General features: G+C 39.7%; 2 protein-coding genes across 2 annotated transcripts; both read right to left on the bottom strand.

Annotated features, from left to right (window-relative positions):
* Positions 1 to 19,689: 19,689 nt before the first annotated feature.
* On the bottom strand, positions 19,690 to 39,535 carry ctnnbip1 (catenin, beta interacting protein 1). Its single transcript, XM_028583998.1, has 4 exons — positions 39,357 to 39,535; positions 31,739 to 31,853; positions 30,567 to 30,657; positions 19,690 to 21,482 (listed from the first exon to the last, which is right to left on the bottom strand). Exons 2-4 carry the CDS (start codon positions 31,832 to 31,834, stop codon positions 21,424 to 21,426), a joined length of 246 nt encoding a protein of 81 aa, XP_028439799.1. The 5' UTR covers positions 31,835 to 31,853; positions 39,357 to 39,535; the 3' UTR covers positions 19,690 to 21,423.
* A 2,312-nt stretch (positions 39,536 to 41,847) lies between these two features.
* pik3cd (phosphatidylinositol-4,5-bisphosphate 3-kinase, catalytic subunit delta) lies at positions 41,848 to 61,188 on the bottom strand. The gene is made up of 23 exons (XM_028583025.1): positions 60,956 to 61,188; positions 58,262 to 58,424; positions 57,181 to 57,409; positions 56,027 to 56,256; positions 55,628 to 55,804; positions 54,168 to 54,323; positions 53,580 to 53,669; positions 52,316 to 52,537; positions 50,521 to 50,617; positions 50,005 to 50,135; positions 49,864 to 49,914; positions 49,566 to 49,733; positions 49,116 to 49,237; positions 48,868 to 49,011; positions 48,683 to 48,782; positions 48,417 to 48,583; positions 47,794 to 47,900; positions 47,458 to 47,536; positions 47,201 to 47,368; positions 43,957 to 44,080; positions 43,383 to 43,528; positions 43,172 to 43,304; positions 41,848 to 42,876 (listed from the first exon to the last, which is right to left on the bottom strand). The coding sequence occupies exons 2-23, from the start codon at positions 58,388 to 58,390 to the stop codon at positions 42,739 to 42,741; spliced, it is 3,108 nt and encodes a 1,035-aa protein (XP_028438826.1). The 5' UTR covers positions 58,391 to 58,424; positions 60,956 to 61,188; the 3' UTR covers positions 41,848 to 42,738.
* Positions 61,189 to 61,535: the final 347 nt, after the last annotated feature.

Genomic DNA, 61,535 nt, shown 5'->3' with positions numbered 1-61,535 from the left:
TAAAGTGTTCCCTGTGTGTTGAGCTCTCCGTTTTAGCTCATATATTTATTTTTAATCTCATATATATATATATATATAGAGATTTTTGGCAATTTTGCCCAAAGATAACATATCTATATCTATACATATATATGTTATCTTTGGGCAAAATAGCCCAAAATCTCAAAATTGACGAGCATGACGTGCATGAAAAAACGATGCTTTTGCCTGTAGTGTCTTGCCTTAAAAAGGGCCCATCACTTGAAATATTACAGTTTTTTTTTCGATTGCTAAACAACAGTGGGCACAACTGGAGTCACATGTGCAAAACTCTAACTACAGTCTACACAGCAGCAGTTCATGTGGACCAAACTCTAGTTCGTTTTTCCTTGCTTGAACACAGTTTTCAAAACTCTACACACTTATGCCATGACTTTAACCACAACGTGCACAACACTGTAGATTTACAGCACTTTGTTCAAATGCTAACACACTGCTGTCAAAACTGTTAACCACACATTCAAAACAGAATAGATGTCAGTCTGGTGCCTATCAAACACTGCTGATTGCAATTTTAGCTGAAAGCCTAAGCAGGTGTCTTGTTTTAGACCAGTTAGTGAACATATGGTATTTATATAGAGAAAGCTTGGAAAGCCTTTTTTTTATATACAAACACCAAATAAGAATGAAACAATTAAACATTGTACTGTTTGAGAGAAACAGGTAAAAGGGCAAAGATACCAATATGTCCAGGTAAGAGGTCTGAGGTTATGTACACAGGGTTCTATGATGGAGGAAGGATGGACGGGTGGCAATGGGGAAAGGTTGAGAGGTAGTGTGTGTGTGTGTGTGTGTGTTTTTTATTTTTTGTTTGTTTGTTTGTTTTTTCCAACTGCTCAATACCTTGAGCAAATCTTGTTGGGGGTGGGGTGGGGTTTGGAGGGGGATAAGGGAAGAGGAAAAACAAGCATCAGAATTAAGCAACACTTTATTGTGCTTTTGTTGTATTTTCAATGATGATGTAATCAGCCTAAGGTTTCTTGTTTTTTTTTTTTCTGTAGAGATGCTTCCTCTCCAATGTATGAATGATTGTAAGAAAATAAATAAATAATTGATCACAAAAAACAAAATACTATATTGAAGAAAACTGCTAATTTCCATTCCTTCTTGTTTACCTTATGTAAAAATTGGTATGTTATACAATCTATATTTTTTCCTTAAATAAACTATTGAGTAGTGTCAAGTCACTCAAATTGTTCAAACTGTAAAGATGAGAAAGTTTGTAATTTGTGTATTGGTGTTTGACGCTAGTGTTTTTACCCTCAGTGTGTTCTGAGTGACAGTGTGTGTTATCTCAGTGAGGCTTGTGCATAGTGTTTGGCTGTACTGAGCCTGTTTTGATACGTGTGTTAAGAGTTGTGTTGCTTTGAATGAGTTTTGCAGGTGATGTGAACTGTTTAGCTCAGGTGACTGTTGGTAGTGCAGACTGTAGTTTGAGTTTTGCACATGTGACTCCAGTTGTGCCCACTGTCGTTTAGCAATCGGAAAAAACTGTAACTCAAGCTCTCCACATTTTCTTTCAAGTATTAATGGAAGAGTTAAATACTGCTTTCCAAAAATGTAAGACTTAAAAAGCAGAAGTTGTCCCCTCTTTAGTTTGGTTGGGTCTAATGATTTCTCCTTAAAACAGTGTAAGATCTCCTCTTGTGATAATAAGCTGACCTCTGGGAGTTCCCACTCATAAACACACTTAAATCACAGATGTATGGTCTGCAGTCAGCTTGCCTTTGGTCCCATTAAAGTGTTTCTATCCTGCTCCCTTGCTGATCATAATTATATTGTTAGCCTACCATTAACTGAGATCAGGTCAGCACCGCAGACAGGGAGCAATTGAAATACCCGTGGTCAAACTCAGTTCATGATGCCCCCGCCGACAAAAACTAGAGGAACCGGAAATTACTTTAAGCTTTGATAAAACATGACACATGATCCTCAGGCTTGTTGTGTGATTATTTTTAGAGCTCTTTTAGCCCCTTTAAGATGAGGCTGAAGATGGCTAAGCTTATCAGAATCAACACATCAGTGCCGTCTGATGCTTAGGAAGGTGGAAAGCTGCTCCTAATGCATCCATTACGCTAATCATGTTCTTTCATTACAGATTTGGTTGAGCTTGGCCTTTTCCTTACAAAAATCTGACTCTTGTCCAAGTTAGAGTGGTAGTGACGCACTTACTGATTACACTGGCTGTCTAAATGCATCATGGGGTATTTTATTGACTAATTGAATTTATTTGATGATTAAATAATGCGCTAACTCTGCACAACATACATACAACAAACAACACAAAGAGTTACACCAGAGAAGGACTGACACATTCAAAGGCAGAGTAGCTAGGCTTGTTTAAGCTCTCTTCATAATATACATTAAAATATTACTAATATTACTAATTAATATTACGGAGAAACCATCTGTAGCAGTTCCACTGCTGTAGACCTCTGTTCACAGATAACTACAAACACACAGGGAGGAATATTTGTCACAGCTCTTTATTTGAGGATCGCATCAGCAATGAATTGTCCCACAATCCGTCAGGAGCTCCCTCGCTCCCACTTGGCCCGAGGCTCTCGGTCGCGAGGGCAAACCGTGCGCTGTCCAGCTCACCACACAGTGTCCACGTCTCCTCTCTCACAGTCGGCCATCCAAAGCTTGCTCCGGCTCACTACTGCTTTAAAGGGAGAACATGATCAGACAACTCGCTGCAGCTGTAGCAATCAGTCCCTCCCTACCTGCTCACCTGAGCCACCACCTCCTCCCCACACCCCCTCCACACCACCACACCATCGTTTCAAGGCCACTATAAAGATTTACTCTTATATGATTAACTAGACTTGTAGGATGATTATTCATTTATACATTTTTACTATACGATTAAAATTAAACAGTATAAGATTTAATAAAAACAATACCAACTCAATGTCCACTTCCTAGCTTTTTCCAGAGCTTTAAACCATGTCAAAGGGTCTTCATCAGTTTGCAAGCTCAGTAGCTGTTATTATTTAATCTACACCACTTTTAGGACTTCTGATCCATGTTAGCTTAAAGTTACAACGTTACATGAAATGTGCTGTGTTTTCAAGGTCAAGAAAGAACTTTCAGGCTTATTTTTATATTCTTCTTCTCATTGTCAACAAAACCACATGTAAAGAACAAAAAACAACAATTAATTTATCCAAATAAGTAAAACTTGCTACCAAATTTGCATTAATAAAGATAATATTTAACCATGGCTGGTAATAGTCCCCAGCAAATAAACACGTTTACTCCTGTTTGAGTCATGTTTACTAAAAATCATAACGCCCTGCTGTTGCAGGAAATTACTGAGCCTCTTCTTTTTAGTTAAAGTACATATTTGTGGCCACGTATTAAAAACAATTTCAAAAGGTAAAACATACGTAATTTGTTAAAATCCAAATACTTTTCAACTTTTACAGCTCTTCTCCAGTACACCATGCTTTATTCACCAAATGTTTTCGGATCTCTTTCCTTCATCATTGTGGTGTCTGAGGCTGTTTACGGTTTCCTTATACGGTATACAATTTATTGATCCGCCATGTGACTAATAGATAAAGATGGAAAAAAGAAATTCATGGGACTACAACAAATATATAGCATATATAGCATAATATAGAATATTACCAGCTTTATCCTTCAATCAGTGAAATGTAGTTCCATAAATACAATGGAACAAATGGTCACATTCAACATGTGTACATGGATGAAACATGTTGAATCAAACAATCCTGTTTCAAAGATACCTATAAATAAGGTCAGTATGTAAATCAGTATGTACTAGGTGACTACCATAGTGTGCATTTACTATAATGCGTGTCAACTGAAAACAAAGTTTTGCATGAATAAATCCCATGGTGCATCAATGCCAGCATCCCCTGTGACCTCACATGATGAGGAAGCAGGACACTTTGGCTGCTGCATGCTAATCAAGGATTAAGGTATTATTTAAGTAAAGGGCCTTCTCTTTCTCTCACTCTCTCTCTCTCTCTCTCTCTCTCTCTCTTTCTCTCTCTCTCTCTCTCTCTCTCTCTCTATCTCTCCCTCTCTCTCTCTCTTTCCACATGACCTTTTAATTATTGATTTTCAACTCGCTAGGCTTCATCTCTCCTCTCATCTCTCTTCTTCTTCCCCTCCATCTCGCTGCTGCTCCCTGTCTTTTTATCTTTCTGGCTCTTTTTCTTCCAACACACAAAAAAAATCACTTACAACAGTCACATGTAGACACACACACACACACACACACACACACACACAGATACATTTTATCAACAGCCACACACACACACACACACACACACACACACACACACAATCTTCTTGTCTTTTCTCTTCCACTTACTTATCCCTTCTCTGTTTCTCCCAGACTTGCCTCCATATTAAAATGCATAGCTACTGGCCGCTAGCTGCAGTGTCAGCATGGGGGAATGGGGAAGGTAATTCATACTCGGCTGTCACCCAGGCTGGAGGAGTGAGAACACCTCCGCCCTGAGAAGACAACCAGAAATGAGCCCAGGAGAAGAGCTCAGAGGCATCAATAATCCAGCACTTCTCCCTGCACTAACAACAGCCTCACACAGTATAATTAACGACCACATGCTCCTCATGCTGCCTTATTTGTACAGTTGGAGCCCAGATTGAGATGAATGTGAGACAAAGTGTGTCTCCCCTAAAAAAACACACCCCTGCAGTTATAGGTGTGAATGAATAATATTATTTGGTCAAAACCGCATATATTTTACTTTAGCGATAATGCAACAGCCCTCTTGATGAGATGCAATACGTGCTCACGGTTGTCAGTTTGTGAAAAGCCCCTGACATGTTTACACCCACGAGAGGTTTGGGTATATTTTCCATAAAGCACCAGCCCAGCCCTGTGCCAGAGTAAAAAGGCTGTCACAGCTTTCATTAGGGCTCTGTTAGGAAACCACACACACACACAAACACACACACACACACACACACACACACACACACACACACACACACACACACACACACACACACACACACAGAAAATACATACAATAAGTGAACTTTCCACCTCGTTAATAGCCCTGGTAGATAACCTGAACGAATGTGGGGAGATATCAGGATATCTGACCAATGAGGCTAAATCAGTAGCTATGATGCTCTCTGGTCAATGTCCTGCAGATTTAGAGGGTAAATTCAAGTTCAAATGGACTAATACAGGGTTCAGATATCTGGGTATCATTATTACTTCTGCCATGTCAAAGCTATTTGATGCGAACTATGGAAAATTGATAATGGAAATTAAAAAAGATTTGACTAGGTGGGAGATTTTACCTTTGACTTTGATAGGGAAGATAGAAACTGTAAGAATTAATGTATTACCAAGATTGTTGTTTTTGTTCATGTCACTGCCTATTAGCGTCTCTAATTCTACCTTTAAAATGTTAGACAAGATTAAATCCAAATTTATTTGGGAAAAGAAGAGGGCTAGAATTAAATATAAGACACTTCTTTGTCCAAAAGAGAAGGGAGGATTGAATTTACCCAGTTTAAAAAATTACTACTGGGCTGCTCAACTCAGGGCTATAATTATGTGGATTACAAAAGATGCAGATACTTTGTGGGTGGGCAAAAATGTGATAAATTGCAAAAATGTACCTACAGAGTTGCTTCCATTTTTGAGTGATGTAACACTAAAGAGGCTGAAGGTGGGCAATGTTTGGATCAGGTGGACAATGAGAGTATGGTCAATGATACGTAAGAAATTAAAATAGTCAAACTCCATTTGTAGAGCCACCCGAATTTCGATAAACCCTGATTTTTTGCCATCTATGATGGATGCAAGATATAATAGATGGGCACAAAACAAGTTTTTAGGGGGCAAACCTTAAATTCATTCCAACAGTTAGCACAATAATTTTATTTACCAGCCCATGATTTTTATAAGTTTTTACAACTAAGACATTACCTTAAGATACATAAGGAGTGGGAGAATATCTGTAGAGCCCCATCGAAACTAGAAGAATTACTAATGGCATATACAGAAGGAGAGACAAAGAACGGCGTTATAAATTGTATAAGATACTTCAACAGGAATGGAATAACAACAATTTGGATGTCAAGGGAAAATGGGAATTGGAAGCAAATATTATAATAACAGATGAACACTGGGAAGAAACATTCAAAGCAGGACACAATGTAACTAGCAGCCCAACATGGAGGGAGTTTGATTGGAAGATCAAAATAAGGTATTTTAACACTCCAGCTATTACTTCAAAGTACAGTACTACATCAGAGAGATGTTGGAGGGGTTTGCGGATTTGGTGGGGGACTTTACACATGTATTTTGGGATTGCCCAAAGATTTTAGATTTTTGGAAGAATATCCAAAAGGAAATAAAACATGTTTGGGGTATTGACTTTAATTTAGATCCAGCATTGTACATACTGGGTATAGTCCCAGATAATGTTGCGGATTGGAACTTGACTTCCTTACTGAGAACTCTGCTTTTAATAGCAAAGAAAACAATTACAGCTTCCTGGTTGAAGCCACAGCCTCCAAGTATAACGGAATGGAGAGAAAGGGTAAAAAGTGTGTTCATCATGGAGAAAATCACAGCGAGGTTGCAGCTCATGTCAGACAGGTTTGATCAAAAATGGTTACCAGTAATACAGATAATGTCAATTTGTCACCTCTCTTTTTTTTCTTTTTTTTTCTTCTTCCACTTTAGTTGTATTTTACACCTATTGCAGTACAGTTGACAGTAAAGGTATGTAGGCCTACTCACTGCTATATGTTGCTCATGTTCCCTCCTTTTAAGAAACACAAAATATTTGAAGATAGGAGGTGAGGGCATGATTATATGTTAGAACTGAAACTGTATGAGTGTCTCCTAATGTGCGTTCCTAATGTATGTGTTGAATGTATGTATGTATGTTAAAGAAAAACAAAATACATACAGCCATACTCCCAGTGACAAGTGCACAAACACACAGATACATGCACACATAGGCATCCACAACCTCTTCAGGGACTAAGAAAAATAAACTAGATTTTGGCTTGCTGGCTAAAGTTTTTTTTTTTTATTCTTAAAATGGATCATGTTTATATAAACCAAAAATCTCTAACTGGTTTTCAACCCTCAGAGAAGCTTGCAACTATATTGGAAAATTGGAGTTGAAAGGTTTTCACAATGCAGACATGTTAATTCACATAAGGAAATACATAGTCAGACAACATCCATTCCATAACCTTAAATCACTGATTTAAGCCTTACCCAAATTCTAACCTTAACCCTGACAAATATGCAATGAGAGAGGAGGTCAACTACAATGCCCTCACTTTGGCAGATTCATATAGGAAGACAAACTAACAAGCGTCCATGCCAGTCCCCTGCTGACACAGTTCAAAATAGATATTTACTGTACATACACCCACCCCCCCAAAAATGGCTCCCAGCTCCATTCCTCCTCTCTGCATCACCCTCAGGATAATTCTGTCGGAGCTATTCAAGGAATCTGTCTCAGGATAAGATAATCCAGGGACAGCTGCTCTCTAATTTTAAGTGTCGGGCCCCAGGATACGGTTGTCACTGAGAGAGCTGAGAGCCAGTGGATGTTAAAGTTGTTAAAAAAAAAAAGCTGCATGTTGCATGTGCAGGGCAGAATCTCATTTCACTGGCTTCTCTGACACATTATTCTCAAGGGCTCCCGTGGAGGTCAGGACGTGATCTCAGGGCAGAGAGTGAACCGACAGTGAACTCATGATTCACAGTGAGAATTTCATCCATTGTTGCCATAGCAACAGCACCTGCAGACAGATGAAAGCACGCGCAGTGACACCTCAGAACCACCTCCCCTGTGTCGTGAGAGCATGAGTGAAGGGTGTGTGTGTGTGTGTGTGTGTGTGTGTGTGTGTGTGTGGTGTACGTCAAATGAGAAACAGTTTATACAGTATGTCAATAAAGAAACACTTGTTTTTGTGTGTTTGTGTGTGGTTGTTCATGCATATGCCAATCCTGCAGATAATCAGCTGGTAAAATAGTCATCAGTCACCAATATCTACATCATCATCTGAGGACAACAGGTGCTGCTAGTTAGAGCTGCTGCTGTGTCAGTCATCAATTACACTATTGCATAAGATCCAGTTGGTTCATTACTGTGCATCAGCATCTGCCTATTGATGTACTGAAATGCTTTGGCAGTGTTGGTTCTCCTCCATTCACGCCAATAAAGCTTTCGGGGATTAGTATTGGCATATGCATTTGCAAATTCTTACGTGGAGGTCATAGAGGGTGTTACAATGAGCAGCTCCAGAGGCTGGTGTGCAGGTCCCTGTGTCCCTGTGTCAGCCAACAGGATCTTTAAACAACAAACTGTAGGGTGCTGCTCTGTGGGTGACCCTGAGCTCTGGTGCTTGTGAAGGAGAGCAAACAGAAAGGGATGATGATATCAGCAAGGGCAAAAAAATTAAAATAAAACTTTATTTTCACTTTTTATGTTCAGAGTAGAGGCAGATGTAACAATGTGGTTTTTAAAAGGGTGTTATTATGTGACTCACCTACAGGAGGTTGTAAAAACACCTGTAAAATGTAATGCAATTAAATGTATTAATGCAAACTTTGTGATGCCAACATGTATAAAGTGTGTTGATGCTTGACAGATGTTGATCTGTATCCAACTAAACATTCCTCTGCATGGAGAAAGCAGTGGATAGCTAGAGAGAGTCACAGTGATGGGAATAGCAATGGCAAAACCCACCCCCCATGTTTTTTAGTGGAGAGACCGGTTTCTCTTTCTCTTCATTAATGGATTTCTCTCGGGTTAATTACTCACCATCTGGAAAGAAGGGCTTGTTTGTGGTCTTATGAGTTACAAAAACCTGACATACTGTACCTAAAGTACTAACACATCTCAATGTAATGTGGTGCAGACACCATCTTGTTCTGCTAACATGGCCCCGGTAATGAGGCTGGAGTAAAATCCGTTGAGACAGCTATTGTAATTTCAGACACGGTTTACATGTTGGCTAATTCAACCCAATTACTCCTTCCTCCCAAACTCTCTTCAGTTGATTTTGACCCCTGTGCTGAACAAGGTTAGTAAAATGTCCTTAGCAGTCAGCAGGGTCTGCTCTGTCTGCACAGTGAGCCAATAGTCAGAGCAGGCGTAAGGTTCCTATAGGCTACCACCAGACCGTAGTAGTGGCGTGATGAATGTCCACTCTGCCAACTCCTGCCGAGAACGCTGAGTCATTCTATGCATTTTCAGCATTCAGCGGGATGCTGCACCAGCTTCACTGCTCCACTTATTTATCTGGGGTCAAAGTCCACAAATAGCTCAGTAGTCAGCGAGTCAATATGCTTTATCCTGCTTTTTAATTATCTGATTTGGTGGTTCATTGCGTGTGAGGCTCTTAAATCGGCAGATCATCCCAACATGTTAGAGTTTAAAGAAATCAAGTCATACATATGGTTTATCTGTCTGTTAAAACATATTGAAGAGTATATGTACAAATTATATTATGTTTTCAGTTTACAGACTCCATCAGCTGCTGAAGAGAAAACAGAGTAATACAGCTTTGAACTTTATAGTTTGTCTGTTCCTTTACAGTAATCAATGCCAGGGCTTCTGCTGCTGGCTGTGCATCTTTCACCTCGTCAGGGAGGAATTACATTCCTCTCGCACTGGGGGAATTAAAATGAGAAAGGAAGTTTAGATACATTTTATCAGGTGGCTTAAATCTCAACTCACTCACCCAGAAGAAAATAAAGTTTGGAAAAAAGAAGCTTTTAGTGTTGAAAATGACAAAGCTTCACCAAAATGACACATTAGACAAAGACACTGAATTCAAACATTCAAACACCACTGCAGTTGGCTTCGGCACTTGTGTTATTGTTGTAGTTGGATCTTCTCTGAACAGTCTAAGTATATGCAGTTCCTGCAGCAACAGCAGTCACTCATGCTTATTTCAGTCAACATGACGCATACTTTTGGCCTGATGGCAGTGCCAAAATCTGTTTGTTATGACAGCCAGTAACAGGCCTGTCTTGGTATTTTGAGGCCTAAGCAGAAACTTGTGTGTACATTCATAAATAATTTGTGACGTCCAGAACACGTCAAATCATGCCATCAGAATTTTTACACGTATAGATGGACAACAGAACAATTACAAGTTTTGCATGCATTTTCTGTATGAATATGCATTGGACTATTTTTTCAATTGTCACTTAAGTTTTAGATTTACCGTAGTTAAGGTAATAGGAGTCAAAAGTTAGACACATGCAATGATATGTCTTCACCACCAGGAGAACACTTTTGAATTCTTCCCACAATGTTATCCTCTTCACATGTGTCGTGCAGAAACCAGAGATGACATCTCCACATGATTTTGCCTACTCACTGTATCATACCTATCATACAGGAAATAAATCTCACTCAGTGAAAGCATTGGAGTGGGAATCCTGGAGGTGGACAGGTATGTTGATCCTAAGAGTATATTGTGGAAATAAGCTTCCGTCTAAGAAATGTATCACAGCTAGAAAGAGCTTGAGCAGATGGCTGGAGTTAGTAAGCCTTCAGGGAAGCAGTGTGCCATAACACTGCAAAAGTCTTTGTTGCAAAAAAAGTCTCTCAGTTGTTGATGGGTTCAAAATGGGATGCATGTTTTTTTAATCACAAAATGATATGTAATGCAGGTGGTCCACAGGGGCTACCTCACAACCCCACAGCAGCTAAACCAACATATGGCCCAGATTTGGAGCCACCAGGTGCAGTAGGAATCTGGTGCTGCATTGAAAAAGTGCTTCTCATAACCGGACCAAAACTTGGGTGGCAAATTAAAAATGCCACACTGTGAGCTTAAAATACTTTCAGGTAGGCCCTATGCATCAAAAGGAGTTTCAAACCACACTGCATTACCAAAAATATGGAAAGTGTATGTGTTTAAGGCAGATAGTGGTGTGTCACAGTTGTTGAGTGGTCACCTGCACACCCTAAATATAAAGTGAGAATGTAATTTCTTCTTGTTGACCCCTAAACTCCACTGACCTGCCAGCGGCAACCATTACAAACTCACACTGTGCAGCCAAACATTTTTCACACCCTTACAACTTTAATTTGAATTCTAGAGGAGACCCCAAAGTATCCAAAGATACCAAACATGTCAGGCTGAGAATTGAGGAAATGTGTTGAGATGTGTGTGACATAGACATCTAAATTTGATTTAAGGGTGCAGCCAAAAAAACAAGACAAAAGAACAACAAAACCTGTAGTCTTGGGTAATGTGTCAGTGCAAACATCATAGAGCTTCAATTAAAAGCTGGAATAAGTTGATACAGAATATACATGATAGAGTCTGACAGTGTGGAAGAAGATTATTTTTCCAACCTTTAAAGGTTAGGGGAAATAAAAGGAGAAACTGGATGTGAAGGGGTTGCATGTTAAACTACAACAGTATGAACTGTTTTTCAACAGTTATTATCTTAAATGGAATTCGAAAAAGATATAAAACAATACTGAAAGTGGGCTGTATGCTAATGCTAGCATGCTTACATGCGCACAACAATAATGCTAACATGCTGATATTTAGCAGGGACAATGTTTATCCTGTTCACCATTTTAGTTTTACAAGGTCTTATTGACAAAGAAAATCAATTTGTGTGCTCAATTTTCTATAGGCTCTGTATAGTTTGGCTTTTTAGCATGCTAATATTTGCTATTTAGCATGAAACACAAAGTATAGCGAAAGCTGATAGGAATGTCCTTAGTTTTGCAGGTATTCGGTCACAAAGTATTAGACAAAATAAAAGTAAAATAGTGAAAAATAGTTTATTATTTAGCATTTGAGACACACCATCATGGTGTAACCGAGGCCTACTGCCAAGCTCTGTCTTTAACTAGTGTGTTGTACATTGCTAAAGAGATATACTGCCATGAAGCTAAGTAAAACTATACAGAGTCTGGGGCAATATCACTCATCTGTCAATAGACTTCTGCATTTTCTTATAATATAAATAATATATAAATTCCTGTAAATAACTGTCACACTGCACAAGCAAAAAAAACAGATCATGGCTGTGTCAGTACAGATCAGAGGGGGATACAACAAGCCGAAAAGGCCGAGGGAGATGTTTTCCTGCATGAAGACAGCTTCAGATCGATGCTGCGAGTTAGAAGGAGGAACCGAGAGCAAATCTCATTTATTGAGTTGAGTTTAATGAGTTTTAAGGTGGACCAGAGTGTATCTGCAGAGCTTTGTGTAGGGCCTGTGAGTGATTGTGCAGTGCTGCATTACTCCACAGCTGCATGTCTCGCTCTCCTCTTCTCTGGATCCCTCCTGGCTTTTGCTTAATAATGTTGAGTCATAAGGTGGGAGGGAGAGTCACCTCCCTCGCTCCTGGAGCTGCCACACACTCGTTTTATTTTTGCTTTGAAGATGAAAGGTGGAGTTGATCACATTCATTTGATGTGTAAAGTTATATCCTTCCCCTCAAATTTATGGGGTGGAGTTATTTAAGCGCCAGGTCAGGAGTCATGTGGCTTCAAACTTTCTTTCTAAAATGAAGGCCTCTCTTCCAATTATGTTGATTTGAAACTCTGTCAAGAAATACAGATGGCTGGAGTCCAAGCCCAATTATCCCAGAAGAATGTGAGTAGATACCGGAAACAGATTCTCACAATGTTTTAATTATGCCAGGTATATTTCAATTATTTAGTTATTTTGTCTGTAAACATGAGGGTTCCTGTCTTGTGAAAATCGTGCATCTCCAAGACATCGGCTTTTCATGGCTAAGAAAGACAGTCCTATTTTCAACTTTTTGACAATGTATGTTTACCATAATCCAGTGTTTTTTTTTTTTTTTTATAGTAAATGGTTAATTTAGCCTAAGATGTAGAAGAATCTTTTATCTGAAAAGTTAAGTCACCAAATTTGGGCGTCTGGTTAGCTCACCTGTTAGAGCGTGTGCCCATATACAGAGGCTCAGTCCTCGACGCAGCGGCCGTAGGTTCTACTCCGATCTGCGGTCCTTTGCTGAAAGGCATTCCCTTCTCTCTCCCCTTTCATGTCTAAGCTATCCTGTCATAATAAAGGTCTAAAAATGCCACACACAAAAAAATAAAAAGTTACCAAATTTGGAGATGGTTTTCATGTAGACAGCAACTCTGCACCTTGCCAAGGAATCAAATTGTATAAAAAATATATGCTGTATATGTACTTCTATATGCTATTAAATAACATATTCGTGTGGATGTGTGTTCACATAAATGTTACACAAAATATCAAGAGAAAAAAAGAAAATGCTCTAAGCCTAAAGTGGATCCTGATGAAGGGCTTTTTCTCATCTTCCAGGATTTGATTTAAATGTTTTGCATGTGAATAGCCAACTCAGTCCATCCATATTTACAAAATACTGTTGTGTTTCTATGTTGTAAGAGTGTCCATAGTAACCAGGTAACTTGTCTCTCTGTGACTTTGGTGTGCTTAACATGCAGCCCTTATCAGACATGTTTGCCTTAATGCATTGAGTTGCTGCCACATGACTGATTATTTATTTGCTTTAACGAGCAGTTTACCTTTGCTGTCAAAAATGTCTGTTACGGTTTTCACAATAAAACTCCAGTAAGTGGATAATTTCCTTCCAACCATGTTTAAACAAGTGCTGCATGTTAGGCCAAAATCCCACAGTGACAAACTACCTGGTTCCTGTGTACACTTTTACAGAAGGAAAAAAACTGGATTAAATTAGTGGAGAAACATAAAAGGACTTTGTAAATATGGATGACGCACAAAGACTGAGATAGCTATTCAAATACAAAACATTTAAATGAAATCCTGGGAGATGAGGGAAAAAAAGCTCTTCGTCAGGATAAACTTTAGGTTAGGAGCATTTTCTTTAATTTCTCCTGATAGTTCATGGACAATTTATTTGAAATTTCTCACACAAATGTGTTATTTGAAAGCATATAGAATAATGTAGTAACTTCTGTTTTTTTGTTGCCTGAAGATGTATACCATATTTTGACAAGAAAATAAAACTGACTAACTCCTGGCAGCTTATAGTGACAACACCTTTAAGACCCATCTGTAGAGGGATTGGCTGGTTTACCTTGGCTATTCCCTCACTGAGACATCAGAGATCACTAAGTTCCTATTGTACTGTTTGTTTTCTACGTGGTGTGCAATGTGCTGCGCTATTATTCCTGTCAGATTGTGGCCTATGTGTGAATTGTTTTGGATGGCTTTACAGCAGGCTTGGATCCACTTTTTGTGCACAAATGTCATGTCACTCAGCCCTGGACTTCACTTGTATTCAAATCAAACTTAAACTTAATTATCATGGTCCTGAACTATATGTTACAGCAAACTATCGAGAAGTCCGAGGTCGTTGGTGGCTCAGTTGAGAACAGGAATCCTTCCCCTTGTCCTTGAAGTACGTAGATTCAAAAACATCCAAGAAGATAAAAGGTTGTGCAAACTATGTGAGCTAAGAGAAGTTGAGAAAGAATCACTTTTGTATGTCCGTATTATGATGAGTTAAGAACACCGATCTTACATGAAATGTCTGTCCAAAATCCTGAAATGTTCTGGTGCACGGATGACGACCAATTGGAGTGGTTGTTTAAATTTAATATTTATAAGTTGGCAACTTTTGTTTCTAAAGCTTGGCAAAAAAGACTAGAAGGTTTATTTGTTTAGGGTACGTTGTTACTTTGGCATCTGGTCCTTTGTCCTAGGTAATGGAGTCTTGTAAACCTGTGTGGGCTGGGCATATTTTATTGTATGCATGACACAATAATAAAAAAATATATCCATTCAGCCATTCATTCTTTCATGTATGATCTCCTTTTTGTTTGTTTGGGTTCAATTCAATCAACATTTAAGTCAGGCAAATTGGAGACTGTAAATTGCTTATAATAACCATTTGTATCATATTTGCTACGCAAGTTTGTGAAACCTCTATCTCATCAAGTAGATCAGTAATTTCCTTAAACACCTGTTGTATATAATCTGATACATGTATTCTGCCCTCTAGTGGATTATCATTCCACTACAAGCAGTGGAAGGGATTTTTTTTTACCTTTTCAAAATGGCTGCCATCATTAAATCCATTAAATTTTCATATAGTTATGGTAAGAATAACATTTATATTATTACTCATTTTTTAAAATAAATATCTTCTTTATTGAAACAATGCATAACTACTTAAAAATTCATTATTTATATTACAGTTAAATCGTGTTAAAAATGTGTGTATCAAATTTGATACTGCAGGTATTTAGGTTCTTTATCCCTGAACTTTCAAGTCACATTTTTGTAATGTAATCTACATCATGCCTACCACTATACAAACACAGACTATTTTGATGATTTAATTTATGTAATTAATGACTAAAATACATTTTGGGTATTTTCAAAATAACAATAACATAATCGCTATTCTATGTCCACCAATTTGTGTATTTTTAGATGTCAAAAAGACTAGAAGAAGAATTAGTGTATTGAAAATGTCATCAGCATGATAGTATATGGCAATTCAAGTGACATGGAGCAATTAGGTGAAGATGATGATGAGGAGGAGGAATGGACTCCTAAGTCTATGCATGATAATGGAAGTTCAGATAGCAGTGATGAGGAAGACTATCAAGATGAAAGTGTAGCCCATACAAGCATGGAAGTTGAGGTCCCAAAAACAACACATTTTTGTACTTAAAATGAACATTGTTGTGAGCAAAACGTTGCCCAAAATGCCCAATGTATCAAACATGATACAAAAAATATATCATAAACAAATACATATGGCAAAACAAATTTGGGGGATTTTGTCAGAAGGTTTAATAAACATCTAAATTCCAAAAAAAATAGAATTTTCTGGTTATTTTTTCATGTGTAAGGCTTTACAGACTCCCACATGACCTTAACTTTAAAGTAGTTAAAAGCAACAAATGAATAATTCATTCTTTCATTTCAAAATTTAAAAATAAACTGAAAAAGTATCACAATAACCTCAAACCACTCAGAATAATCTCTGCTATTCATCCTTATGTGTAGTCCTATTTATACATAAATATGCCTAAAAACACGGATTATGTGTCCATGCTGTCACCCTCCTCCAAGCTTCAAAGCTCTGTTGAAAGTGAAATATTATATGTTGACAAAATAACAACGGTTTGATAAATACCGAATGGATAGAGGAGAAGTAGATTGTGCTGAAGGAGTGTTTTGGGAAGTTTTTTATTAACATTTGGATACAAGATTTCCGTCGTGAAACATGTCTCCATTAGAGTCCATTGAATTCAAGCAGCCCACAGAGACAGTTCTCTGTATAGGAGCAAGCTTTTTACTGCCGCTGTTCCAGCCTACAGGGAGTCAGTGTTTGCTGCTAAAAAGATTCATTTTGGATGGAGTTTTATTCACTAAGTAATGTACATGTTAAACTTGACTCCCCAGACAATTTTCTAAAAGTGATCATGTGTCAATCTGTTCTTAAACAGCTGTCATCAGTCAGTGTGTGGATGCATAGAGCAACACACACTGACACAGACACGCTGTTGCATAACGTGATGTTACAGTGCTGGTGGCAGTTATCAGCTGGTTGGTGCTGTGTGCCGAGCTCTGGGTCTGATCTGTCTGACATCGGATAAACACAACGCCAAGCTCACGTGTACATAGAGAGAGGGAGCTTATGTGGATGGGAGGAGAGATGTGCTGCTCTCACATGCTGCACTAGTCTACATTTCATCCAGCAGAAGACAATGTAATTTAAAAGATAATTATAATGTTAACAAGCTCAGCGGGTCTTTCACAAAAAAAAAATGTTCTTGTGTTTAGGATGAGAAAGACAATTTAAACCTAAATCCACACAACGGTGTAAAAAAAAAAAAGAAAAAAGAAACTTCAACACATGATCATCATGCCAGGAAGCAATACCAAGGGTTAATACTGAGCAGCAACTTGTTAGTGAGAAAGTGAGAGAAACTGAAGTTTTAATCATTAAATAACAGCTTCAGTTTAAAGTGGTGCATGAATATAAAAAAATGTGCCAACAGCTTGCGTGTTATTCCCAGAGCTCGCTAAATCTAAATTGCAGGATCTTTACGCATCTGTGAAAGAAGGCATGGGAACAGTGAACAGATGTTCATCATTAGCACAGGAGAAACATGGAGCTCCATGTCCCAACGTGATAACTAGACATTACACAATTTACACATCTGCCTGAAGACCTGACAGGAAAACGTACAAAGCTGTCGGTGTTTACGGTTAGTCTTCAAAGTACGCGGTCATTTTTATATGACAAGGAGATTTACAGTAGTAGTCAAAAAACCAGAGTCCACAACATAAGGTGTCACTGCTATTGCTGTCAGCCTAAGAATGTAGTCTTTGAATGTAAATTAATGTAATGTGCATGAGACACAACATGCACAAATGATATTAAGGAAAAAATATTAAATTTCTTTTTAAGACAATTTTAAAATGTTTCCTCAAGGTCCTTTTACTCACTTATTTTGGAGCTTTTCACCAGATCACAGTTTTCAGCAAATAAAGTAAAAGTTAATATAGTATAAATATAGTATAAAGTTAAGATAATTTTGACAACTCTTTTGGGCTCACAATAACTGATGAACATCGTGACGTGTAGTAAGTGGACCTAAGTAAGTAAGTAGAGCAGTAAGATAGAGATATGTTCAAAGGCCCCAGAACAAGTAAGTGGACCTTGAGTAGAGATTGTATTGTCATATAAGGCCAGGTGTGCAGTCGTTTGCTGCATATCATTCCCCCTCTCTCTCCCCTTTTAAGTCTAAGCTGTCAAGGATTAACAAAGCCAAGTCATCAACTATAGACCTATGGAGAAACGCAGCAGCACAGGTATCCGTCCTAATGACCTCAGCATCACAAGAATTAGAAGAGAGCGACTAGGCAAGGTGTGTTTTCTGTTTTTGTTTTCCTCAAGACCGCAGAGGATGGGGGGTGGGAGAGGGTTGTTGTTCTTGTTCAGTTGTGTTTTTCTGTTATGCATGTTCAAAAATATAAAAAAAAAAAAATGAATCTTAAAAAAAAAAAAAAGATAATTTTCTTCTATACGTACAGAACAAAAAAGCTCATCATGAGGCCTTACCTGAAGACAAGCATCAGTTTCTCATCTCTGAGCTTGCATGTTTGACGAAGTTCAACTTTATTATGATGAAAAGAAGAAAAAGTAACTTTTCACTGTTTAAAATATCTTTAATGGTTCAGTTGGTATAGGATTTGGAAGCATTAAGTCAATACATGGTCAGCAGCCATACAAAACAAAACCAACTAATCAATGACTGAGAGGAAAATGAAATACAAAAGCAAGGCAAAAAAAAAAAAAAAAAAAAAAAGGTTAATTAGGCAACGTCAGGTCATCACAGTAAAAAGATAAATCGATCCCAGTCACACTGAACAGCATGCTGAAAATCAAAACAAAGCAAGTTCAATGACACACACACACACACACACACACACACACACACACACACACACACACACACACACACACACACACACACACACACACACACACACACACACACACACACACACACACACACACACACACACACACACACACACACACACACACACACACACACACACACACACACACACACACACACACCTTGAATGAAGGCTGTAGAACAACCCTGATAGGTAGAATGTACAGTAAGACGCCTTTTAGAGAGAGGAAGAAAACAATGCATAGACAAATAAAGAATGTTTTAAAACAAAAGTAAACATAAAAAGACAAATGTCTTTGACATAGCCATAAGCGGACAGCGTGATATATCTGTTGGCTGATTACATCGCAATGATTGCTGAGGAAATTCAAATAGAAGTTATTGCCAACAACAAATAATGGATAACACGTTACCCATACAAAATAATGTTTTTTGTTTTTTTTCCTGAAACATTTAAAAATAGCAAGTAGCTTCCACAAATGTCAAGAATGTACAAACAATGGTTAACGTGGCAAGGTTTCCAAAATCCTCGGCTCCACTAGAATGAACATTATAAACCACGAGGCAGACATGCTTGGCTTCAAAACATTACGTTACAATTATTTATAAGTTATACAAGTTAACAAACCGTACTTAAAAACACATTAAATATTGAGCATGTTACTAGAAAAAACATGTTGGTTGTTAACAAATATTCCTTTGAGCTATTCCAGTTGAGTCAATTAACGAGATTTTTTTTTGTTGAAATCAGTAAAGGAATAAAAAAAAAAAAAAAAAAAACATGGTTACAAAGTTTTCTTTCATGTATTGAACCAAACATAGAATCTCTGCCCTAAATATCAAAATGTATTTTTTGCAAATATCCCATTGATAATAGTGCAAGAGATAAAGTACAGTCAGAACTAGCACACAGCTCTTATGTTTGGCTTCACGTGTTTAGTTACAGGTAGTTAAAAATTAGAGTGTGTGATTTTAGTGTGAACAAAGAGCCACTGATGAGGACATTAAACTATCTACTGGTTCTCCTTCTTTAGTGATGTGTTCAAGAAAGTCAATTCAATAAACAATAAATTACAACTACGGCTTGTCTCTTTATCAATTTTCTTAAATCATTAGGTTATTTTTTTTTATCTCACAGATTAAAAAATAAAAAATAAAATACAATTGGCACGATCAATTCATTATTGTATTTTCCCAACTATCTGTACAATAAAAAAAAAAAAAAAAAAAGTCACAATAACCCAAAACCAGTGTTTGGGGAGAATGTGTATACAGCTGTGTTTCATGTGATTATGTCCACTAGTGTCTTTAATTCTTACGCTTTCCTCAAGAGAAAAGCATTGCTGCACTCTCAACAGCCAATGGTTCAAAATAAAGCAGCAGAACAACAACAGGGGCCCCATTTATAAAACTGTGTGTAGATTTGTCGAGAGGAAAACTAAAAAATACAGTCACCTTAACGCAGTTTTTCATTTACACGTCGATCATGTCACTGGCCTTGTCATCCTGCGCTGTTAACTCCCATAATTAAACCTTATGTGATTAATGACAGGTCTGTTGTGAGTGTTAATACACACATCAATCAGCACGTCCTTTTGTTCACGTGCAAGTATTAGATAATACTTGCACGTGAACAAAAGGTCAGACGGCACATCAAAGAGAAATGAGATCTTGAGTCAGTTAGATTAACTGTTTGGTGTTTGTTTGTATTTCTAGTTTGACCAATAAAGAGACAATCAGCGGGTCACAGCAGCAGTGAGGGCTGCGTGACCAGAAAGTCAAATTATTCTAAAATAAAAGTATAACACCAAAAAAACATATAAGCATATTGGAGCTCACTGCACTTAGTCTGGCTCAATGGATGTCCATTGCTTGGATTAAGCCTGACCGATGTCTCTCCCCTTCCATTATCTCCGCTAACTATTTTGCATGGGGCACCATTGCTGCGGGGCTTAGCGCCGCCCAGGACGGTTGTGATTGGTTTAAAGAAACACAAACAAGCCAGAGTGTCTTACTCTCCATCCCAGAATAGATATACTGTGTAGCCAGCCCATACTCCAGCTGTGGAGATCGGTCTGGCAATGAGAGACTACGCTGCAGCAGCATTTTATATTCGGTGAAATGATTTGTCTGAGAGGAGTTACTAATACATTAGATTTTATATCACTACTTTGCCTTCAGCATGCAGGTTCCAGTGGACGTGTTGATGCTCTCCAATAACATCCCAACAGCTGCGTGGGAGATGGCATACCCATCTTTCATGCCTCCTCTTTTACACACAAAATGTTTAGAAATGAGGCCCCCTGTGTGACAGAATACAAAAGCTTTTATAACACAACAGCTACATCAAAAAAAAATTTCAGCCCCATTAGGGTAAGCAGAAATAATTAAAGAAATCTCTCCCCTAACACGACCAATCATCACACTCGCTGCTTGACCAAAACTATATTTCTCTTTGCTTCAATCAGCTGCTGACTGGTCGCCTCCTCCAGTGACCACAGCAGATATAACATGTAACACTGCCTAAAGTCTCAACACAGACAAAATAATACAAAACTAAACTAACCCACCCAGACAAAAAAAATAAAATAAAAATAAAAACTACATTTGATATTCATCCCACAATTTGTGAGTGTTTTCACTGACTGCCTTGTTGCCGAGGCTTCAACCCACAGTGAAGCACTTGAGTGCATCTCAGGTAATGGTGTGCCAGCTTGTATGAGGAGGAGTCAGGGATGGGAGAGAGCGAGGCAGCCACCTCCGGGTGTCTCTCCCCTCCTCTTCTGTCCCTCCCGGGTGCCCATCCTCTCCTGAGCTCATCAGTGTCAGGTTTGTGGAGTTTGGGTTGCTGTGGATCAGGTGTGGGGTGGGACGGGGGCGGGGAGGGATGCAGTGGGGTGGAATTGGGGTGGGGGGGCCAGGGTCACTGTCGGCGATCCTCCGTCTCTGACCGGGAGAACGCCATCACCACGTCCTCTGCACCTGAGAACCAACAGCAGAATGTCAGGTTAGTCCTCCAAACAAGAACAAGTTTCATTCATCCAAATGACACAGACGGAGATATAAAATGCTCTTCTGCGACACTAAACTACACGACAAAAATACATGGGCATTATTCACTTGCTTTGTTTCGATTAAGGGACTAATTTGATACAAATGTTGCATTTGCCCCTTGGTTGGCTTGTGTTCACACGGCAACACTCAAGAGCGGCCCAAAAGTTGGAAACAAATGCCGTGCGTAGGCAAACTGTTCTCGCATTGGTCAAAGATGTTAAGAGAAAAGGCCTAACGAGCTAGGTGTGAATGAATACACCCTAAAGGCCGTTTTACAGTTGTGCGGAGGCTCCATGCAGAGCTCTCGCCGTAGCCTACGTAAGTGGCCTGATGTTTATACTTGTGCGCTGGTGTGTGCGTCGAGCCGGCATGTGTGTGTGTAAAAGGACAACCAGGAAATGAGCCGGGGGAAATGCAACGCTACCAAGCCACGGCCGAGCGACGTGCGTCGCTGCGACGTGTAGTTACATTTTTCGAGAGGTGTGCGTCAGGCTACTGCGTAGGGCCCGGTGTAGACGCAGAGGGGTCTGCGGGGCTACGCCGTTGATTTTATGCACGACTATAAAATGGCCCTAAGACTACCAAGTGAACCAAACACAGTGTAAGAGACACTCAAAACACATCTGCATTCAGATGTATCATGTGTCTCAAGTAATCAACCGGGATCAGATATTGAATTCTGCTCACATTTGTGTGTTTGACAACTGCTAAACACAAATAATACAATCTGATTTGCCCGTTTGGCAAATCAGCTTTATCCAAAAGTGTTTGGGACGTTTGTTGTGCACGTACAGAGCAAAGTGTGAAAGGAGACGAGTTTTGTACATTGGTCATTGGATCCTGTCAGGATCCTGTAAATCCTGTCAGTTGTGACTATAACGCAAAGCAGGAATATGCTGTCGTGAAAATCTACAATAATCATTTCATCTACATTATTGTCATGTTCACCTGAAAACCACAGCCTGCCATTACAGCGCCCTGACGGGAGATACCGTAACACAGTGAGTGGCCCGCTGACAGCAGCATCCTGCTCTGCCATGATAACACTTAGATCTCAGGCTTCAGTGCCATTCAATCTCCTCTGCTGTTGCAGCTCAGGTTGTGAGGCACAAGATTGTCTGTGAGTAAACAATACTAGATTCCAGTGGATGATATCAACCTCACTAAGCTGTGGAAATAGAACCAACGGCTCCCGCAGAAAAGAGACTGAAATGATCTACAGCACACGAGGTCTGATTTATTTCTTCGCCTTTAGTGCCTCTTTCACTTTTACCAAGTTAATGAGGACAAACGGATAATTACAGTCTCGTATGGGTTGAGTCAACTAATGGGTCCTCCCAGCTACACAATGAGAGTTTGTCAGCTGGCTTTTGTTTAACAAGGAATCACTCAGTCTGTTGCCAACTGCAATTCATCAAGTCATTTTGGCCTGCCCACACCTGCTGAGACAGTTTTTCTCTGATAAATGATATACGTACATTTTCCAATTCTATTTGAGTAAGATTAAATAAAATACACAATGCTACTTCAGCACTGTTCTTTCATATAGGCCTCAATTTTTGGCGAGAGATAGAGAGAGAGAGAGAGAGAGAGAGAGAGAGAGAGAGAGAGAGAGAGAGAGAGAGAGAGAGAGAGAGAGAGAGAGAAAAACACTTCTGCCAGATGAAGTAGGGATATATTAAAATCCCTCTTGCACTGTCATGCTCGACAGCCTGGTGAAATGCATTTACTTCTTGGTAATAGAAGTAAAGTGATAGTATGAACAGCAACATTTTTCTCCTCAAACCCCATCATTAAAAACACATCTCTTAAAAGATGAGAGGTACGAATGACAACTAGGTGCCATAGCCTACAGATGACTATGCATTCAAATAAAAACATTCGACAAGCTATGATGACATAAATATCATTAACACCGAGTTACACACCTTTGCAGATGGCTGAGAGGATTTCATGCAGCAACTCGTGCCAGTCTGCTACAAAAAATGCTTTACCACGGCCCTCAAGTGCTTGTTAGATTTAATTATTGTGGAGATATGAAAGTAGGCCAGGCACTGTGAGCTTCCACATGTATTTGGCACAAAGGGCGGACCATCCTCAGACAGCACAGACCCTCCCAAACACAAAATGTTGCATTTCATTTGGCTATCCCAACGGGGAAGATAATAAGCATATTTTTAACGCTGCATTCAGGTCATGGTGAGCTTGGTAAGATCAAGAGTTTTGGGGGAGGGTACCCTTTAATATGAACTCTAAAGTTCCTCTTGTAAGCTTAGTGGCCTACCAAATGGGATTATGGCAAAGAAGAAGCCAAAATCTGCACCAGGAGAGGAAACTAGAGGCCGAGTGATAAAAAAAAATGCATGGTGTATGCTGTTCATCTTCAGTTTTTAACATAGATCTCATCTGCTTTGAGACAGCACGTACGGATAATGATGCTGGAACAAAAGACAATTATGTAATGCCACACACAATGGGAAACTGACTTGCAGACACTACTTCTTAATAGCACTGCTGTACAAGATTATGTTTTAGCACAGGAACTTGCAATAACACCCATTCATCACAATAAATGCCAGTCTGAATCATTTTGTGGTTGCGTGAAGGAGTCCACCATTGTGAAACGGGCAGTACAGAGGAAGGACATGTCAGACACTGTGCAACTTGAGCCGAATGAGCAGCAGAAATGCTCTCAAACTACATCCACTGGGCTAAGTGGCTGGCTGGGCTATATCGCTTTTACTTTGCCTGAGAGTCCTGTGTGGACCTCGCCCAGCCACAAAGACACATACAATACACACACAGACGCACACAAAACAAGCTCATGCCAACACGATGGAGACGTCAGGTCCCTCAAAGCTGTTGCCTAGCGACAGATATAAAAATCAGACTGCATCAGTGGAGGGTACGCTGCTGCCTATGAGCAAACAGCTTTTAGTTTGTTAGGATGCAGCTCTGTGTCCGGCCGTTCTCCGGCCCCTCCCTCCGCGGTGCACTGATCTGCTCCTCACCCAACCTGGTGGGGGTAAACCGAGCGGCCACGGACGGTGGATTACATAAATAACAGCAACAACAGGCATGTCATCCAATTTGTCCTCCATAAATACTTTGAGAGGAAGAAAAGCCCCCTCAAATGGTCTTTCCAGGAAAGGAACAAAGAGACAAAAGTAGAACCATTTCGATATAAAGTCAAAGAGTGTTTCTGTTGTCAAATAAAAGTCATGTTTTGAGTTCAAATATGCACCATCACAATGCTATGTGTATCTAATGCTAAAACAACGAATGGATCACACCCAATTACCGCTGGTAATTATTCTATAGGTTGACCGACTTTTGGGCAATTAATCAGTAGTTTTTAGTTATTTATAATGCAGAAATGCCTGAAAGACTATCTGTGGGTTTCGTCTGGTTGGTCAGCAAAAGACAACCAATTTGAAGACAATATCTTGGGGCGAATTTCTGAAGGGCACTTTTTGAATGACACTGTTGAAATAATAAGCAGACAGAACCAGAACATCAGTCTATTCACCTGAACTAATTTTCAAGCAAACAAAGTCTTTAGTCACACTTCGGGGAGACTATGAATCGAAACCAACTAAAAACACACAAAGTTCCACTGAAACTTCTATGGATAAGAACGCTGTGAAATTAACCAAAAAGGAGTTTGTTTGAATTTAAAGGCGCCGTGCTGCGTCCCTCCAGTCTGCATAAGCAGAGAAGCAGCCATATGATGACTCCAGGGTTGTTGAGTTATTAGTCAGAGCGGCAACATCATTTGAGGACTCGCTCTGTGCAGGGTCAGCTGAGAGGATAAGGACACGAGACCCTCCCCCCCCCCATATAAAACGACAGCAGGGTGGGTTAAGAAGCACGGTACACAACAGCGGAGTGTGTGTGTGTGTGTGGTCCAGCTCAACATGTTGACATCAACAAACACAGTGGGTCTACTTTAACACAACGCATTTAGGGATTAATCTGCTATTTCAGAGTCACATAACTACTTTATACTACTGCTTGATAATTATTTTGATGGTATTTTTTCCAGGTCGCCGTTTAAAAATATATAATTTATTTTACATTGACTTCCTAATTAAAAGGCTAAAAATAAAGAGGATCTGGGAATTGATTGTGTCTACTGTATTAAGCTTTATCATAATATGACAATTAAGGAAGTGTCCAAAAAAGATGGTAATATCAATTCTATGTAATGTAGATTTTTAAACAGAAACAGTGAACCTGAAAAAAAAATCTAATTAAGTACATAACATATGCAAATGATTGATTGAAGTGAATGTCAGATTTGTGCAACAGTTTGTTCTTCACTTTACACAGTGATATTTCAGAGATTTAACGAGCTTCAAAATAAGGTTTAAGCAGCAGCAAACAAGTCATTTTTCTCTTCTAAATGGAATTTAGAAGAACTTTACTGAATTCCACAGTTTATAGGTCACATCCAAAAAGCTAATTATCTTAGGCAGCAGATTTTTAGGGAGCAAGCCCAGAATTCAAAATCAGTTTGAATAAACTTTTTTTGTTGCCAAAGGAGCAGAGATCATTAGAAAGAAAATGTGTTTGTAAAGTTGTACTTACTATCCTGTAACATTTGTCTATACGAACACATACCTATTAACATATCTGGGACTGAGATTAGAGCGTATGTGAGAAGTAAAGCCTCTGTGTTTCAGTGAGTTGAGTCAGGTAGACGTGGCACTTTATAAATCTGAGTCTCTGGCTCTGATTCATGCTGCAGTGACAGACAGGATCAAGTAAGAATCGGTAGCACTCTGCCTTGGCCCGAGTCGCTAAACAAAAGGCGTTACTCAATGTCACGTGGCTTTCACTTGAAGAGGTGAGTTTAAGGATTGCGTTATACCAGGATTGTAACATGGGAAAAAAAAGATTGTGTATCGACAGTGCATGGCTGCTGCGACATTTGAAACAAGAGGCCATATTTCTGTAAGAATGGACGAGGCCGACAGAGAGAGATTGTAATATCACACTGACTGTGTAATTAGCACTCCAGCTAGCCTCCAGACCCCCTAATGACACCTGCTCCAATCTAGCGATGCAGCACGTTGCAGCAACTCCAGAGCCCACAGGGAACCTTAGCTTTCATGGGACAACTGAGGTTGCTATGGCAACCACCATCCTCGTCTATCTTCTTTTGTTGAGGCCCTCAGACATCCTTCAGGGGAAGAGTACACTTTCCTTGTCAATTGAGACAGGATGACAAGTCCTGAGATTGCTGCATTTATGTGTTTCTATGACAAACTGTATTGTTTAGAGTGACATGATGTCACTCTAAATAAGAGAGTTAAAGGGGGAAGAACAACAGCCTGATTGTGAAGACAAAACATCTGTACTCCCCATATTATGCTGTAACTGCTGTGCCGCAGAGACAGTTATTATTCAGTATTACCCAAAAAGGAGCAATTTACACTGAAACACAGACCCAAAAACCCAGGCCTCGCTTAATGAGTTCACGCTTCATTTTCAATCACGATAACGTTTAAACAGAGAATGCAAACTCCTGCTCGCCTGCCATCCTCCGGTCCTCTGCGCAGCAAAACTTCAGCTACATCAAGGTATTTCAGCGAGAAAGCTGAATGAGAAAAAAGCTCCAGAGCCTTTGGCAGAGAATTCCTCTTTGGCCTGATTAAAATTGCAAAACAAAATTATGTATTTGCATGTATGGTAATCAGCCAATTAAATTATCTGAAATGCAAATTCCGTGACCCATAGACTTAAAAGAAATATGAGCGGCAAACCGTGAGTTGGTTTTCTCTCGTTTCTTACGAGGAATCAGAATACCATTCGACAGCTGAGCGGAGGCAATGATTCAGGGTTTGAGCAACATTTCCAATCAGTCTGATCACATGTGATGAAGGATGACATCATCTCTGGATAGATTAGACCGTGTAAGGGATGCGTTTTCTTATCAGAATATGCTAAAGCTGACAACAGCAATGATGGTATCTATTTGTCACATTAGCTTGTGTCTGCTCTCCAACCTAAACGTCTATTTAACATTTCTTGAATTCAGCCTGGCCTTGAATTAGAGTAATCAATACCTGAGCGTGTCTCCACAACGGCATAGTGCCTTCAGTGCCCTCAAAGCACGCTGCCACTCGATCGATGAGGCCATGTCTGACACGTGACACTATCACCTCCTAGCTGAGAGCCCTCGAGGACGATGGTATTGGAGCATCTTGCATCAGCATGTTCAAACGGTCCTCTGTTTCACACCGCTGGATATGGTGCCTGAATCTCTTTGGTTGGAGCCATCTGACCTCTAATGGTGGCCCCAGTGCTAATAACCTAAATGCTTTTCCAATTGAACAACATTGACAACTTGTATTGTATAAGGGGAAATAAAAGATTGTATGAACCTTTAAAGTAGCAGACTAAACAGTATCATCAAAACAGCAAGCAGGGGGAGCAATGACAGGAAACAGTGTGTTTTTATTACCAAACAAAATTTCCATCATAAGCCTGTGAGATTGAGAGGCATTTGAAAAGTGCTTTTTCAAATGGTAACAATAATGTCTACAGCTCAAACTAGACATATTTTCGAAAAACATTTGAACTCAGAACCAAGTGGATGACGATATTCTTTAAAATTGTCCTTCTCACAATTGGCAAATGTTGCTTAAGGTAACCTGTACAGAAAAAATTAAATAAACTGAAACTACTCAACCAGACCAGACCGGTAAGAGGTCTGAATGTGGAACTGCTGCGAGCAGATAGATACGTCAATGATACGAGATCAGGCACTGACAAACAACCTTTGCCTGGAAATGTGCTGGCTCATCACAGAAGGTGTGTGTGTCTGTCTGGCTGCGGCGCTGTGTGATGGTCAACTGGGACACACCGTACTACTGCTGCATACAGAAAGATGAGGGAAAAGGTCCACTGTCATTCTAATGACGTGAGAACAGAGTAAACCACAGAGAGTACAACCTGATTTACCTCCTCACTCATGTCCAGTACAATTAACACACTGAAATTCAAGAAACTGTGATGTCTTTTCCCCCCAAAATGTTTAAAAGCAAATCACCAAAATACCTACATTTTGAAAAGGAATCAAATAAAATCTTGCTTTGTAATATTTCCCACTATTCAATCAATTGTTTGGAGTCTGTGCTTTTGTAAAATTATGTTTTAGGAGGCACAATGCCTGTGCAAGTTGCTAGGCAATAAAATGTTTCCTTTGATCTACTTTTTTCTACCCCCCCATTACCAAGTCTAAATGAGATCAAATAGTGGTCTTCCCTCTTCAACACTCAAAGGATCCCGAATGTGCTGATACCTACAAACTGCTGTCCTTCAGCGTTGAATATTTAAAAGTGATTAACTCTCACTATCTCCACGATGCCTAATCACAGTACTTAGGATGCAGCCCACAAATAATTTATTTCCACACAGAGGACATGGCAGGTTGCCAAATGACACTAAATGTGTCTGTTTTTGTGATGTATAATGCATACTCTGAGCACCTTACACCAGTCGTTTTCGTCCATAATGAATGAGGGTCTTCCTGGCAGTATTGACAGACAGAGACATGGAGTCCTGTATCTACTAAAGGGCATGAAGACAGAGACCAGAAGACAGAGGGTATGTCGCACTGACTCAAAGCTATGGTTTAGTTGTTTAACCAGACAGAAATCATCCTTGATAAATCAATGACTTAAAATCTGTGCTGATCTCACTTTTGGTGCTGCACTTTTTAAAAACGTGCTACCATCCCTCCTACATGATGCAATGCTCCATGTTCTGCTGCTTGATGAAGAAACACACTGTAATAATGCAATTTACAATGCCCATTATGCAACGACCCACATTACAATTCTAATGATGCATCACATATTACAGAATGGCTGAATTTAACTAAATGACAATGCAGTTTTAATACCCCACAAGTTAAAACAAAGATAATAAAAAACACCAGAGAATTACAAAAAGACAGAGTCACTGTGCCTTTTACTTGCCTTCTTAACACCCTGTATAATCATAAACCTAATCCAAACAAAGCTGATTGTTTCCTTGCAGAGAAAGGACACTGACAAGGAGACATAACTCATCACTGTAGGTAAAGTGTCGCAGGCAATTTTCCTGACCTAAGGCTCCCCTGAGGGACCAATATCATAAGTGACAAAGCAAGGCGTGGGCCCCAGCAGGTTTACCACAGGAGGACAGCAGGGCTCCTATCCGACAGCTGTGTTTGGACTGAGCCTGAAAAGCAGCTGATAAGTCTACTTACAGAAAATATAACAATAATCTGAGACAATTTGCTGCTGATTTCTCAGGTAACTGCAGTGCCTCTCCACATGCCCCGTTTTGTTTCATATAGTGCCATCTTGTGGTTAAAATAATGTGCTAACTGTAGGAGATAAAGACAGAGCAACAGCACCCTCTGGTGCCCTGAAAAAGCACGACCATTGAATGTAAAGTCAAATTTCTGAGTAAGCCTCTTATACGTCTTATAACAACCACTGTAAACAGTGATTTGATTTATCATGTAAACACATCCATATTTGAAGTGTCTAGGCCACTTGTGAGAAGCAGCGGTGAAAGCAGCGATGCACTCATACTGAGGGTGAGTCACTCGGTTCCAGTCAGCCAAACTGTTGGCAGCGTGAGTAATCTCACAGTTCTGGTGGGATGCTGAGTCAGCCTCAGTGTACAGTCAGGAAACCTGTTAGGTCTGCTGGGGTTAAGGACTCAAGATGAGTGATGTGTGTGGAGGGATTTTCCCTTGTTTTTAAGCTGGGCAAAAGTAGCACTTCTTTGACATGTGAAGGTGGTGTTTGTGAGCCGATTTAGGTGAGTTTCATAAACGCCTTCTATCTTTATACCTTCAAACATCTAAATATTAAAACTAAAACTATATAGGTGTTAACTATTGTCCTGCATAGAAATACTAAAATCTGAATAAAAAAAACTAATGAAAAATTCCAACTTCTGTAAAATAACTGGATGACCTTTAAACGTGTGTGTGGGTCACAGCCTTACCCTGGTCTATGTTGTGCTGTGGTAGCTGGCTCATCTGACTGTGGACCACACCTGCATAATTCCGGAGAAAAGCCTCTTCACTGGGCGTAAGCTGAAGAGGAGTAGACAATTTCCAGTTATCAAACAAGAACAAACCACAGAAAATGTTATTTTGAAGGAGAAAACGTATGTTTTTCACACACTGATCGTTTAAATAGATAATTGTTTTTTTTGCATGAGTTAGTTACGTTAGCCCACACACTCGCTGGGAGTGCTGCGATAAATTCTGACCGGGCTGCACAGTTTGCATTAGTGGTTATTGGTTGCATGTTGGTTTCGTTTTTTAGTTTTGTTACAGCATGATCAATACAAAATGTTTCCCAAAAATACATTTATAACTTCATAAAAGTAACGTTAACTTCATAATCCAATCAATTTTTAAGACCTGACAAAATCGTAAGACATTTTAAGATGATTGGATCTTAGACTTTAGACCTGTGTAAACACTGGTCTTTTAGTCACTAAAAGTAAAAGCCTCTTATCACGTACACTTGCTTGTTGTCTTAAAATCTAGACCTAATTGGAGAAAAATCTAATGTATACCAACAAACCTACGAAAACAATAGCCAGGTAATTAGAGTATTAGAAGTCATTTCAGGGTTCTCATTTCAGTGAGTAACTAGATTTTGCTGCCTGAAATGACAGCAAACACAAACAGATTTTATCTGCCGCAGCTATTTAACATTTTTACTGAGTTGCCTAAATCACAACATGAAACTCTTATCTGTTGTCTGGTTTGTGTGCTGTATGCATGCTGCAGCCAGAATGTGGAGTTCTTCTGCTGTTCAAAAAGACCAACAGTGAGGTCTCTCTTTTCTTCTCCACACAGGTCTTTCACATGAAATAGTTTGGTCTAAGAGCCAAACTTTGTGTGTTTGTCATAGTAGTTTTGCTTCCATCTTACCAATGACAAACATTTTGACATGCTAATGATGGTTTCTGGGCTTGATGGCCAAGTTGGCAAGGTTTCATTGGGGCAGATTTCAGGGTGACATCGTCTAAAGATATGTGGGACTTTTCTGATTAAACAAACAACCACTATGTGCATGAGCTGCACAACAGGCAGTGAACTTTTCTTTTGAATTTTTTTATTGTGAATACCCAGTTTGTGTTAGTCAAGACACTGCACTTACATTTGATCCCATTTTCTTTAGCATGAGCAGGACCCGCACTTTCTGTTGGATGTACATGTCTTCAGGAGACTTCCCTGGGGCCTCCTCGCGGTTCATGCCCCCTGCTCCTGTGGCTCTGGACACACAAACAAATCCATGTTAAACACGACTTGTGAAAAATCACAGTTAGGCAAACACTCAGTGTTATTAAAAGTTAAAAATACTTCTGCGTTGTTTCAGCCACACTATCTGACAGACTATAAACTGACAGACTGGTACTCTATTAAAAATCTTTTAAGTGTAAACACTCACCCCTGCAGGGTTGAAAAGTGATAGCTAGATAGCATTTTCACTTGTTTTTTTTCTTTTTCTTATGGATTTATTTTTTTATTTCTTTATTTATTAAACCTTTATTTAACCAGGAAAATCCCATTGAGATTAAAAACCTCTTTTTCAAGGGAGTCCTGGCCAAGAAGCAATATTCTTGTAATATTGACATACAGTATGAGGTTGACAGTCAAGGCTCTAATAGTCAGCAACATTGAGCTGGAGTATTACCATTATAACAACATAAGACTGGTTGCATTTCCATTATCAAATGGTTCTAACCTGACTCTCAGACATACAGCAATATGCTGGAACTAGATGTCTTATCATTAGGGTAAATAATACAGACTGTAGTCTGTGTGATAATAAGCCCTTCATAGAACTCAAACAGTGGTGATATTAGAAGTCAGAGGCCTTGTCTCAGTGCAGTCACAGTGCAGGTTTGGTATTCACAGCGTGAATGGCTGTCATAAATATTGCACGGCAGTTTTCACACAGAACTCGCCCCTGCCTGCTCCATCTGATATTCTCTGGCTAACTAATGACCTATTTTCTCTGTCTGTCTGCAGAGATGCAAAATATAGGCAAAGGGGGAGAAAAAGAGGGAGGGAAAAGAAGGCTATAAAAGGAGCTGCCAAAGCTAATGCGTATGACAGAAAAGGGGATAGGTTCCGCTGTGATAGCATACGCGCATCAAGGTCGGCTGTTGTCGCATTAGATCTCCGTTATAACGCACCAACGAGAAGAGGCATACAGTGCCGCGGCTTGATATCCAGCATACATTTTCTAATTGAAATAGCTAAAAAATGAAATAATTCACAAAAAAAAGAAAATTAAATCTTTAAAAAAGGATAAATCTGGTCTGAAAGAAAATAAGATTTAATGGAGAGAATATCAGTATGCAAGTCAGGATTTGCTCTCCGCTAAGAATCTTTCATGAAAAGCCTATGGGACCGGCAGGGACTATGATAGTTCTGGCAATTTATTTTGGCCTCTTATCTATACAAAGGACCACTAATGCATGTTGACAGGCTGTTTGATGTGGGGTTATATTTAATTGAGAAGCTGGCTCGCCGTCCCCACTTCCCAGAGCCCAGGGGGGGAGGGGGGGTGGGGAAGGATGAATGGGGCACCGTTGGCCATTGGCTGCCACTGTGAGCGTGTGGATTCATCCAGATCAGAGCAGCTGGAGACCATGCTTCTGGCCATAGTCTTTATAATTATAGCAACCTTTGGTGGCGGTTTACTGCAAGCAAATAACACTTGACTTTGTCTTCTTGTCGGTTTTCAGCCACACAAAGTGGTCACAGGACACGGGGAATGCGGGGAAGATGAATACATTAGTTATTCACTTCCACCTTAGTGTCAGGCATAGTTTAATTGGCGAGCAAGTGAAGTCTCAAAGCAGACATGAAGAGATGGAGAGAGCTTGCCGGTGTCAGTTGCTCAGTACGCCTTCAGGGAGGATGTTGGTGGTGAGGGTGAAGAGGGTGGCAGTGTCTTCAAATCAGCAGCAGTGACACGTTTGATCACGTTTCCAAGCTCCTCGCGCCAGACAAATGGAGGAACTAAAGACTCCAGGCAGAGAGACCTACCAGTGTGAAATGACATGAAGAATGAAGCATGATATAAACTCAGCAGCATCAGAAGCTCGCTGGGAATAAAACGGTCACTGCGGATAAAGAGTAGAGGGTGAAGAGAGTGTAGAGAACAACATTACTCTAACTGTCAAAAGGTGTCATCTTGTCTTGAGTTTTTTTAAAAGACAAAGATGATACAACAAACACTCATTAATATTCAGGGATATTTTGAGACTTGACAACTTCACAAAAAGCCGATATATTCCACATTCATCATCTGTATTAAACAGGCCTTCTGCTTTCATGAGGCTGAGGCATTTCTGATCATTTGATGTTTGCGTTTGAAGTTTGAAAACTGGCCATATTTAGTACCATCTCTTCCCAGGCTACTGACTGTTTTGAGAGCTGCAATTTGTATTTTTACCAGCCTGAAAAAAACATTTATCTTATCCCACTTTCACAGCGATATCTGCTATAAGAACAACAAACATAGTGTGCAAAATCCCATAGGGAGTATCTCTGTAGGAGGTGGAAAGAATCAACGTGGAAATGTAAATGAGGGTGATCAGTGATCTTATTTTACTGTCGTGACATGTTTGTGAGTCACTTTAAAAAAAACAGCAAAGGGAAAAGAGTCAGATCTCATTCTTTTGTGGCTGTTACCTATTCTTCTTCATACTGGAAGAGGCATAAAGACTAATGTGAGATGACTATTTTGGGCAGCAGAGTAGCTACAGAACTAGAATACAATTCTGCTACTCAGTGAACTGGACGATAACATGTATAAGATTAACATTGTGCATAGGATTATGTAATGGATAGTTTCATCTATGCAATCCTGCTGAACAAACTAGCTTTCCATCCATGTTCAGAATTCCAACAACGTGCCAGATGGTACTCGTCTGCCTGGCTTACAATGCCTCGCTGCGACAGACCTAACCAACCTCTAAATAATGTCTTCCTGTGTATCACTGCTGGATTACAACATCTTAAACACACTGGGTCAAGATAAACAGTTCAACAGGATTTTAAAGCCATAGATTAAAAACTGGTGTATCATCAGAGGCCTGTATCTTGAAATATTTGACAATGGAAATTCTGCAACTATTTTCATTACGAATTAATGTTGATGTTTTTTTATTATTATTAATCGCTTCATTGTTCTCTCTGATTAAACTCTTCTGGGAAGACTAACTTCTATTTCCACTTCGTCAAAAAACCAAGTCCATCTAGACCACACCTCGACGGTTTAGACCTAGGCTGCTTAATAATAAGACTGCTTAAAAGCTAGAAAGAATTCTTATAAAATGTTTTTTTTTTTTAAGAAACAACATAAGAAAGAAAATATATAAAAACTCTATATAACTATATAAAAATGAAACAAACAAGCATACTCATATGCACACGTACACATACTTATAAAATGATTGATTTGATCAGCATGCAGTGACAAATTCCAAGTGACACAACTCTGCTAAAAACCTATAAATAGTTTTCTGGAAAGAAATAAACCTGACTATGTTTGTGTTTAGTCTACTCGGGTCATTCTAGCATTATTCGGATGTACACGCTCTTCTGTGTAACATTGTGTCTTAAATCATTTCAAGGTCCACAATAAGGATCCTGTCAGAGTCCTTTGTGTGTGCCCGATGTTCGAGGTTCTCGAGGTGGGCTGGCTCGAGACTAATCCCTCGAGGGATGCTCAGCCAGCCTCAGACGCAATTGGCTAATATTCCAGACATAATCAAAGGCTTTCTTTAATACTGATCTGGGCATAATCCCCCCCTCTCCATCTCTGCCCATGTAGGGCTCTTGTCAGTGTTGTGATGTTGGGTTGAGCTGAGACATCGAGCCTGTCACAGCTAAATCCCAGCATCACTGATACCGAACTGAGAAATCTGAAAAGGAAAAAAAAGAGCACGAGTGCCCGTTTCAGATCTCCGATCTGTACACATAGTAGTGGTGGAACACATAATACTGTTTCTCAGTTGTGTATAACAATTACATTATATTTAGTTCTTAAAATACATGACTGACTTTTGAAAAATGATGTATCATAGATGGCATGCAATTGATTGTATATTGAAGAATGGTCTGTATTTCAATACCATTGCCATCCAGTGTCAGAAATTAAGAGGGAAAAAATGCCCAAAGAAATCTCAGAATGTTCCCAAAAAACATTATCGAGGGGCAAAGATTGCCCCCAAGATTTTGATTTTTTTTGGTATCCTAATCCTACATTAAGTCATCATTTTATTTTCATTCAATTCATTTTATTTCCATTTATGTCTGTAACACACACTTACACAAACAGCACCGATGCATATAAATGCACTGATAATAGCAAAAGTATGCTTTTTATTTACTCATGTTGATAACTATCATTCAATGTTGCATGGCCTCTGCATTCCAAATTCCTTATGTACTTGGAAACAGAAACATGGAGAAGACTTCTCAAGACCATTTCAACACTGTGACCGGGCCACACAGTGCAGTGGGGAACTGATGCCAGAGATTACAGTATGCAATGTGATAGGCCCTCACATTTGCTGAGGGTTATGAGGGCAGACGCTGCCAAAGTGCACTGGCCAAGTCACACATGGACCGGTCCACTTGTCAAGCTTGTTATTGGCTCTAGAATCAGCTGTGCACATGATGCACAGTGTCTGATTGTTTAAGAAAAACAAACCTCTAAAACTGAGTTTAGTTTTACACGAATGACGCTAAAAGCGTGAACTCTAAGACCCCAAGAGGTCAATAGTCTCTACAGACTAAAATAACTAAATAAAGTGATAAGACTAAAATAACTAAGAATTTAATCATGAGGTGCTCCAACATCCCAAACAAATGTGCGAGAAACTTCAGTAGGCCAGAAGCTTGGTGTAGCTGCCAGCTGAGCTGCCAACAGCCTGGCCTGGTCCTGCAGAGCGGCTGTGTCACTACAGGTACACATACACACTGACGCACACATGCTCTCATGGCTAACCATGTCACAAAACCTATTAAACCAACTACTAGTGGTCATACTGAAATTAGGACACAACAATATTCCAATTCAACACTGTAATTCAGCAAAATAAACAAACATACATTGCCAATTAATCTGCCACATATTTTTATGATTAATCAATTGTTTAGTTTATAAAATCCAAGTTTTCAAAACAACGATCGGAAGTCTAAATATAGATCTGTGAAACAGAGAAAATACTCACATTTAGAAGGCAGTTTTGCTTGATAACGGATTTCTAAAGATCAATAGATTTTAAAAAATGGTTGACAATTTATTTCTGTCAAATTAATCCATGACATTTTTCAGCACAATAGTGATGTCAGTCCTATTGCCCAGATTCTACCCATCCAAACCTGCAGGAGACATAATAAAAACTAGTTGACCAGCCCTACACCCAGCAGACTTGGGGTCCTGAAACAGCAAGAGCCAGACGGGCAGACATTGCAGACCAGAAAGGATCTGGCTTAGACTTGCTGGATGTCTGCATGCTGCCTTTGTGTGAAGCCATCTCCTCACATGTACAGTGCCCACAACAATGGCTACAGTATTTGGGGACAATGGTGATGAACTGGATTGTGAAAACATGATTGATAAGTAGGTCATGTCTTGTTGTCACCACGTGAGGCATGAACCCTTACAATTCTGCTCAACTGTACAGGCTTAGAACATAACTGAGTTTCTGGGTGTGCTTAACTGTCCTTTGACTATTTTTGTGCCACATTAAGTTGATACTGGGACCTTCAGAGAGTGAGTTACAGTAGGAAGGACATGACATTTGATAAATGTATACCTTATGTCATTGGGAAACTTTTCCTAGATAGAAAAATCTTTTTTTTTTAATTATAATTCAAATAATAACTTGTACATTTAATGCTACTACAGTTCAATTAAGAACATATACTTTTTTTTTTAAACAAATACATATTACAAGATTCAGCCAAACTGATCTTGCAAATGTTTCCATGATACCATAATGATACAGTTTTTCACTGACCATGCTATAGAACATAATTAAATCTGGTCTATGAACTCAGAACATCTCAGCTCACTCCTCAGGGTCCCTCAAAGGAATTGAAACAGAAGCTGCTGCCTTAAGCCGGTCCCTTGGGGGTGCGGCTGCAAGATTTCAAAAGCGCCAATGTGAACGCAGGGAATAAAATTCTGAAAGGTATAGGATGTATGTGCTTGGAACAATACAATGCATTGCAAATGTGCAGGAATCCATGCACAACAGACAAAGAGCCGGGAACAGAAAAGATGGCTATGCTTTCAAGTTTGATTCTTTAAAACGACTTGGTGGTTATCTGGAGGTCCCCGTCATTTGGACTGGGTGTTAAGCCATGAATGGATCGTAGCAGCTCTGGTATCATCATGTCAGGCCACAACAGGCCACTATGTGGGCTGAGTTAATGCTGACAAATGTGTGTGCTAAACGCAGAGAGGTTGTGCGATGAACCAGCCCTCCCTCCGAAAAACCCTGCTCGCAGGCAGCTGATGAGGTCCCCTCAGGGCTCAAGCAGCCGCTGAAGAGCACCTGCCCCGACTGGGACAAGGCCAGGGAAGCGTAGCCAGGGTTCCTAATCTCTCTCCAAAACCCACCCAGTTAGGGGAATGTGCAAACTAGGCAGGGTTGACTTACTATGGTCCATGACCAACTCTGCTAGTTGCCAGGAGGATTCAGAGCACTCGCCTGTGGCCAAGCCCTGATACCCAGTGGCTGCAGCACTGCGGGAAGGGTGCCAGCTTCACCACTCAGAGGGCTGTCAGCTATCTGACATGTGGGGGGAGCAGACACTCTGTAAAAGGCAGCGTGGCACAATGCATCCATGGGTGGCATGATCTCAAAATAGCAAACCTATGAAGGAGTTATGTGAAAAAGACAACCTGCACATGAAAACCACATTAAAAGAAGGTGACCACATTGTACAGTAGCAGCCTTTGAAATGTAATCTAAGAATTACCTTGGTTGACTAGTAGGGGTTTGGTGAGTGGGAAAAATGGCTCTGTATGTATTTAATGTAGGCGTGCATCATGTACATTAGTCTGCTAAATCTAGGTTATGATGGCGTTAGATAAGATACGTTAAGTACAATGTTAACATCATAATCGTTGGTACAATAAACCAAACTATAACGCCTTAACGCTGACGAGGATCTGCACAACGTACACTCACGTTAGCTGAGATTTTTTTTTAGTTTTTGGTAGTTTTTCCTCAAAGTCAAACTCTGACTGAAAAATAACAGCAAACAAAAATGCCTGAACTTTTTTTTTTTAAAGAGATTATACACATCATAACTGTGAATGGATCTTGTTATCATGTTGCGGGACGCAGACTGTTCAAACTGCAGCAGCGCTCTTGCTAGCAAGCAGCAAGCCTTCAACGCATTTTCGACATGAATCTTAATCAATATCCGTCGTGGGGAAATATATGGACGGTACTCTCAATGACTTTACAAGTCGCGTTCATTTTAACCTGACATTTATTTAATTTAGTCTCCACCAAAGCCGCGCTACCTTTGGCAAAGCAGCCAATGCTAACCATCGAAGCTAGCTCGCTAGCATGCCCGAGACAAAAGCCTGAATGAAGTTCCTATGGGTGCAAACACCATCCAGGTATCGTTGCTCTGCCAGAAGTGTGAACGCCGGAAATTAAACACACGTATCGTTTTAAAAAACGTGGCAATGTGCGCCTCGTCAAAAAAAACGAGACATATGAGCTTACCCCTCCTGGTCCAGCTTTTCTTTCTTCTATGCTCTGTTATGGTGTGTTGTTGTAGGAGGGCGTCCTGTTCCGGGGTCACATCCCTCCAGTCGCAGAGCTTCGGCGAACTGACTCAACGGAGCGAGAGTCCTGCTGGATGTTCAGTACCGTTACCGGCCACCGGGGCCGCCACCGGCACAGACAACACTGTATGGTCTCTAGGATCTATTACAAAACGTACGTATATCTATATATATATATATATATATATATATATATATATATATATATATATATATATATATATATATATTTAGTGCATATTGGCATCAAAACATACTATCAAAAGTATAAGTCGGCTACTGACTATGCAGAATGGCCCTGTTCAGAATAATATATCACTGAATTAATGTGTAAGCATCACTAATGTTGCAGCTGGTAAAGGTGGGCGTTATTTAAACTACTACATTATTAGTTATTAGTTTATTTATATTTTATTAAAGATATTAAAGTTAGTGGAGTAAAAAGTACAATATTGGCCTCCAAAAATGCACTGTGGTAGAAGCATAAAGTAGCATAAAATGGTAAAGTACAAGCACCCCAAAAATCTTACTTAAGTACAGTTCTTGAATACATGTAGACTACTTAGTTGTCATTTCAGCACTGCTAAACACACATCTCACAAAAACCTTGCTAATAAAAATTCTACTTTCTGTATTGAACCAACTCATTTGTTTTGGCCCACTAGACAGACTTTATCACATTACACACATCACACACCCTGCGTACACTTTTTTTTGTGAAGTGTGAACTCCCACGGACTTGTACAGAAGGCCGTTGCTCTAAGCAATTACTTAACAGGGGATACTTTGGTGGCTCTGGTCTTCATCCTTGATCAACCTTTTTTTTTAAGCTGCATTAAATTAAGATAACATATGGCTTGGATCCTAGAAAGCCTAGTGAGCTCTGCTGTTGCAAACTGTTTATTGAGTGTATGTTTCCCTCCCAACAGCAAGTGAAGCAAATGTAAAAAGAGGATGCAGATAAAGGACATGTCTACATCAGACCTATATTGACAGGATGATTTATTAGTTTTAGCTGCACACATGTAAATGAGGCCTTAATGTTAAAATGTTTGTACCATGAATTACAATTAATTCAAAAGGCAACTGCAGTATATTTTACAATTGGCAAAGTAGCTCATAAACTCAATAGACTCACTCCTTCTGGCTTAAAGCAGCAATACTTAGCTGAGCCCATACTGAGTGACGTATTTAAAGCTTGTTCCATAGTGAATATTTCAGTATCTTATAAGGAAAGTAAAATGTCTTGCTGTGTAATCCACAGCTGCACTTGCTCTTCTGTAAAAGTCAATGTACCGAAATTCAACGGTAGAGATCATCTGAAATGTAATGCAAAATAAAAAGGCGATGAACATCACATAATCTTCTTTGCATGAACGACAGCAAGAAATACAGCATGTAAAGTATTCTGAACGCACCATAAAATTAAATCATACAGCACACAAGTATAGAGGTGTTTGACAGTACAAACATGACATTTCTCCCATGGAACATCAGTTCAAAAAATGCAATAAAAATCACAGTGCACAACTTAAATATCAGAAAATATAACACACACACACACACACACACACACACACACACACACACACACACACACACACACACACACACACACACACACACACACACACACACACACACACACACACACACACACACACACACACACACACACACACACACACTCTGCATCATCTGAGATAGAACACTTTCAAAAGAGCACATTTTGAGAAATGCAACCACAAGTCTATAGCTAATATGAGATTATTATTTGGGTCGTAATGCCTCATGTTTTCAATATAAATCTTCTGAGCCTTTGACCAAACATCTATTTGATATCTTTGCTTAAACAAACAAGATATAAAGCATTGATTAATAAGCTTTAGAGGTGCTGGTATAGGCAGATTTTGTCACATTCAAACAGAGTCACATAGCTGTTTCCCTGTTTCAAGTCTTAAACTAAGCTAAGTTATGATACGCTAAAGATTGCAGACTCCTGCGTCACATTTAACAGATGGACACGAGAGTGGTATAGACCTTCTCAAGAAAGCAAATAAGTGTATTACAATGTCAAATTATTCCTGTATTGCTTAATAGCAGTTTGGTCAGGTTCTAGTCTATATCGACAATGTTTCATTAACGGGATTGATCAGGTGGCGCCAGAAATTCTGCTGGATGTCCCTAGCTATCGGCCAGATGTCTCTCACCTACGGCTTTCTTTGTGTTGGCATTCTAAACTCCGGTAGATTTATGAGGTCTATGGTTAACTGCTCCTCAGATCTCTGCAGGGTAAATCAAGACAGCAATCTGTGCAATCTGAGTTTTCTGTTGCATGACTAAAACAACTTTTGAACGTACACATGTTCCACCCAAAAAAGTTCCTTCCTGAGGCTATTTTGCAGAGGCACCATTAAGTCTGGCGCCCATGCTGTGTGGACTAGCCAGACCCTCCTCCGCAGCGCTGTGGAGGAACGTCTGGCAATGCGAGACTATCTTCTGGGTAACACATTCTGGTACACAGGGATGTTATCAAAATAAATGTCCCATTTAAAGTTATTTTCTCATCTTACAATAAATTGTAAATGTTACAATGATTTCTGTCTACTGGCACTCCAGAGGTAACATATTGCAGTTCAAAGCAATATTACACATCAATACAGCAGTAAAACACCTTTTTAAAATATCCTTCATGACTTTGTACATGTACCTCACAGCTACCGATTTAAATTAAATACAATAAAATTTAAAAAAAGACACAATTGCAAAGAGACAGTTGAAATGAGTGGAAATGACACAGCTACCGTAACGGTACAAAAGACTTGAGGTGAAACTGTCGCCCTGTTATTGAACGCTGTGACTGAACGGTGTCGTCTAAAGTCATCATAAAGTTTGTTTGAAGTTTGCTCCCTGCTGAGCGATGAAGTCGGTCAGATGAACTTTCAGTCTGCTTTTATTTCATGGATTCATGACACTTTTGCACATGCCGGTGGTTTTCAAGTAGCGATTTAAACACATCAAAAAAGCATGTTTTTAATTTTTGTCTTTGAGTCAAAGGCATTCCAATGTTTGATGGGCGAAAGATGAGTGTGCTGGATTTTCTTCATTGTGAAAATATCTGTGTGTTGAGATTATGCTCCATAGTTATATCATCTTTGGATGCCTCCACACACAGGCCAGTCAGATGTAAACATATGCTGAGTGTCATTGAATGCCATCAATAAAGTAACATATTTGATTGTGTTTTCTTCCCTTTTATCTCCATAAGTTAAAATCCATAATTGTTGGTTGGTCTTCAGGTTTCCTTGGCGCAGTGTTCTTCACGGTCTATTATCTTTGGCCAAGGAGTGCATCATCCAGTTGACCTTCGTCTTCCAGCTCTCACGCAGAGCTTCGTTGAACTTCACTTTGAAATTCTTCAGGGCCTCTTCCTCTGATTTTCCCAAAGCTAAAGAGTCCTTTTGAAAAACAAAAGGACAAAACATTGTCAACAACATCATCATCATCATCATCATCATCATCATCATCAGCCGCACCAGCAGCATCACCATCACCATCAGCAGCGTCATCATCAGCCGCAGCAGCAGCAGCAGCATCACCATCATCATTATCATCAGCCGCAGCAGCAATATTATCATCATCATCAGCAACAGCAGCAGCAGCAGCATTACCATCATCAGCCACAGCAGCATCATTATCATCATCATCAGCAGCAGCAGCAGCTGCAGCCGCAGCAGCATAATAGTTGCATACCTTTAGATACTGGATGTCTTTGAAGGAGGTGAGCTCTGGCAGTCCTGCTGCCTTCATCATGGCAAAGAGGTTGACAAACAGCATCCCGTTTCGACACAGGATCTTATAGGCCCGCTCACAGTACTCCCTGAATCTGACAACATGATGCAATAATCAGTCATCTGTTATAAAGTATGATAACAGAATCTTAGATCAGTAAACAGATTGATACCTCTCAAACTTCTCACTGTTGTTCGTCCTTCCTTGTTGGATCACATGGACAAAGTCATAAGTCAAGATAAAAGGCACACGCTCCCTGTTGATTCCCAGTTTCCGCTTGAAGTTGCCCAAGAAATGCCCGAAGTCAATGTGGAACAGCTGAGGATCAAAGGTGAACATGACTTATGAATCACTGAACACAGTCATATTGATGCTACATGTTAAAGACTCCCTAACTGCTGAATGACCTGAAGGATTTCTCTCCAACGTTACCTAATCTAACGAAAAACTCAATTAAAAGTTCAATTAAAAGTCACAACTAAGTATTGTTTAGGTTGTTAAAAAGAATTTGAAACTTACAAACCTTGGCTTGGAAGAGTAATTTGTGTTTTTTAAACATTATGCAGTGACAACTACTATACTATTTTTGGCAACTGTAGTAAGTGTTCTGCTACATACTACATTATGAAGCAGAGCACAGGTAAAGTCAGGTTAACAAACTTCCCACTTTATGTCTAATCGCACCCTTGTGGTAGATTTCAGTGTTGTAATGTGATGATAATGTGATTTACAGTGGTAAACCCCACCTGTCCAGTTTCCCTGATCATGATATTGTCGTTGTGACGATCTCCAATGCCCAGGACGTAAGTAGCTACACAGTAGCCAGCACAGGACAGTGTGAACTCCTCTATTGCTCGATCAAGTTTGTCCCTGTTGACAAAAAAGATCAGAGAAACAAGAAAGCAAAGAATGAGTGGGTTTACAGTACATTTACACTTCTTTCTTCTCTGCATAACTACTATACTATACTACACACACACACACACACACACACACACACACACACACACACACACACACACACACACACACACACACACACACACACACACACACACACACACACACACACACACACACACACACACAAGGAAGGATTTCCTCACTGCTATATAAATATTCACAGCAGGAGTTCCTGTGGCCTAATAATGATTGACTGTCATGTCCTTTCACAGTCTAGAGGTCACGGAGGTTCACTGTGTTCAGCTTTGACTAATTTCCTCCGCTCCATTGCGGGTGCTGCAGCATTTCGAGCTAATTATCTTTCTGTTCTGTCGTGCAGTCAGCCGGGCCTGTCTTGCCAATGTGACGTACAAAGGCTTGTTCATTACAGAGAATGGTTTTCTCTCTTCAAGGAGCTTTTAGAAGAGACAAGACCTTCAGACTGTCTGGCACCAAATAAAAATCTACTCTCACTTAATATCACTAAACCCGTAGTTGCCTATGCACTTTGTGTTGGTCTGTCACGGTTTTAAAATGCTGCACAAAATAAATACTTTGAAGTAAACACTTCAAACAACACACACAGACATCCAGAGGGCATTTCTGAAAACATAACTCCTATCATAGATGGAAAAAAATATTTTTCTCTATACTGTCAAGAAAAAACACCTTCATACTCTACCTGTGTTCCAACTAAAGCTACATACATTTAGCATTTTTAACTACTATATAAAAATTTGAAAATGGTTTATAAACGTAAACACACTATGATGTTGTTATAAGCAGATATAAGAACATTTACATTTACTAATGTACAGAATTGTTCAACAATTACAACCTCTGCTATGAAGACATATTTTATATTATAATTTTTTTTGCATGTATTTGTACTGAAAACCAGAGATGCGCCAATATAAATTCACAGAAAAGATACAGGTTCCAGTTTTTGTTTTGTTTTTTGTATTCCCAAAATATAATTCAAAAAATAATAATGAAAAAAAAGAGTAAATAAACTGAAAAAAACAAACAAAAAAGGGACAAAAATAAATAAATAAAAAAGATTGAAACAGACACCATAAGGAGAGAGGATGGCCAGGACACCTGTTTCAAGAAGAAAAATAATAACTTAGATGCGATGACAATCAGAGTGTTAACATAGGAAATGACAGGCTGCCATCTTGTATGGAATTGGGAAGATGAGCCTCTCAGTTTATATTTCACCTTTTCTAATGCCAGAAAAGACATCAAATCAGACAGCCAGGATGTGGCAGGGGGAGGGTTGGGGCTTTTCCAGTGTAACAAAGTATGTCTACGGGCAATGAGTGAAGCAAAAGCAATAACATCTAAGTGTTTATTGGAGAGACTGACCAGTGCAGGAGGTACCCCAAAGATAGCTGTCTTTAGGGCTTTACCAATTTTGGACAGAGGAAAAATGTATGGGTATGATCGTCTGGCGATGAGCTGCATCGGTCACAGATATTATCAGTACCTGGGAATAAACGGCTTAGCCTAGCTTTTGTAAAATTAATTTTATGTAGGACCTTGAATTGACTAAAGCTTAGACGTGCACAAGAAGATGAGGAATTGATTCTAATTAGAGCCCTTTCCCACCATTCGTCCGTCAAATTAAACTTAAGCTCCCCTTCCCACTTGCCCCTGACCTTCACAAGAGAGACCGGACTCCCCGATGATATAGATTCGTATAAAGCTGAGATCGAACCACGTTTCTTAGTCATCGAGAGCACCACATCAACCCAAGAGTCCGTTGGGCGAAGGGGAAACAAACCAAAGTATTTACGTGCATATTCTCGGACTTGGAAAAAAACGGAACAGGGGCGACTGGGGCAAATTGTACTTGGCAGAGAGATCATTAAAGGTAGCAAATGTACCATGAAGATACAGATTTGAAAAACAAAATCAAACCCCTCTCTCTCCACAGAGCGAAAGCTGCATCCAACTTATGAGGAAGAAACAGGTGATTATTACAAATAGGACTGCGTGGAGAGGGTGCAAGTAGCTTGAAATGCTGCCTGAATTGATTCCAAATTTTTACAGTGGAGAGTACAATAGGGTTTTTGATGTACGAAGGACAACAGGAGGCCAAAGGTGCACAAACAAGAGCTGTCAACAAAGACGGACGAGAAGAATTATCTTCCAAGACACACCAATCCGGTTTAGAGAGGCTGCACCAAGCCTGAATTTTATCAATGTTGCCCAGTAATAAAATATCTTCTATTATTAAACTGTGTTTTACTATGTTGTCATTTATTTTCTGTTTATATACCAGCCTCTACTGGGGAGGAGTTACAGTTGTTGACAAATATATCAATAAACAATTACACCTACATTATAGTGTGTCATAGACCATTTATTACTTATACTGTTTATAAATAATTAAAAAGGGGGGAGGATTAAAATAAAGTGTTACTGACAATACTAAATATGTCTGTTTAAAACAGAGCCAGTGGATGTGACACACACTTCACTGTGTTTCAATTCCATATTATATAAAAATACTGCACATGCTCTTGTTGGTGCATTTTTTGGTATTTCTTTTTCACAAATCTTGAACATACTTTGCCATTTTGTAATAACAGGAAATAACACAAATTGTGCATCAAGAGACGTCGGTGAAAATGTGACACTGCAATGTTAATGCCCATTTTAAATTTTAAAAACTTCACAAAGGGAAGTACAAAATGTATTTGTGTTGTGAACACTACATACTAACAAAACATGACTAGAACTAGTATAACATATGTATTTGGGACACAGCTTATGACAGAGCTGGCACTTGGGGATCCCCCCCACAAGGTGCTGGGGAAAATCACTGGGTAAAAAGGCCCATTTGAGTGGTTTTGCTCATCGTGATACACAATTTGAAAATGGATGGATGGGTGCAACTCTGTGGCTCTGAACAGCGTTTGTTGTTTATATAATAGACCCAGTGCTGGGTTCCTGGGGTTAAAGAGGGTCATCAGATCAACATAGTAAAATATGACATTCTGAAGCTTCCAATAGTGTGTCGAAGTTGTTCGTCATACTCACTCAGGATTCTTAGATTTGAGCCAGTTGAGCAGGGCATCCTTGTTGAAGGCAGCGGTGGCAGCACTGTTGCTGCTGTTACGTTGGATGTTGGCGATAGTGTCTGAGTTCTTCACTACCTCGATGAGCCCCATCTTGTTCCCAGTGGACAAGCAGCCATATGGGATCATCCTGTGAGCGTGTGGTGAAATTAACGTTATGAGGTTGGTCTAGACGAGCTCCTTGCAAAAAGCAAAAGCAAACAGCTGCTCCCACTGTACCTGAGATCCAGGCCTTCTCTCTTCCATAAATTCTCCATGAGCTGGATCATTTGGAGGGTCAACATGTCTTGTCGAAGATCTAAAGGTGATGAGTGAAGAAAGGTGAAATAACAAATATATATCTTCATTTCACAGTAATAAAAGATGTAAATGTCATGCTAACTTTCACCCTGGTACTGTTTGACTTCTAACCTTCCTCTTTGAATTTAGGGGACCTCCCCTCCCAAACCTGCTGGGTAAGTTTATCTTTCCGGTGCATGTATAACTACAGCTTCAATTTTGACACTGTGTGGCTACTGTATGTTAATGTGTACTGAATGTGTATTTGTATCTCACCATCACCGTTCTTGAAGATGATGCCCACCATGTCTTCTTGAGTGAAGGGATTATACATCAGCCAGATCGGCTTCATCTTGGAGTCCATAAACCTGCACTTGTCTGCACTGCAACAGCAAACACACTCATTATAACCTCATCAGATTCACGGTGTGAGTGAAGACAATAATATGCACGTTGAAAGTTTAGAAAATGCCTGTCTTTCCAAATACATTGCCATTTTTTTATTACCCTGGTGACATTTTACTTACTTTACTTGTTAAATATTTATGTCCCCTGTGGGCCACTGTAGGAAATGGGGAAATTCTGTTCAGGGCAAACAAGCTACGAGCTAACACTATTAAAAAAACATTGCTCAAGGGGATGCAGATTAACAGGTTGGGGACAGATTAAAAAAAGAGGCACCATCCTCATCTGTTTTCAAGGGTTTTAGTGATGAAAAATAAGTGTAAGATTCAAAAGTCTACTGGTACTGTAATGACTAAGGGTTAATTTGAATATATGCTATGTAAATTAATTATTTTGTAATTCAGTAAACCTAGAGAGACCAAAACTGCCCTTGAAAATCCAATTAAGGAGTCAAAAAATGTAATTTGTCGCATGTGTGTGTGTCTGACACTAACCAGATCTCAGCGAGGATGATGCTGGGGTTGAGTGGTGACAGCAGGTCTGACAGAGCCTCCAGGTAGGACTCCTGTCTGATACACAGCTTCAGGTCATCAGCTGTCATCTTCTGGGAGCCTGACTTAACAAAGTCACTCAGGGCCTTCATTTTGCCCAGAGCCTCGTTCTATGTGGGGAGAGGTAGGGTCGAGATTTAATACAAAAAAACAAACACATAATTGACGTCAGAGCTTGACGTCAGTGTGTATCGGTGTGATAAGATTACCTGTTTGCTTAAAAGCTTGATGTGGTGGATGTTTCCCCTGCAGTAGGCCTCCAGAATCAGCCCAAAACGCAAACTTACAGACGCAACGTGAATCTCTGACCTACGATAAACATAAATTCTCCTGTCAAACAAAAGGCTGCAGATGATGCACAAAATCTTGTGTTTTTTGTTGGGCTGCATCTCACCTGAGATGCCAAAACAGAAAGTGTCCAATCCTCCAGTTGGACAAAGCCCTTTCTAGCAGGAAAGTGGTGAGGTCACAGTCCAAGTAAGACTCGTACTTCAGGACCTGGACCAGCTGGATTAAGTACTGCAGCAGTTCATCATCACTGTGTGCAGAGAAAATCTTCCATGAATGACTACACTGTTAAAATTCAAAATGTGTGATGCTACATGGGTACAGGAACCATGAACTTAATAAATATGTGTGTACCTGAGCTTCCTGAGGCATCTGATTGTGAAAGAACGGACCACTGGGTCGGGAAAACTGTAGTCCAAGAGCTCCAAGGCATGAATGGCAGGGAGGTCCCGCCAGGTCCTCAGTAAACTCATCATCTGAGGACATCATGAGGAGGACAATTAAAGCTCTCATGTGTTTGATGACAGATCTTTGGGTTTGGGGCTCATGCTGGACAAAATAAGCACTACTTATCTGGTGATCCCCTGACTTTTACAGCAACTAATTCAACAATTTAATTCAGAATGAATAGACAAGCAGGTCAAGTCATTTAGCAGAGACAAAACAGACAGTATTTCTGTACGTTGTGAGGACTTAAATCTGTTTTTCTATATGTCCCAGGTGTTTTATGTGTTTGGCAAACATTTCCAGACCACTTACAGAAACACAAAATGGATCATCTCTTCCACAACTCTCCATTTATACCTGAACTACGTCCTCGCGCCGATTCCACTTGGTGATAAGGAGCAGCTTGGACAGACTTTCATGATAATGATCGCGGACTTCTGTGCGGAGCTTCCACAAGAGGTCCTTTTCATCCTCGAAAAACTCAGTGTGGTTTTTGTTGTCCATGATTTCTTTTAGTTTCATGCACTGCAGAGAACAAAATTTGCCGAAAACATATTCATAAAAATATGTGGTCAGCAAGAAACAACTGCTGTTTGTTTGTTTTTAACCTTTAGCTGAGTGAGAGATGTAAAATGTGAGATTTAGAAAGTCTTACCTCTTCTTTTGTGACAATAGCTGCATCACCATTCTTCTCCATGTCACTCACCTGAAAACAGATGAGGATTTTTTGACTGATTGTAATAAAAATTAAACTGTAAGTATGTACTTATAAAAAAAAACTTTTGAGAATAAGTACCTTGTCCAGTGGAGGGTAATAGAGAGGATGTGGCCGGATGTTAGGGAAGCGAATGAGAAGCCCGGCAGCACTGTCCACATTGGGGTTCTTCTCGACTGTTCCCATTGGGTTCAACAGGTCACTTTTGTCATCTGCAATAATAATGTCATACAAGAAATGTGCCATTAGATGCTTCGGTCTACTTAGTGAGTACATTTTCATATTCAAATCCCTCAAATATCTCTAAAAGTGACAGCACGTGTTAAACTTGCTGCTCCAAACTGCAAAGAAAGATCAAATCATTTTAGTTAATAAACATGTAGACATAATTTACAGACTTGTTTTTTTTAAAACTGCTATTTCCACATCCTCAAAAGGCAATCTTGTGCAAACACATAATGTGTAAATATGTGGTTTTTTGATGGCGCCGTGTGTCATTTTCACTGTGGTGCTGCCAGGCACTGTGGGAGAGGCTGTTAACATGTAAGGTGTTTCTGAAGAGGAGGAAATGTAAGAAAAGAGAAGGCCTGAAAGTACCAGGAACAGATGGCCATGTGGACAAGAGGAACTCCCCAGTCTTCAGCTGGTCCTTGTAGTCGAACACCATGGTGTTCACCCAGGCTATCGGACAATCCTAAAGAGAGGGACAGGGAGGATTAGGTTTGTTGATTGGCTTTGAATATCATCTGCACACAGTAAAAATCATGCACTAATTTTCAATCAAATTTACATTAAGATTTGATTATCAGGTCAACAAATGTTGTAATTATTTTTTATCATAACACATTGTCCTTTGTAGTAATTTGTCTGTCAAATTAGTCAAAAATAAGTTTAACAGCCAACTCATTTTTGCAACATTTAAAAAAACATCTATATTTAAGATTCTTTAAAAATAAAATAATTTACATTAATTAATCTCAAACGTACTGAATTATTAAATCTCACTTGTATGACAATTGATTTATTTTAGACGTTCATTTGAATTCAAATCGAATAGCATTAAGAAAACGTAAATATTTTAATGACATAAAAAAAGTTTAAAAGGGTGGTCGTGGCAACTTTTACTTTATAATTCATCGTGTTAAATAATAAAGTGTGAGCTTCTGGTATAAAATGCACAGTGATGTTACATTTATAAGGTCTAAATTTTGCATGTAAAGCAGCAACAATAGAAATAAGATCCAGGCAGCGATCAGCAGAAAAAAATAACTTGACAATCCATTAAAAACAAAAATGCAAAAAAAGAATAAAAATGTATCACAAATACCCCCCCAAAAAAACCAAACACATTAAGGCTGAATGCACCCGGCTAAAAAAAGGGACGATGCACATATACAAGAATGGCTAAAATAGCTCAACTTCTGTCTGTCTGCAGGACTTCTCTTCCAGGCATAAGAAGAGAGAAGTGGCTCAGAAAGCAGAAGTGGACTCAGAGCCCATAAACACACCTGGGCACCATGTTTGGGCAGACCTCGGAAACATGTTGCCCATAGCCTCTGCAACGCTTCAAAACAAGATAGGCTGAGACCACAGCGGCAGTAAAAAGGGGAATTTGTTGTTGTTCACTGTACTTGTCAGTGTGCAGGGAGTGGGTGTGTGGAGTCTCTTGGTGTAGTACTACTGCTGTTGTTGTTGTTGTTGTTGTTGTTGTAGTTTCATGCATAAAACAGGATTTAGTTCAAATAAATAAATGGCAAGAGGATGGTAAAACTTTAAACGCTGTGTGCCTCTATTGGTATATCATTCATGTTACTAATAGTGGCATTAAGTAGCATATTCCTTTATAAAAATGTATGAATGTAATTGGGGAAGCAACTAATAGTAATCTTTTATTATTGATTAATCTGTTGATTATTTTCTATAATAATTCTTAATCTTCGATTATTTCATGATGACAATATTTGCACAGTATTTATGCCTCTACTCTAACCTGTCCCCAGTACAGGCCTTAAAGATAAAAGTAAATGAAAAGGTAAAATGCTCAGTGGTCGGGTGAGCTGTAAGTATTAACGCCCCCTGTGAAGATGAATTTAGAATTCCTTGAAAATGTCCGTCAATTCCTTCCTTCCTTGGAGTGATGTGCAGATAAAAGAGCTGAAGCGGATGAAATGTTAACCGCAGCCTTGCCACTGAACACACTTGCACAACCAGACGCAGCAGCAAAACACACCCACACAGCACACACTGACTACACGCACTACACAATAGAGAGGAAACAGATCTGTTTGTGCTTGCTAACAAATTCACACCCACCAGCCCAAAACACTTGCCCGTGCCATCACAAGTTGTATACTAAGGCCCAGAAATGGCACAAAGTTTATGACAAACTCACCGCTTTCTTGTTCTTCTTTTTAGTGCCGCGGGGTTTCTTGGCTTTCTCAATGACAGCATAGAGTGCAAAGCACAGGCGGCTCATGCGAGGCAGGTCAGCCACATTTATGTCAAACTCCAGCTTCTGATCCCACAGCGGCTCAGAGCACACTGTCACCTCGGAGGTTGTCACCACCTTACAGAGGAGTTCGCTGCCATGAAACAGACCGGCCTGCACAACAAGCTGAAGGGGATACACACATACACAGAAGTGATTAGACGAAAGGCATGGCATGTGGTTTGAATGCTGAAGAGTTTGTGTGAGGGAGATTGTTTGTGGAAGATGTACAGACTTCACGAGATGATTCAGAGTTTCCTGTGTCACTCGGGCTATGAGTCAAAGAGTCTACACATTCATAATGTAAGCAGGTCGCGACACCTTTCAGTGCTATGCAAAGCCTGCCCCAAAATGATAAACAACCAGAACACATTTGATATTGTACAGCCTTTAAGCTCCTGCCTTTTGCCAAATCAAGATAGTCTGAATCTATATTTACAAAATACGTGAGTGGTTATTCTCCCCCAGGGTGTGTTTTCAAACCTCTGGTTGCCAACTGCAGACGTGACTGATAATTATGTGACAGGACAAATTTGCCATGAGTCATGATGTGCTCTAAGGCAGCAGCCGGAAGTGCACTTACACTTAATAACCCATCTAAACAGTAACATAGTTAGTTATGAAACTCAATCACAAACACAGACGCACACATTAACAGAGTCCCCTACAGTACTTATCTTCTCACTCTATTTCTTGTTTGTCAATTTGGTAAAACATAAAATAAAATAGAAAAAGAGAGAGAATATGGAGTATTACTGGATATTTCACATGCTCATTTACATGGAAACATCCTTTAACAAACATTTTAACAAACACTGCCACTTAGGTCAGGGGCCTGTTTGCAATAGTAACAAAATGGCTGCATCGCCTTCAAAAAAAAGAAGTGCATTGAAAGCGAGAGAGGGAGAGACAGCATGCAGTCTGTCTTTTTCTTAGAATCTAGGCCTCAGAATGAGATGTAAAAAGCAGATAGGCCCTCCCCACTTCCTGTTTTGAAGTTTCAACCAACCGCCTTGATGAATTATGGGAAACGTGTGGTCTAGACCATGTGACCCCCCCTGTCATTTACATGTCAACCCCGCTATTTCTACAACTGAAATTGAGATATTGGTAAACAAGTGAATGCCACATTTCATTGAGCAACAAACCCACGCAAAACCACACCAACCTTCATTCCTTCGTCTGCATTGACTCGGCTGCCCTGCAGCAGGTGAATGTAGAAAGGCTCATTGATGGACCACAGAGATGAGGTGTTCTGCTGTAGGAAGGAGTCACAAGAGAGAAAACTGTCTTTTTTTTTTCTTCCATTTTTTTACACTAAAACTTCAATAATAGTCTAATGTCACAAAACTGTTGCTACAATTTCCTGTTTGGCAACACATCAACAAACAGATACACAACAATGTACGCTTTAAAGTAAAAAAAGGGAAAAACAGCGTAAAAAACGGACAGACAGCCCTTAAGGTTCTTTGATTACGTCTGAAAAACATGTTATTTTATTGTTCGTTATCGCTCTTATTTCTAGTTTAGTCTAGTAGTGTTTACCAGTGCAGCAAGTGGGTAATATGTTTCTGTATGTTACACTACAGTAAAGGCAAGCAAAGGTGTAAAGCGTAAATGATGAACATTGTGTTGCACAGGATGTTTCAAGTGTGCCAAAGTCCGCAGTCTGGTTGAGGAACAACTGTGATGAGGAGAGAGAGAAAGAGTTGCTGCTCTGTTAATGAAAGACGACAGCCGTCCGCTGAACTCTTACCTTCTTCAGGGGCAGTGGAGGAGGTCTGGACAAGGAGCGAGTCTTGTACCCCTGGCTGCACATTCTGCCCTGCTCCTCCTGGTATTTGCTGATGGTGGAGTGGTGCACCATGGTTAGATGAGGGATCTGGTTATTTCTCAAACACGAGAACATGTACTGTAAAAGAAGACAGAGATAGACAAGACAGAAGATTGTTTTGTTAACTGGTGCAGCCATCAGTCTGCTCACCCACAGATATTTCCCAGTGTTCTGATAACACTGGTTAGCTCCTGGAGGCTGTTTATTTGCTGTAGGTTAATGCAACGGAAATCTCATTATTTGTGGATGGATGCAGGTCCTTTCTGCAGGGCTGCTAGACAGATATGAGTCACATCTGCAGGTAGCTGGAGTTTCAAAGTCAACAGCGGAGTCTCCTGCCACCAAAACCTTGACTCATCCCACTCCTGATCTGACAGTCAATTCAGCTATTATAGACCACCTGCACAAGGCAAGACTCACAGGCAGAAAAGAAAATAAATTCACCCACATCCACTGAGAACTTTAGTGCCTATAAAGTGTTCTTAATCGTTCTCCACAAACGTATCCAAATCAAACACAATTATCTATTTTGATTGCATAATTATTCACCCACTTACGATGACACCCCTAAAAAAAACAAATCTACAGTAAGAAGATTAAAAAAAAATACCAACCAGGGGGAGGACGCAAGAACCATTTCCAAATGCACTGTATATTCCACAGTTATGTCAATCACAAAAAAATGGCACAGCTGTATCCTTAGAAATCCTCAGCTGATCAAGATGCCCATATGCTTAGCGATTCACAGCTTTATGGCAAGAAGAAAGCGATTGTTGGAAAGAATTGACATGACATCTGGATTAATGTTTGCTTGGAGGCATGTGGGAGCCTCTAAAACAAAGTGGAGGAAGATTTGATGGTCTGATGAGATGAGAATTTAACTCTAACTTTTTGCTCATCATACTAATCGCTGTGTGGCATAATCACACCATCACAACTAAGAAGCATCATGTTGCGGGGATGCTTCTCTGCAGCAGGCCCTGAAGGCTTGCGAGGGTAAGTGAATGCAGCAAAATACAAAACTGTATCATAGAGGAAAATTGACTTCAGTCTGATTGAGAACTTAGATTAGGGACTGTTCGTTATTTATTTAAGGGGCCACCGGAGGAGTTTTGGGACCTTTAGTCAAAATAGACCTGACCCTCCCTTCATCAGCAATACATTTTGGATGACCCTCCAACACAACTGTGAGAAAAAAAGATGACCCTCCCCAAGAATTTATTGTACTGATTTGCGGTTGGTAAAGCTGTACAGATACCCATTGTTTTTTTACAGCCATGACATAGGTGGCTAAACGGCCAAAACAATAAGAGAAGAAAAAAGCAGCTGTATTTCCACACAGAACAGCTTTGCTCAAAGACGCTGCTGCTGCGGTCACTCACTTTGAACTGGCACATGGGATGTTTCCCATAGATGAACTCCCACCTCCCGTTGACCTGTAAAGTGTAGTCCTCGGGCTCTTGTCGCACTGAGCGAAAGACGGTGGCCTTCTTCTTCAGGGCGCTCTTCATCAGAGCCAATGGAAAGTCCTGAATGCCCTGCTGCAGCATGAAGCTTTCCTGTGAGAGACATATTAATACAAATAAAGGTGCCGGCTTTACAGAAAATCACACAATATGTTGCTCTTGTGTTGCCCCAGAGTGATGCTTTGAGGGTGGTGTTTTTGGTTGTGGGAGCGGGATTTCCAAAGGTGCTCACATTTACTTAAAATCATTCTTTGATTTGTCTCAATAACCTTTACAAATATGACTCATAAAAACGACAACAGCAGATCAACTCACATCACAAGCCTCAAACTTAACGTTGATGAAAATCTTGGTGTTTTTTGACTTCACGCTCCCACACTCCGGCGGAGAGCAGCACGGCTCCAGGTCACAGGGGAAGCTGTATTCCATCCACTGCTGCCATGGCAACATCTGCCGCTCCTGAGCTTTCTCTTCACAAAACGTACGCATCTTTGCCCGAAACTCATTCACCTCGTGGTTCTTCTGGGCCTCAAACTCATGCAGACCTGAAGAAATCATAATGAAAGCGTCAGAAAATACAAGTGAGAGGAACGCTTTGCTCATTTTGAAAGATTTCTTTATACAAACATTTACTGGATCTACCTGAGAGCCGGCCATGTTTTTAATAATTGAAAAAAAAGACTGTACAGAAACTCATAATAATCATAATGGTAGAAGCTTGCTCTAGCCGTTCACATGTTCACAGGTGTGTAAACATTTCCATGGTAGGCTAACAGTGAAGCTAAAAGTCCGTATGAATTCAACCATGTTTTATTGGCGATCTTTTGGAGAAATGCTACACTACCCACAATCCTAAGCATAGCAGCGATGTTTCTGATTGGTGGAACTTGCTGTTATCATGGAAATGTTTACCACACCCGCGAACCCGCGAACCCCCGCAAACGGCTTTGAGCAAGCTTCTACCATTGAAGTCTATGATAGTTTCTGTGCACAGTCTTGTACCTTTTCCTTTTTTACCATTTTCAAAATGTTATTTTATGGTCACCATTCATCTCGGAGCTGGTTGGCTTGGTTCCAGGTTCAAAACTATTTATATAAGCATTTAATGAAACGTCAATGGAGTTATTGAATGTGGAAAAACACTTCCGTTAAGAGCCGCAACAAAGTGGGCGGTCAATGTTGAGCTCTATATGCCACCACTGATTGGTTAGTGTCAAACAAAAAAATATTTAATATGAACAGAATGTCAGACTGAATAATGAAGTGAAACGAAATGGCAATTCAGTCTGAAACTGACATTTCGTTTCACTTCTTTAGTTTGCATCGTTGACAGTGATTCAGAGGACTGCAACCAGGATATGGTTAGGGTTAGGGTCTTATCTTAAACTTTGCAACTATACAACGATAACACCAACCACCAAAAACCTCTATATAGCAACTCAGCTCTATCAGAGGAGGAGGATGCTGACCTTTGCCAATTAACAGGCTGATTTGGGTGTTGGTGAGTTTCTCCACTCGGTCGCCCTCCCTCGCCACCAGCCTCAGAACACCCATGAAGGGCTGCACGTCACTTATGCGCCTTGATTCTTCCTCCAGTTCTTCCCTCTCTGCTGTCTGGTTGATGCAGGTGAAGACGTATGCGTCGGGATCACCCAGTGCACTGAACAGGGCCTCACTTCTGGCATTTTTCCAAACCATCTGAAACAAGAGAGCGTTTATGACCTGAAGTGTACAGCGTGTTATAATAAGAAATAATGTATTTTCTATTTATGAGGACTTTTCATATCACTTAAGGTCACCTTACAGCAGTAAGTGTGTTCTCTGGGCCTGTAAAATGTCAAACACGCTTTATCGAAACAGTGATTCAAGATATATCGACCAGCATCAACCTATTACTAAAACTACAGTCAACTAAAGTCCTGTTGAAGAAAAACACATTTGCCATCACTCTGATTTCTCCCAATTTACAAAAAAAAAAGATAAACAATTGTGCAAAAAATGACCATGGTAGTTTTTGATTCCTTGTGAATCACCCCGATTGGAAAGACATTTAATCTCTTAATCATTTTAACAGCTTCCGAGAGAATCATTACTTAACACAGCTTAATCAAACAGCCTGAAGTAGCAGAACTGTTGGCATAGAAACTGGCACAGTCACATTTAACAGCAGATCTGCTTCAGCAGAGAGCGGGCCGTGTATTCCAAGGAGAAATGCTGTAGCTCCTTCTCTAATAGTTGCATCAAAACTCCAAGATGTATCAAAGGCACAAGGGACTATTAGGTTGACCAATTTGCTTAAAAGCACATTGAGAAAATATTGTAAATAACAACAGCATTTCGTAACTGTGGTCACCAAAGCCGCAGTGCTGTGCTGCAGTCAATCAACTGCAATCTATCAGAAACACGGTGTTGTATTCTAAGAGATCAAATGCAATGTATAATGACAGTACACATTATGTGTTGGTGGCAAAAAATATTCTATTGAGGTTATTTCTGATCTCCAAAAGCAGCTACTGATAATGAATTAAATGGGGATGTGAGGGGACGTACTTTTTTTATGCTTTTGATAGTGTCGTTTGGAGAGACAGGAAATTTGAGGAAGATCCCAGTAGGCAGCAGGAAGTCCATCATGAGCTCCTGGTCCCCCTCCTCCTGCATCCCATACTTCCCCGGGGGCATGGTGACGGCCTCTCATTTACCGTCAGCTCCTCTGCTGCTCAGCGGAACACAAGCCGGCCATCCACACAGAGAAAACACAGCCAAGATTAATACGTCCCCTATTACAGTTTTTTTACAATCACTTTGCTACTAATTTCAGAACCTTGATGTCATTTTTCAAAACTCTAGACACAAAACTCAAAACAGTCATCACTTGTAACACAGGCTATCCAATGTTTAGAACATTGCATTGTGCATTCATATCTTTAAAGAAATCTTGCACTTGCACAATCACTGGTTCAAAAAACTAACTGATTGTGAAATACCATTGAAACCATTGAACAAAATCTAAAATGTATTGATGAAAAACAATACAGTACAATCACAACATAGGTTTATTTGAATCAAAGCAAAATAATTAGCTACAAAATAGAAAAGAAAAGACAGTACTTTAGAACATCAAATGCAGTGTTCCTCAACTTGCTTGTAATTTAAAAAGCAAAACAAAGGAGTGATTACGGTATTCTACATCTTCATCAACTCTGTCTTGTGGATTTGGCCGCAGGTTCTCATCTACATCGCAATGGATGTTTTCATTAGCCAAACATCTTGGAAAAAACCTTTGGGCATGGCGAACAATGTGATACGAGTATATACATATATATATATATATATATATATATATATATATATATATATATATATATATATATATACACAGTACTTTATATATAAAGTATATATAGTGTAAAGTACATATCTCAATCATCAGTAACGAGTTGGCAGAATTGGACAAGCAATTCCAAGGGCCTGCATCCATACAGTGCAGTACTGTCAATACTGTATATATATAATAGTCTTAAAGGTGGTACATGGGACCATAGAAACAGTGTCTAATAAACACAGTAAAGAATGATGATGAAATATTACATCCACAGATAATGTAGTCTAATTGGTTCATGCTCCACGCTAATTGGTGACAATGAATCTCGTTATCTTGAAACTTTCATGATCTAAACATGGAATATTGTTTGTCTGTTTATTTATTATGTACTGTATTTACCCTTTATTTACAGTATCCCGGTAAGTTGATTGAGAACAAATTCTCATTTGCAACGACGACCTGTCACATTCACACAGTTCCACATTCATACCTGGAAGCTGCCCAGTACAACCCCAGTCTGATCTGCTGGCCACTGAGCAGTATATATATATACACATACAGTACTTTATATATAAAGTATATATAAATTATATATCTCAATCATCAGTAACAAGTTGGCAGAATTGGACCAGCAATTCCAAGGGCCTGCATGCATACAGTGCAGTACTGTCAATACTGTAAATAGTCTTAAAGGTGGTACATGGGACCATAGAAACAGTGTCTGATAAACAGTAGTACATTACAGTAAAGAATGATGATGAAATATTACTTCCATAGATCATGTAGTCTAATTGGTTCATGCTCCACGCTAATTGGTGAACTCTCATGATCTAAACATGGAATATTGTTTGTCTGTTTCCATACAACTATGCATTAAGAGGAATATAACAGTTACTTATCATTTTGAGTAGTTGTATCGATTGATAGTTAGATGATTGTAATGAAATGAATAGACAATCATCTGAAATGTAATGTGTGAATTGCTTTTTGACAGATGATCTTTGTTAAATGAACAAATTATCTTAGGTTTATGTGTATTGTATCCAAGCAATTGAAAAAAGTGTCAGAGTTCTGAAAAATGTGCATTTTGATTATTGGTTGTGAGTTTTGTGTCTAGAGTTTTGAAAAATGACGTCAAGGTTCTGAAATGAATGCCAAAGTGATTGTAAAAAACTGTAACATGTGTTACTGTGCAGTGTGTTTGTTAATGATCTATCTTTACAAAGTTGTTTATTGGGATCAGAAAGCACATGCAGAGTGTGTATGACATGAATGAATGACCGACACTATGACAATAGTTGAAGGGCCTTGTTTGCACCTTATCCCTTCCTCCATCTTTTCAATGGAGTTGAAAGCATATATAAGTTTATTAATACAATATATAAAATGCTAAACTGAGGCAAGATTATTGAGATTTCTTTGTGTTTTTGGAGTGGTGCTACCAGTTTATAATCTGCAGTTTAATACTTTTATACAGTTCAATTCACACATCTCGACCTTAGCAGACTATGTTCTGTCAGAAAAATGTGCTCGGGAGTCAAATAAGGTGAAGACACACTACAAAGAAACTTCAATCCACTGAATCATACCCACAACAACAACAAAAAATACATCTTATTTTGGAAATGTGATGCCATGCTTCCTGCAAATCTATTCAGCTGACTGTGCAGGCAGAAAATTGTATTTTGAGTGTCATTTTCAATAGTTATAAAGTAATTTTACCCTATTGATTTTGGTAAGAGGAAACTTGCCCTGTGTAAGCTGCATTATCTGTATCGTAATGCCAGATGAAGGCTGATTTACGCCTGTATAAAAAATGTATTTGAATTAATTTACTAACACGTGATATTTTGCTGTTTGAGTAAAACGTGCAGCCTACAACATACCGTAAGCCTTGCCAACCCGTTAGCGCAGACACTCACCTGCCAGCTCTACAAGTCGGTCTTCTCTTCATGCTTTAATTACAGCGAAGATGGAGGCTGTAACATCACGGTGACATGGCTCGCTTCAGGCGACTTGATAGTCTGCGGATGTACCCGTGAGTTGAAATGAAGTGAGGTGTTTTAAATCCAGCTCAAACGGACGTACACAGCTCATGCAAAGCAATGAAGTGTTCCCCTGCGTCGGTCAGATGCGCCGTCATTCATGCAGTGGTGTCGTTGCGCTGACTGACCGTGAGCGGCTGCGCTCTGCCTCTCCAGCTCCCTGCGGGCCAAGGGACCGTCCACCAAAACGCGTGTTCGCGCAAAGTGAAAGTAAAACTCCCACCCTCCATCCCTAATATGTTTTTGGTTCGTTTTCCTGAAGCAACTAGTCTGATAGGCGATTAGTTTATTGACAGAAAATAAATTGACAACTACTTTGATAATTGTTATTTCAGTCATTTTTTTAAAAGCAAAAATGCCAAATATTTGGCAGTTACAGCTTCTCATATGTGCGGATAAGCTGGTTTAACACTTCATTCTTTTAATCTAATTCTTTTTGATTCAATTTGTCCTCCCA

This window comes from Perca flavescens, chromosome 7 (genome assembly GCF_004354835.1).
Source record: "Perca flavescens isolate YP-PL-M2 chromosome 7, PFLA_1.0, whole genome shotgun sequence".
Taxonomy (NCBI): Eukaryota; Metazoa; Chordata; class Actinopteri; order Perciformes; family Percidae; genus Perca; species Perca flavescens.
This window is presented reverse-complemented; position numbering and strand designations above follow the sequence as displayed.

What these genes read in the sequence shown, in the direction of transcription:
- ctnnbip1 (XM_028583998.1), bottom strand. Translation starts at nt 31,834, where the DNA reads ATGAACCGCGAGGAGGCCCCAGGGAAGTCTCCTGAAGACATGTACATC. An exon ending in TAAAGAAAATGGGATCAAAT is followed by an intron (nt 30,658 to 31,738) that starts GTAAGTGCAGTG and finishes ACTCCTCTTCAG; the next exon opens with CTTACGCCCAGTGAAGAGGC. An exon ending in ACAGCACAACATAGACCAGG is followed by an intron (nt 21,483 to 30,566) that starts GTAAGGCTGTGA and finishes GTTGGTTCTCAG; the next exon opens with GTGCAGAGGACGTGGTGATG.
- pik3cd (XM_028583025.1), bottom strand. Translation starts at nt 58,390, where the DNA reads ATGCCCCCGGGGAAGTATGGGATGCAGGAGGAGGGGGACCAGGAGCTC. An exon ending in CTATTGTCACAAAAGAAGAG is followed by an intron (nt 49,734 to 49,863) that starts GTAAGACTTTCT and finishes TGTTCTCTGCAG; the next exon opens with TGCATGAAACTAAAAGAAAT. An exon ending in ATCATCCTCGCTGAGATCTG is followed by an intron (nt 47,901 to 48,416) that starts GTTAGTGTCAGA and finishes TTGCTGTTGCAG; the next exon opens with TGCAGACAAGTGCAGGTTTA.